The 72,089-nt window shown below is 44.3% G+C and overlaps 1 protein-coding gene across 1 annotated transcript; it reads left to right on the forward strand.

Moving 5' to 3' along the window:
- Positions 1-754: 754 nt before the first annotated feature.
- LOC123426603 (probable BOI-related E3 ubiquitin-protein ligase 3) lies at positions 755-2,189 on the forward strand. The gene is made up of 2 exons (XM_045110466.1): positions 755-1,274; positions 1,379-2,189. Exons 1-2 carry the CDS (start codon positions 828-830, stop codon positions 1,904-1,906), a joined length of 975 nt encoding a protein of 324 aa, XP_044966401.1. The 5' UTR covers positions 755-827; the 3' UTR covers positions 1,907-2,189.
- The last annotated feature ends 69,900 nt before the right edge of the window (positions 2,190-72,089 follow it).

Consider the following 72,089-nt stretch of genomic DNA (forward strand, 5'->3'; position numbering starts at 1 on the left):
CACTCTGGCAGTGGTACTGTGGATCGTGGCTGCCGACGCCGCTCGATTAGCTGGTTTGGCGATGTGTCATGTGTGTGCCAAGCCAAATAAGCTCCTTGTTTGCATGTGCCTGCCTGCTTGATTGGTGCTCAACATTAACTAGTCCAGTAGAGTACGTGCCCCGTCGCCTGGACCCAGATCAATCAGGGCAGGGCAGGGCAGGGCAGGGGCAGCGCTCCGTCAGAGATGCACGAGGGCGACCACCACTACCCTGCGCTCTTTCCGTGATCAGCAGGACCAGGACCAGGCTGCTATCTAGATCCGGTTCTGCAGGGCGCGTCTTGAATTCTTGATCACTCGCTTGGCGTTTCCACAGGATGTGTAGCTAGCCTGATGCCACCGCCAACCTGCCCCCATTTATTGAATTCAGCTGTTATCCGGCCCCGCGAGCTTTGATTTGCGCGTCTCCCCTGGGATCTTTTCTTTTTTAGCAGCAGCCGTACGTTGGGATCGCATCACGCAATCTGTTTGGACTTTTGACCGCAAACAAATTACTCCACCGTCTCTCTAGGTGGTCTTCATCTTTGGGACGGACGGCCCCGTCCTCCATCTGCGTCTGCATGGATGGATCGTCCATCCATTATTTCGCGGGTCAGTTGCCCAACGTGCAGGTGCAGTGGCGTCACGTGTCCTCCCACCAGAGTGCCCTGCCGCTTCAACTCATGCCTCTTTCCCCAACCGCAAACGCGGACGCGTATATAAAACCTCCCTCCCTCCCTCCAAGCCCACGACCGTCTCCCCATCCGTTTCCCTGTCCTCTCTCTCTTCGCACGCCGTAGTAGTTGGCCATGGCCGTGCAGGCGCAACATCTCTCCCACGCCTTCCCCCACGACCTCCACGCCTACAACAGCATTAGTGCTCTGGAGGATGACCTGACGGCCGGCTCCCTCCTCTTTCCCGAGAACCTCAAGCGCGGGCCGGAGTTGGAGGGTGTTGGGAACACGGTGTTCGCCAACGTTCCGCGCGTCGATCTCACCTGGCACGACAGCGCCCGCGCCCACGGTTTTGCGCAGAGGAAGCGGCCGCGCGTCGTCCCGGAGGCGCCTTCATACTTGGAAGATCAGCGCGGGCAGGGGCTTGTGCCCGTCGCCGTCGGTGATGTGCTGACCAGGGCGGTGGGCTCCGACGCGGCGTCCACCAGCGGGAGGATGATCAATGCCGCCGGCCCGCCGCAGGACCTGCTCTCTCAGATGTACCGCCAGGGCATGGAGATCGATGCAGTCCTACGACTCGAGGTACGTACTACGTACGATTTTGTTCATGGGAACTCTAGCTAGTTCTTGGTTTGATCGCGCGGCGTTTTGATTCTTGGTGCCTGATTCTGATGGACGTTGTGCAGACCGACCGCATGCGCGCGGGGCTGGAGGAGGCGCGACGGCAGCACGTCAGGGCGCTGGTATCGGCGGCGGAGCGTGCTGCAGGGAGGCGGCTGCGGGCCGCGGAGGCCGCACTGGAGCTGGCGCGCTGCCGCAACGCCAAACTGTCAGAGAGGCTCAGCCAGATTTGCGCCGAGGGTCAGGCGTGGATACGCGTCGCCAAGAGCCACGAAGCAGTCGCCGCCGGCCTCCAAGCTACACTCGACCAGGTCCTGCAATCGCCTTGCGCTGCCGTCAACTCCGCCGGAGCGGATGGAGAGGGCGACGCCGAGGACGCGCGGTCCTGCTGTTTCGAGACCCCCGCCGGCGACCACGCCGCAGGATCCAAGGCGTCGGCGGTGGCGTGCAGGGCTTGCGGCGAGGGCGAGTCGTGCGTGTTGCTGCTGCCGTGCAGGCACCTGTGCCTCTGCAGCGCGTGCGACGCCGCCGTCGACACTTGCCCTTTGTGCGCGACCGCCAAGAACGCGTCGCTGCATGTCCTGCTCTCGTGATTCAAGCTTGCGCGCGTCGAAGCAACGGGGCCTTCTCCGAAACGGCTTGCGATAGGGAAGTCAGCTGGCCTCAGCTGGCTCGATCAACTTGCCCATGTTACTTACTTTCGGACATGGATGGCACGAACCGAATGCAATTTCAGATAGAGCGCCATAGTTTGATTTTAGCGTTGTGGTTTTCCAAGTAGGGTTAGGGTGTATTTTGTTTAGGATTTTGATAACCAGCATCGTCGCTTGGAAGAACATGACAAATTGAACATTTTGATTACTTCGCCACTTTTAAGATAAGTGTCTTAACGTTAATACAATTTTATACTAAAGCTAGTATAAAGTTGAGAGGTTTATTTTAAGACAGGAGTATGTTGTCATGTTGATGACAATGCTTAATCCGGGATGCGCAAAGACTAACCCCTGTCAAACTATCAATATGACGTCGTGAATCCGTCACATGTATTTAGGTCGTGATTTTGATCAATTTAATAAGAGTCATATAATATAAAAAAATATATCATTAGAAACTTTAGATGTTCTATATTTTCTAATGATATAATTTGTATGTTAAATAATATATTTTATATAAGTTCAAATGACGATCTAGGTGCACGTGAATGTCTTCTAAACTCTAACAAAGCGAGCACTCCGTATTACTCGCCTCAGAAAGTTCATAAGGGCTCTGTCATTTCACACCTCTTAGGCCCTGTTTGTTTCATAAGTCCTAGGACTTTTTTAAGTCCTAACTTATAAGTTATAAGTCTCTGCCTCTTTGTTTACAGGGACTTATAAGTCCCGAGTCCCTACCTGTTTGTTTACCGGGACTTACTTATAAGTCCATGTTGCACCTAATAAAATACACTTGTTCACATAACCCTTGTTCATACAAATGAATTGCAGAATAGTGACAACCGAAATAACAATTGTTCATAACACTTGTTCATATAAACGAATTAACACAGAAATTACATAAGCGAAGAACACTTCTTCATATCATTGTTGTTTCAAGGACCACAACCCATCAGCGACCCAAGCTCTGAATTGATTCATAGCACCACTGTCCATCCCATTTGTTGAATCATTTGTTGTAGTCGTTGGCATAGACAATGGTACATAATTTTCATCTTGATCACACAAGTCGAAATCTATATCGGCGAGTTGACTTTGTCTAATAAAATTGTGCAGTGCAATGCAAGCCACAATTATTTTGCTTTGTTTCTGTTGTGGATAACTAGGCAAGTGAAACAAAATCCTCCACTTGTTCTTCAGGACTCCAAAACACCTCTCGATGACATTTCTAAGTGAAGAATGGGTGAAATTGAAGTGTTCGTTTTTTCCTCTAGGCATTGTGCCATCACGGTACTCCTGGAAATGATAGGTTAAACCCTTGTATGGTGAAAGATAACCCGGTCTATTTGGGTACCCTGAGTCCACAAGATAGAACTTATTAGGTGGAGGTTTTGGAAACTTGTCACCAAATCTGGATCGGGCATCATTGAAGACCCTCATGTCATGCACTAATCCTGGCCAACCAGCTAGGACAAATGTGAATCTCATATCAAAGTCCCACACACACATCACATTCTGACTCTTCTCCTTATGTCTATTCCTATGCTGGGCAGCAGTGGCAACTGGTACCACAACTTGTATGTGTGTACCATCTATTGCAGCAATGCAATTATCCATAAACGGTGCATACTTCCTAGATCTTAATTTTAAATGCACAGTCCCGAATTGACGATCTATTGGCCTGATGATGTCTTTTGCAAGCTTGATCAGACATGCCAAAACCTTATCAAACTTCCTTACAATTGTCTCCAATGACCTAACAAATCTGTTTTCTGCTTGTCTTACAGATTGAGGGGAACCTACTATCCACAGAAACAGGCCTAGAGACTCAACTGATGACATTCTTTTAGTGGACTTCAGACCATAGGAATCAACAAGCACACTATGCAATTTCTCAAACACTGGTCTGTGCATTCTAAACATGTTGGAACAGGTCGTTTCGTTGCGTAGTGTTGTCATAACCCAATCATGCCCAGACTCTATTAGTACTCTTCTAGGTCCTTTGTTACAGTAAGAGTCCAAGTGGTACATACCAATCATGCAGGCCATCTGCATCATTATTCTCTTTCTTTTTTGGTGCATGAACAACATCAGTGCTTCATCATCACTGTTGCTCCCATCATCACTGCTTATTCCATCAACACTGCTGTCATCATCCTGAAACATGCAAGCATTACTACAACTTCTTCATCATGCACCACCTGTAGAACTTGAAAACATTAGTACGTGCAAATTAAACACTTTAACATGCAATGGTCATTTAACAAGGTCACACAGCACAGGTCCATTACATAGTTCTATTAAAAAGGACAATCAAGATAACTAGTACACTAGTACAACTTCTTCATCATGCACCACCTCTTCAACCAAGTCAGCCTAGCCTCATTAGTTGAAATGTTCTCAAATATGACTCTGTTTGCCTCATCTCCAAAAAGTTGAGTCGCCATGAAGTACTCAACACTTGTTTCTTCTGCACCACATTGACTTGCCAACAGTTGACAATGCGTAATGGATTCCTTAGTGTTGTTTGATTTCTTCTCTCTTGCCTTGTCCTTTGCTTCCTGCCTTTTGTTTGCATATTCAGTGATCATGTCAGAAGTGTTATCAGTGTTAATAGTATTGATGAGCCCTGTCATTAGTTTCACCATTGGGCTCTTGTGTTTCTTTCCTGGGCTTGAAGCTGACTGTTCACCGTCGCTGCTCCCCCTCTTCTTGCTGGTGGTGCTCATTGGACTCTGCTCATTTCCATCATCGGCAACATCATATTCTTTTTCTTCATCTTCATCTAAGGGCACATAAGCTGATGATCCATCAACTGCCACACCTTGAAATAGCTCTATTAGCATATCCAAATACTCAGGATTGCCCCCCTTGAATTTTCTGACATCTGGTCTCTCGTGCATCATTAGTTAGATAATTAGTACAAGGCTGAATAATGTAAACAAGTGTGAGAAATTTAGATGTAATTTGAAAAATAATGTATGTACCTTAATTATTTTTTCCCACCACTCATTTGATGCGGTTATAGCTCCATCTCCAGTTCGGCCACAACCAGTTTGCTGCCCCAACCGAGATTTCCACCAGCGGATGAGAACTGGGAGAAAAAAGCATCTGCTCCTCCTCCTCATCATCCATGGTACGGTCACCTGGGACGCGGGGATCGTCATCAGCCATGGCGCGGTAACCTACAGTCAATATGGATCATCATCAGCCAAAATGTCAACATGAAACTGGACATTTTTCAGTTGAACAGCCAAAATGTCATCAGCTCCATCTTTTTCAGTTATTATACAGGAAACGCAAAAAACTTGGCACGCAGCACACACCCAACAATACTACTGCTGAATTCTGTTTGCCTCATCTACCGAGGGAACCAGCAACATGCACGAACCATGCGTACTACTGGAGTAGCAGTACATGAACCATGCGTACCAGAAAACTCCAGCGATGCAGAAATGGGGCGACGGGGGGAAGAACGAACACAGAAACGGGGCGGCGGGGGGGGGGGGGGGGGGGACGAACCGAGGCAGAAAACGGGACGACGGGGCGGCGACGGGGCGGGCGACGACGGGGCGGTGGGCCGGCGGCGATTGGGGCGGCGACCGACGAGGGGTAGGCGGTGCGAGCGACGAGGGGTAGGGCGGCGACCACTGGATCGATGCGGGATACTTTTTCCACGGGCCTAACCAGCAATAAGTCCCAATAAGCTCCTACTAGAGAGTCTTATTTGATAAGTCCCAAATCACCATAATAAGTCCCAATAAGTCCCTTGTGTTTGGTTTAGGTGGGACTTATAGGGACTTTTTTAAGTCCCAAAACCAATAAGTCCGTGGAAACAAACACCCTCTTATTCGCTCATGACAACATTTTCTTTACCAGGGGAGATGAAAAAAAACCTTAATGCCCTAATGTCGACGCTGCAAGGGTTCCAAACAGAAAATCAATTTATGTAAGTCGTCATTATTATTTGGACCATACTGAAAGTGAGAATAAGACAAAATATCAAGGTACAAGATGATATAATGCAGGCTACTTATCTTGGTATGCCGACCTTGGTGAGACGCTCCCCATCGAATACTTTTTAATTTCTCACTCACCGGCTTTGATAACATCTAAATGGATGGAGTGATCGACCTATATCAAGGGCAGGGAAAGAGGTTTTTCTGAAATCTGTAGCTCAGGCGATTCCCATCTATGCTATGAGTTGCTTTCACACCCCTATGACAGTATGTGACAAATTGAGAAAGCCTATATCCAACTTCTGATGGGGAGTTAAAAATGGAAAGTAGAAGTTTCACTAGAGATCATGGAGTGGTTGTCTACAGTAAAACATTTGGAGGGTATGGGCTTTCGTGATATAGCCATCTTTAATAAAGCTATGTTCGGAAAACAATGTTGGAGATTACTGATTGAACCTAATTTATTGTGTGTTCGAGTTCTGAAGAGACGCTAACTCATGGGGATTTCTGGAGTGCGCAATGCCCAAGATCATCTTCGTATACATGGCACAGTACCATGCATGGCAAGAAACTGCTACAGCAAGGTCTCATTTAGAGAGTAGGAGATGGGAAATTCATAAATGTGGTGCGGGATAAGTGGATACGAGACTTGCCCTCTGGTATAACTTCCACAATCTCTTCTCTTACTGAGAATCAAACGGTTAATTCCTTGATGAAGGAGAACAAACTATGTTGAGATGAAGATATGGTTAGACTACTCTTTCCTAAGAGATTGCGGGAAGGATTCTTAGCATCCCAATAATTTTTGGTGGCTGCAATGACTTTCCATCTTGGCCTCACACTAAGAGTGGAGTGTATGTTGGGGAATGTTGCATGGGAAATAAAAAAATCCTACGCACACGAACACCTATCGTGGTGATGATCATCTAAGAGAGGGACACCGGATCCACATACCCTTGTAGATAGCTAAGCGGGAAGCGTTAAGAAACGCGGTTGATGTAGTGGAACGTCTTCGCGATCCAAATCGCCGCCGTCCCATGAGCTGTCCTGATCTAGCGCTGAACGGACGACACCTCCGCGTTCAGCACACGTACAACTCGATGACGATCTCCGCCTTCTTGATCCAGCAAGAGAGATGAAGAGGTAGCTGAATTCTCTGGTAGCACGAGGGCGTGGCGGTGATGATGGTGGAGCTACTCCGGCATGGCTCCGTCGTGTTGTACCGAACTAGCTACGGGGTGTCACGAAGTAGTGGAGGGAGAGAGGGCTGCACAAAGGCTTTGGGGTGCAGAAAACTCTGTCAAATCTCCACTGTATATAGGAGGAACAAGAAGGAGGGTTGGCTTGCCTCCTACACCAAGTAGGAGGTTTGGCCGAGCCCAAGAAGGAGGATTCGTCCTCCAAGTCGGTTTGGTGGAGTCCTTCCCATCTTGTCCACCTCCTTCCCCTTTTTTCTTCCTTTTTTCCTTTTTTTTGCTTCAGCCGAAATAGGCTTATTGGGCTGGCCTTACAAGCCCACAAAGGGCTGGTGCGCCACCCATGGGCCTATTAGGTCCTCTCCCGGGTGGGTGGCCCCTCCTGGTAAAACCCCAGAACCCATTCGTCACTCCTCATACTTTACCGGTAATGCCCGAAATTTTTCCGAAAGCCAAATGCAACATTCCTATATATCAATCTTTGTTTCCGGACCATTCCGGATACACTCGTGACGTCCAGGATCTCATCCGGGACTTCAAACAACATTCGGTTACCAACATAAGTAATTCAACTATATCGAAAACGTCACCGAACCTTAAGTGTGCAGACGCTGCGGGTTTGAGAACTATGTAAACATGACCTGAGACACTCTCCGGTCAATATCCAATAACGGGACCTGGACGTCCATATTGAATCCTACATATTCTACGAAGATCTTATCGGTTGAACCTTTATGTCAAGGATTCACACAATCTCGTATATCATTCCCTTTGTCCTTCGGTATGTTACTTGCCCGAGATTCGATCGTCAGTATCGACATACCTATTTCAATCTCGTTATAGTCAGGTCTTTTTACTCGTTCCATAATACAAGATCCCTTGGCTAACTCTTTAGTCACATTGCTTGCAAGGCTTGTTTGTGATATTGTATTACCGAGTGGGCCCCGAGATACCTCTTTGTCACAAGAGTGACAAATGCTAGTCTTGGTCCATGCTAACTCAACAGACACCTTCGGAGATACGTGTAGAGCACCTTTATAGACACCCAGAAAGAAATATCAAAAAATGATGTGATCCAGATGTTTGATACACACAAGGCATTTCTCTGGTGTCAGTGAATTACATGATCTCATGGTCATAGGAATGTATACTTGACATGCAGAAAGCAATAGCAAAAAAATGACATGATCATATGCTACGTTTATAGTTTGGGTCTTGTCCATCACATCATTCTCCTAATGATGTGATCCCATCATCAAGTGACAACACTTGTCTATGGCTAGGAAACCTTAACCATCCTTGATAAACAAGCTAGTCAACTAGAGGCTTACGAGGGACATTGTTTTGTCTTTATATCCACACATGCATTTATGTTTCCATTCAATACAATTATAGCATGGATAACAAATGATTAATTTGAAACAGGAAATATAAGAATAACTATTTTATTATTGCCTCTAGGGCATATTTCCAACACTCTCCCACTTGCACTAGAGTCAATAATCTAGCTTCACATCTCTATGTGATTTACAATGTAATGAATCTAACACCCATACAGTTCTGGTGTTGATCATGCTTTGTTCGTGGAAGAGGCTTAGTCAGCGGATCTGCAACATTCAGATCTGTGTGCACTCTGCAAGTATTCATGTCCTCCTCCTTGATGTAATCGAGGATGGCATTGAAGCATCACTTTATGTGTCTCGTCCTCTTGTGAAACCTTGGTTCCTTGGCTAGAGCAATGGCACTAGTGTTGTCACATAATAGATTGATTGGGTCTAGTGCGCTTGGCACTACTCCAAGATCTGACATCAACCACTTCATCCAGAGACCCTCCTTAGCCGCCTCTCACGCAGCTATGTACTCTCCTTCGCATGTAGAATCAGCTACTACGCTTTGCTTGGAACTGCACCACCTTACCGCACCCCTGTTAAGAATAAATACGTATCTGGTTTGAGACTTAGAGTCATCCGGATGAGTGTCAAAGCTTGCATCAATGTAACCCTTTAAGACGAGCTCTTCGTAACCTCCTTAAACGAGAAACATTTCCTTAGTCCTTTTCAGGTACTTCAGAATATTCTTGACCGTCGCCCAGTGCTCCACTCCTGGATCACTCTGAAACCTGCCTCCCGTACTTATGGCCAGGCTAACATACAATCTTGTGCACAACATTGCATACATGATAGACCCTATGCATGAAGCATAGGGGACGACACTCATCTTTTCTTTATCTTCTGCAGTTACTGGACATTGAGTCTTACTCAACTTTATACCTTGTAACACATGCAAGAACCCCTTCTTGGATTGTTCCATTTTGAACTTCTTCAAAACTTTATCAAGGTATGTGCTTTGTGAAAGAGCTATTAGGCACCTTGACTTATATCTATAGATCTTTATGCCCAATATGTAAGCAGCTTCTCCCATGTCCTTCATTGAAAAACTTTTATTCAAGTAATCCTGTACGCTTTCCAAAAACTCTACATTGTTTCCAATCAGCAATATGTCATCCACATATAATCTTAGAAATGATATAGAGCTCCCACTCACTTTCTTGTAAATACAAGCTTCTCCAAAAAAATGTACAAACCCGAACGCCTTGATCACCTCATCAAAGCGTTGATTCCAACTCCGAGATGCCTGCACCAGTCCATAGATGGATCACTGGAGTACTTTGTCAGCATTCTCTGGATCGACAAAACCTTCGTGTTGCATTAGAAACTCGTTAAGGAACGCCGTTTTGACATCCATCTGCCAGATTTCATAATCGAAAAATGCAGCTATTGCTAACATGATTCGGACGGACTTAAGCATCGCTACGGGTGAGAATGTCTCATCGTAGTCAACTCCTTGAACTTGTAAAAAATCCTTTGCCACAGGTCGAGCTTTATAAACGGTTACATTACCGTCTGCGTCCGTCTTCTTCTTAAAGATCCATTTGTTCTGAACAGCCTTTCGACCTTCAGGTAATACTTCCAAAGTCCATACTTTGTTTTCATTCGTAGACACTATCTCGGATTTCATGGCTTCTAACCATCTGTTGGAATCTGGGCCCATGATTGCTTCACCATAATTTCCAGGTTCATTGTTATCCAACAACATGATTGACAAGACATGATTCCCATACCACTCATGAGCAGTACGTGCTCTTGTTGACCTGTGAAGTCCGACAATAAGTTAATCTCAAGCTTCATGATCACCATCATTAGCTTCCTCTTCAACTAATGTTGCCTCGAAAAAGATATCTTTCTGCCCTGCGCCACCATCTTGTTGAAGTACAGGTTCCACAACCTCATCAAGTTCTATCTTCCTCCCATTCAATTCTTTCGAGAGAAACTCTTTCTCAAGAAAAGCTCCGTTCTTAGAGACAAAAACTTTGCCCTCGGATTTAACATAGAAGGTATACCCAACTGTCTCTTTTGGGTAACCTATGAAGACGCACTTTTCCGCTTTGGGTTCCAGCTTTTCAGGCTGAAGCTTTTTGGCATAAGCATCACATCCCCAAACTTTAAGAAACGACAACTTTGGCTTCTTGCGATATCACAGCTCATACGGTGTCGTCTCAACAGATTTTGATGGTGCCCTATTTAAAGTGAATGCAGTTGTCTCCAATGCATAGCCCCAAAATGATAACGACAATCGGTAAGAGACATCGTAGAACACACATATCTAATAAAGTACGATTACGACGTTCTAACACACCATTGAGCTGTGGTGTTCGAGGCGGTGTTAACTGTCAAACAATTCCACATTGTCTTAAGTGAGCACTAAACTCGTAACTCAGATATTCACCTCCTCGATCAGATCGTATGAACTTGATCTTCTTGCTACGATAACTTTCAACTTCACTCTGAAATTGCTTGAACTTTTCAAACGTTTCAGGCTTGTGCTTCATCAAGTAGATATAACCATACCTACTCAAATCGTCAGTGAAGGTGAGAAAATAACGATATCCGCCGCGTGCCTCTATGCTCATTGGTCCGCACACATCAGTATGTATGATCTCCAACAAGTCACTTGCATGCTCCATTGTTCCGAAGAATGGAGTCTTAGTCATCTTGCCCATGAGACATGGTTCGCATGTGTCAAGTCATTCAAAATCAAGTGACTCCAAAAGTCCATCAGCATGGAGTTTCTTCATGCACTTTACACCAATATGACCTAAGCGGAAGTGCCACAAGAATGTGGCGCTATCATTTTTAACTCTACATCTTTTAGTTTCTATGGTATGGACATGAGTGTCACCACAGTAAAGATTCAATATGAACAAACCCCTCACATTGGGTGCATGACCATAAAAGATATTACTCATATAAATAGATCAACCATTATTCTCTGACTTAAATGAGTAACCGTCTCGCAATAAACAAGATCCAGATATAATGTTCATGCTTAACGCAGGCACTAAATAACAATTATTTAAGTTCATCACTAATACCGATGGTAACTGAAGTGAGAGCATGCCGACGGCGATCACATCAACCTTCGAACCATTTCCCACGCGCATTGTCACTTAATCCATCACGAGTCTTCGTTTATTCCGTAGTTCCTGTTTTGAGTTGCAAATGTGAGCAACAAAATCGGTATCAAATACCCAGGTACTACTACAAGAGCTGGTGAGGTACACATCAATAACATGTATATCAAATATACCTTGTTTGGCGTTGGCCGCCTTCTTATCAGTCAAATACTTGGGCCACTTGCGCTTCGAGTGACCAGTCCCCTTGCAATAATATCACTCAGTTTCCTGCTTAGGTCCAGCCTTGGGTTTCTTCGTTGAAGGGGCAACAACTTTGCCACTCTTCTTGGAGTTACTCTTCTTGCATTTGCCGTTTTTCTTGAAACTAGTGGTCTTATTGACCATCAACACTTGATGTTCTTTCTGGATTTCTGACTCAGCGACTTTCAGCATCACAAACGACTCGCCGGGTGACTTATTCTTCTGTTGCATGTTATAGTTCAACACGAAGCTCTTATAGCTAGGTGGCAGTGAGTGAAGAATTCTGTCAGTGATAGCTTCTTGCGGGAGTTCAATCCCGAGCTCAGCTAGACGGTTAGAGTACCCAGACATTCTGAGCACGTGTTTACTGACACATGAATTCTCCTCCATTTTGCAAGCATAAAACTTATCGGAGGTCTCATACCTCTCGATTCGGGCATTCTTCTCAAAGATACCTATCGATTCAGGCATTCTTCTCAAAGATAAACTTCAACTCCTGGAACATCTCATATGCTCCATGATGTTCAAAATGTCTATGAAGTCCCAGTTCTAAGCCATACAAAACTGCACATTGAAATAATGAGTAGTCATCCTTACGGGACTGCCAAGCATTCAAAACATCTTCGGTCACCGTAGCGGGTGGTGCATCACCCAGCGCAGCATCAAGGACATATTGCTTTTGGCCAGCTATGAGGATAAGCCTCAGATTACGAGCCCAGTCAACAAAGTTGCTTCCATCATCTTTCAACTTAGCTTTCTATAGTAACGTATTAAAATTCAGGGTTGCTACTGCGCGAGATTGATCTACAACATAAAATTTTGCAAAGATTACTTAGACTATGTTCAAGACAATTGAGTTTACCTAATCATATTACTAATAATCTCCCACTCAAATAGACACCCCTCTAGTCATTCGAGTGTCACATGATCCAAATTCACTAACTCAAGTCCGATCATCATGTGAGTTGAGATTAATTTCAATGGTGAACATCTCCATGTTTATCATATCAACTATATGCTTCATGCTCGACCTTTTGGTCTCTTGTGTTCTGAGGCCATGTTTGTACATGGTAGGCTCGTGAAGTTTAACCCGAGTGTTCCGCGCGTGCAACTATTTTGCACCCGTTGTATGTGAACGTTGAGTCTATCACACCCGATCATCACGTGGTGTCTTGAAACGACGAACTATAGCAATGGTGCACAGTCGGGGAGAACACAGTTTTATATTGAAATTTTAGTGAGGGATCACCTTATAATGATACCGTAGTCCAAAGCAGAATAAGGTGTATAAAGGATTAACATCACATGCAAATCAAAAAGTGACATGATATGTCCATGATCTTGTGCTTCTTGATCTCCATCACCAAACCACCGGCATGATCTCCATCGTCACCGGCGCCACACCATGATCTCCATCATTGTGCTACCATCGAGGCTGTCGCGCTATCTATGTTTTTACTACTAAAGCTACTGCCTAGCGATATAGCAAGAGCATCTGCAAGCGCAAAATAATTTTAAAGACAACCCTATGGCTCCTGTCGGTTGCCATAGCATTTACGTGCAAGTCAATATTTAAATATGACAACATGATCATCTCATACATCCAATATATCATATCATGTCTTTGGCCATATCACATCACAAGCATACCTTGCAAAAACAAGTAGACGTCCTCTAATTTGTTGTTGCATGTTTTACGTGGCTGCTATGGGTATCTAGTATGATCACATCTTACTTACACAAAGCCACAACGATGATATGCAAATTTCTATTTAACCTTCTCCAAGGACCGCCTCGGTCAAATCTGATTCAACTAAAGTTGAAGAAACAAACACCCTCCAGTCATCTTTATGGAACAAGTTGCATGTCAGTCGATGAAACCGGTCTTTCGTAAGCGTACGAGTAAAGTTGTTCCGGACAACTTCAATCCAACAATGCCGTTAAATCAAGAAAAGACTAAGGAGGGCATCAAATCGAACATCAACGCCCACAAAATCTTTTATGTTCTACTCGAGATATCATCTACGCAGGAACCTAGCTCATGATGCCATTGTTGGGGAACGTTGCATGGGAAACAAAAAAATTCTTACGCACACGAAGACCTATCATGGTGATGATCAACTATGAGAGGGAGATCGGGTCCACATACCCTTGTAGATTGCTAAGCTGGAAGCGTTAAGAAATGCGGTTGATGTAGTGGAAAGTCATCGCGATCCAAATCACCGCCGTCGCACGATCCGTCCCGATCTAGCGCCGAACGGACGTCACCTCCGCGTTCAGCACACGTAGAGCTCGATGACGATCTCCGCCTTATTGATGCAGCAAGAGAGACGAAGAGGTAGCTGAATTCTCCGGCAGCACGATGGCGTGGCGGTGATGATGGTGCAGCTACTCCGGCTGGGCTCCGCCGTGCCGTACAGAACTAGCTACACGGTGTCACGAAGTAATGGACGGAGAGAGGGCTGCACAAAGGCTTTGGGGTGCAAAAACCCTCTCAAATTTCCACTATATATAGGAGGAACAAGAACGAGGGTTAGCTTGCCTCCTACTCCAAGTAGGAGGGTTCGGCTGAGCCCAAGAAGGAGGATTCGTCCTCCAAATCGGTTTGGTGGAGGAGTCCTTCCCATCTTGTCCACCTCCTTCCCCCTTTTCCCTTTTCCTTTTATTTTTGCTTTAGCCGAAATAGGCTTATTGGGCTGGCGTGCCACCCATGGGCCTATTAGGTCCTCTCCCGGGTGGGTGGCCCCTCCTGGTAAAACCCCGGAACCCATTCATCACTCCTGGTACTTTACAGGTAATGCGTGAAATCTTTCCGGAATCCAAATGCAACATTCCTATATATCAATCTTCATTTCTGGACCATTCCGGATACACTCGTGACGTCTGAGATTTCATCCGGGACTCCGAACAACATTAGGTTACCAACATCAATAATTCAACTATACCGAAAACATCACCGAACCTTAAGTGTGCACACCCTGCGGGTTCGAGAACTATGTAAACAAGAACTAAGACACTCTTCGGTCAATATCCAATAGCAGGACCTTGATAACCCACAAGTGTAGTGGATCGCAACAGTTTTCGAGGGTAGAGTATTCGACCCAAATTTGTTGATTCGCTCACAAGGGGAAGGAAAAGAATATTCTCAAGTATTAGCAGCTGAGTTTGTCAGATTCAACCACACCTGAAAGATTAGTGTCTGCAAGCAAAGTATCAGTAGCAAAGTAGTATGGTAGCAACGGTGCCAGAAACAGATCTGTTGACGGCAGACTTTTCCTAACTATTGTATCAATGACGCTAGTAAGTTGCACGTGGACGGGGAACTATTCTTCCCCGCCAACGGAGACGAAAAAGAATCTTGCGACAAGTAACAACGAAGTAGCAAGGAACAACAGTAGCAACAGCAGAAGAGTAACAGTAGTAGCAACAGTAGTAGCAAAGTGGCAGTAGTAGCAACAGTAGTAGCAAAGTGGCCCAATCCCTTTTGTAGCAAGGGACAAGCCTAGACAAAGTAACATAGCAAGGACCAATAGTGAAAGACTCGTAGGCAGTGGATCGGTGATGGATGAGTATGACGGATGTGATTCATCATGTAACAGCTATAACACGGAGAGATATGTAACTAGCTACCGTTCGTCAATCTAATGTAAGCATGTATTCCGTATGTAGTCATACGTGCTTAGGGAAAAGAACTTGCATGACATCTATTGTCCAACACTCCCGTGGCAGTGGGGTCCTAATCGAAACTACGGGATATTAAGGTTCTCCTTTTAATAAATAACCGGACCAATGCATTAACACTTGGTGAATACATGAACTCCTCATACTATGGTCATCTCCGGGAGTGGTTCCGGCTATTGTCACTCCGGGGTTGCCGGGTCATAACACATAGTAGGTGACTACAACTTGCAAGATAGGATCTAAAACACACATATATTGGCGACAACATAATAGGTTAAGATCTGAAATCATGGCACTCGGGCCCTAGTGACAAGCATTAAGCATGGAAAAGTAGCAGCAACATCAATCTAGAACATAGTGGATACGAGGGATCAATCCCCGTCAAAACTAACTCGATTACATGATAGATCTCATCCAACTCATCACCGTCCAGCAAGCCTACAATGAGATTACTCACGAACGATGAAGAGCGTCATGGAATTGTCGACGGAGGAAGGTTGATGATGACGATGGCGACGATTTCCCCTCTGCGGAGCCCAGAACGGACTCCAGATGTGCTCTCCAGATGTAGAACAGGAGGTGGCCGCGCCTCCGTATCATAAAACGCGATGAAACATTCTCTGTGATTTTTTTCCGGGCGAGACGGAATAAATAGAGCTAAGTTTGGGGGCGGTGGTGCCACGTGGGCCTCACAAGCACTCACGATGCGACCTTGGGGGTAGCCGCGGTCGAGGGGCTTGTGGCCCACTGGCCCGCCCCCTCCGGTGGATCTTTGCGCAGGTATTTTTCTTTTATTCCATAAAAATTCTCCGTAAATTTTCAGGACATTCCGAGAACTTTTATTTCTGCACAAAAACAACACCATGGCAATTCTCCTGAAAACAGCGTTAGTCCGGGTTAGTTTCATTCAAATCATGCAAATTAGAGTCCAAAACAAGGGCAAAAGAGTTCGGAAAAGTAGATACGATGGAGACGTACCAACTCCCCCAAGCTTAAAGCCTTGCTTGTCCTCAAGCAATTCAGTTGACAAACTGAAAGAGACAAAAGAAAAACTTTGACGAACTCTGTTTGATCTTGTTGTTGCAACTATGTTAAACTCATAACCAGAATGTCAGCAAGATCACAAGCAAACCACATAAGCAAATGACATCTAGGTCTCATGGTAAACTCATATCAATGGCATAATCAACTAGCGAGCAAATAATAATAAGTCTCAAACGTCAACACTTCAATCAAAACAACATGAAGCAGTACGAATAGATGGTATCTCGCTAGCTCTTTTTGAGGCCGCAAAACATAAATGCACAACACCTTCAAAGACCAAGGGCTGACTAAACATTGTAATTCAAGGCAATGAAGATCCAGTCACAGTCATACTCAACACAGTTAAAAGCAAAGCATAAAAATGACATAGGTGCTCTCTAATTGGTGCTTTTGTAAGAGAAGGATGACTCAACATGAACATAAATAGACAGGCCCTTCGCAGAGGGAAGCATTGATTTGCAGAGGTGCTAGAGCTCAAGCTTTGAAACAGAGATAATAATTTTGGTTGGCATGCTTTCATTGTCAATGAATGACTAAGAGTTCTCAACATGTTCGACGCTACACATGCTATAGGCGGTTCCCAAACAGAAAAGTAAAGTTTTGACTCCCCCACCACCAATCAATCACACTCCACGGCTAGCCGAATCCTCGGGTACCGTCCATACGAACATCAATCATGGGGGCGTTTTGTTTGCAATTATCTTTTCGATTTGAACATGGAACTGGCAATTCCAATTACCGGCCCCTTGACTCCGTAGCAGCAGACCTTCCCTAGTAACGGCACCAGAAGAATGCTGCTAGCACTCTCCGGCAATCGAAACTAGAAGAATGTTGTTGACGGCCCACCAACGCGTGGGATCGTAGCAGTTTTCGAGGGTAGAGTATTCGACCCAAATTTGTTGATTCGCCGGACAGGAGGTGAGAGGATACTCTCGAGTATTAGTAGCTGAATTTATCAGATTCAACCACACCTGAAAGATTAGTATCTGCAAGCAAAGTAGTAACAACAAAGTAATGAGTAACGGCAGTGGCAAGGAACAACAGTAGTGACAGCAGTAGCAAGTAGCAACAGTAGCAAGCGACAGTAGTAGCAACAGTAGCAGCAGAGCAAGACAAGTAACAACAGCAGTAGGACAAACTCGTAGGCAATGGGTCAGTGATTTGTTTGGATGATATTCATCATGCAACAGTTATAACACGGAGAGATATGTGACTAGCTCATGTTCGTCAATGTGATGTAGGCATGCATTCCGTGTGTCGTCATACGTGCTTAGGGAAAAGAACTTGCATGACATATATAGTCCATCCCTCCCGTGGCAGCGGGGTCCAAAAGGAAACTACGGGATATTAAGGTTCTCCTTATAATAAAGAACCGGACCAACGCATTAGCACTTGGTGAACACATGAACTCCTCAAACTATGGTCATTACCGGGAGTGGTTCCGGTTATTGTCACTCCGGGGTTGCCGGATCATAACACAAAGTAGCTAACTACAACTAGCAAGATCGGATCTAAAACACACATATATTGGTGACAACATAATAATTTCAGATCTGAAATCATGGCACTCGGGCCCTAGTGACAAGCATTAAGCATGGCAAAGTAGTAGCAACATCAATCTCAGAACATAGTGGATACTAGGGATCAATCCCCATCAAAACTAACTTCATTACATGATAGATCTCATCCTACTCATCACCGCCCAGCGAGCCTACGAATAGATTACTCACGAACGACGAAGAGCTTCATGGAATTGGAGAGGGAAGAAGGTTGATGATGACGATGGCGATGATTTCCCCTTTCCGGTGCCCAAAACAGACTCCAGATCTGCCCTCGAGATGAAGAACAGGTGGTGGCGCCTCCGTATCGTAAACGCGACGAAATCTTCTCTTTTTTATTTTTTCTGGGACGAAAGTGAACTTATAGGGCTGAGGTTGGGGGCGGCAGAGCTGTGTGGACCCCACAAGCTTGCCCACCGCCACCAGGGGGGTGGCGGAGGCAGGGCTTGTGGCCCACTGGCCCACCCCCTCAGGTGGATCTTGGCGCAAATATTTTTCATATTTTCCAAAAATGCTCCCCGTAAATTTTCAGGACGTTTGGAGAACTTTGATTTCTGCATAAAAACAACACCAAGGCAATTCTGTTGAAAACAGCGCCAGTCCAGGTTAGTTCCATTCAAGTCATGCTAATTAGAGTCCAAAACAAGGGCAAAAGAGTTTGGAAAAGTAGATACGATGGAGACGTATCACCCCTTTCTCGTGAATGATAGTGAATAAACACATATCGAGGATAACACGCCTAGCATGGAGGATACCAATAGCCCCCAGTCACCACATGAGCGGTTCGGGCATGCAAAACATATTATTTCTTGAAGGTTTAGAGAGTGGCACATGCAAATTTACTTGGAACGGCAGGTAGATACCGCACATAGGTAGGTATGGTGGACTCATATGGCACACCTTTGGTTTATGGAGGTGGATGCACAAGCAGTATTCCCGCTTAGTACAAGTGAAGGCTAGCAAAAGATTGGGAAGCGACCAACTAGAGAACGACAACAGTCATCAAAATGCATTGAGATTAACTAACATTGAGTACAAGCATGAGTAGGACATAAATCACCATGAACATGAACATCATAGAGGCTATGTTGATTTTGTTTCAACTACATGCGTAAACATGCGCCAAGTCAAGCCACTTGAATCATTCAAAGGAGGATACCATCCTATCATACTACATCATAGTCATCTCAACATTATAAGCTCCTAGCTAAGTAAGCATGGCATAAGCAACTATGATCTCTAAGTTGTCAATGCAAACATGTTTCTCTCACAACAAAGTTGAATCAGGCATGATGAGCTAGTCATATTTACAAAAACAAAATAGATCGAGTTCATACCAGCTTTTCACTTCATCCTATATCATCATTATTGCCTTTCACTTGCACGACCGAACGATGTGAATAATAATAAGAGTGCTCGTGCATTGGACTAAAGCTGGAATCTGCAGGCAAACACAAAGGAGAAGACAAAGTAATATGTCTCTATGAAAGCTAAATAGGTAGCATGCAAGAGCCACTAAACATTGTAACCATGGTCTTCTACCTTGACCCAAAGGAAAATAAAACTAATTACACGGGAAATATCCCAACAAGAAAAAGAAGAAAAAGAAAACCTTTTTGGTTTTTCTCAAACTAGACAAACACACGAAAAGAAAATGAGAAAAATAAAATAAACTAGCATGGATGCTACAGTGGAAAAGTGTGAACACTGGCTAACAAAGTGAAAGCATAAGCAAGAATGTAAAGACGGTGAGAACACGTACTCCCCCATGCTTAGGCTTTTGGCCTAAGTTGGTCTACTCCCGAGGATGGTCGTGGCGAAACCCAAAATCATAATGGGGGTTAGACGGGAGCGTTGCAGCCACTGCCTGAATAGCTGCCTCACGGAGACGAGCAGCCTTTGCCTCCCTCTCATACTCCTCTGCCTCTCCTCTGGTTATGTAATATCTCTGTTTTACCTGAAAGTCAAAGAAGGCAGGAGCAGGAAGGGTAATATGGAAAACACGCTGACGGTTAAATATCAAACGGTATAGGAGGGATTCTTCATCCCTCTCAAGGAACTAGTAGCGTGTCAGAGTGACGCGGTCAAGGAAAGCTGTATGGAGCGGGGGATCTCCTTCGCGGATGGGTACTCCAAGAAAATTTGCTATGCGAGTGGCATAGATCCCACCAAAGAAATCCCCTTCATTAGCATTCTTATTCAGCCTCCTTGCTATTATAGCTCCCATGTTGAAGCTTTTGTCACCCGTCACCGCGCTCTTAAGGATACTGAGGTTGGGTGCGTAGAGGTGACAATGCTCAATCTTGCCATTAATGCATCTGCCTATGAAGAGGGCAAAGTAATGCAAGGCATGAAAATGAATACTCCCCATGGTAGCTTGCGTAATGTCTCTAGTTTCTCCAACCGTAATACCAGAGCAAAAATCTCTAACCGAAGATTTAGGAGGATCATTGAGGCTACCCCAAGTAGGTATTTTGCAAATTCTATTGAAATCCTCTAAATTCATGGTATACGATTTATCATAGAGATCAAACAGTACCAATGTTTCACGGCCAGCTGAAAATTTGAATCTACGAACAAAAGAGGCAGTGAGAGCAACATACTGTTCACATTTGTCGGAGATGAATTCTTCGAGTCCGACGTTGTGAACAAGTGCATCAAACTCATCTTTGAAACCTGCCTCAATCATAAATTCATCAGAAGGCCATTCACATGGATGTACCTGCGCGTCCCTTGGTGGGTAAGGATCAGGCTCCCGAATCGCAAGACGGGGACCTCTCTTGCTTGAGAAACCACCATGAAAGCTTCTCCTGAACATCTTCCTTTTCTGAAATTTTCAGTGACCCAAAGGAAAAATGAACAAGGCTCAACTAAACTAGTAGCAACTACTCCCAGAAGTGCCTAGAGGCCATATTACGCATCAAAACTACTTGGGACCAGCTAAAATTAGCATGCAAAGCTCAAGAACATGGTCACCAAGGCAGCAAAAATACGCGGAGTATAAGGCACTAGAGCAAAAACTAATTGGACCAATGGAGGAGTCACTTACCAAGGAGTAATTTCCCCAAAACAGTTCGGAGAATGGTGATTTGAGCAAAGAGATCGAAAATCCCACCAAGAGGAGCAAGAACACGGGTTTGAGCTGCGAAACGATTTTTTTCTGGAGGTAGGAGAACCAGATGAGAGCAAGAATGAGAGGAGGGGGTGCATGTGGGCCCCACAAGCCTGGGTGGCGTGGCCAGGGGGTGCCCGCGCCCCTAGGGTTGTGGCCCACTTGTGTGGGCCCCAGACAAGCTCTTTGTCTCAGAATTTTTCAAAAATTCCAGAAAAAATCATACTATATTTTCAGGACGTTCGGAGAACTTCTATTTTCGGGGTACTTTTCTATCGGACGCTAAAACAGAAAACAGGGAAAAACTAAAATAAATCTATCATTTTTCTTCTAAGCAACCTAAACTGAAAGCTTGGAACAAAGGTTTGTGACGCCTCGATTCGTCCATCTCATGGTCATCGAAAGAAATCTATCAATGGGGTTGATCAAATCCCCTCGACAAAACTTCTCGAATCGCAAAAGAGAACGGAGAATTTTTGAATAATCACTAGGTTACCTCAATGGGGATGTGTATCTCCCCAACAAGCAAATCATACTTCATATTAACACGAGGTATAGGGCATTCAAAGCTCCCAATAAGAATCGATGAAGTTTTTTTGATAGTATTGATGCAATGTACTCGATATTATTTCTTCGAAAGTGCACCGTATGCTCGTTACCGTTGACATGGAAAGTGACATTGCCTTTGTTGCAATCTATAACAGCCCCTGCAGTGTTTAGAAAGGGTCTTCCGAGGATGACCGCCATGGCATCCTCCTCAGGAATATCCAAGATAACAAAGTCTGTTAAGATAGTGACGTTAGCAACCACAAAAGGCACATCCTCACAAATGCCGATAGGGAAAGCAGTTGATTTGTCGGCCATTTGCAGAGAGATTTCACTGGGTGTCAACTTATCCAGTTCAAGTCTACGATCAAGAGAGAGAGGCATAACACTAACACCGGCTCCAAGGTCGCATAACGCAGTTCTAACGTAGTTTCCTTTAATGGAGCAAGGTATAGTAGGCACACCGGGATCACCTAGTTTCTTAGGAGTTCCACCCTTGAAGGTATAATTAGCAAGCATGGTGGCAATCTCAACCTCACGTATCCTCCTCTTATTAGTCACAATATCCTTCATGTACTTAGCATACGGAGTCATTTTGAGCATATCTGTCAAACGCATTTGCAGAAAGACAGGTCTGATCATTTGAACGAAGCGCTCAAAATCCTCATCATCCTTTTTCTTGGATGGTTTGGGAGGAAAGGGCATGGGTTTCTGAACCCATGGTTCCCTTTCTTTACCGTGCTTCCTAGCAGCGAAGTCATTCTTATCGTATCTTCTATTCTTAGGCTGTAAGTTATCAAGATCAGGTTCAATCTCCAGACCCTTTTCATTGCTAGGTTGAGCATCTTCATGAACATCACTATTGATATTATCATTAGGCTCATGTTCATCACCAGATTGTGTTTCAGGATTAGAGACAGAGGCATTGTTTGGACTCTCAGGTGTAGCAGTAACAGGGTTGCTAGCGTGCATGTTCCTATCATCTTCCTTCTTCTTTCTAGGATGACTAGGTGCATCAGTGCTAACTCTTTGAGAATCTTGTTCAACTCTCTTCGGATAACCCTCAGGATACAAATGTTCTTGGGTCATTCTACCACCTCTAGTGACGACTCTGATGGAATTATCATTCAGCTCATTAAGCAAGTCATTCTGAGCTTTAAGTACTTGTTCTACCTGAGTAGTAACCATAGAGGCATGTTTACTCAAAAGTTTAAGATCATTATAATTTCTATCCACACAAGCACTTAAATGACTAAGCATACGAGCATTCTGTTCCAATTGTCTGCTAACATAATCGTTGAAACTCTATTGTTTGGCAACAAAGTTATCAAATTCATCCATGCATAAGCTAGCAGGTTTATCAAAAGGAATATCACTCTCATCAAGCCTACGCAGAGAATTTACTTCTACTACCTGTATCGGGTTATCGAGACCATGGATCTCTTTGATAGGTGGTAGATTTTTGACAACTTCAGATTTAATGCCTTTCTCTCGCATAGATTTCTTAGATTCTTGCATATCTTCAGGACTGAGGAATAGAATACCTCTTTTCTTCGGAGTTGGCTTAGGAGGTGGTTCGGGAATAGTCCAAGCATTCTCATTGCACAAGATGTTATTCAACACAATCTCAGCTTGTTCTACGGTTCGTTCCCTAAAAACACTACCGACACAACTATCTAGGTGGTCTTTGGAAGCATCGGTAAGTCCATTATAGAAGATATCAAGTATTTCATTCCTCTCAAGAGGGTGATCAGGCAAAGCATCCAGTAGCTGGATGAGCCTCCCCCAAGCTTGTGGGAGACTCTCTTCTTCAGCTTGAGTAAAGTTATATATTTCCCGTAAGGCAGCTTGCTTCTTATGGGCAGGGAAATATTTTTCACAAAAGTAGTAGACCATATCCTCGGGCTACGCACACAACCAGGAGCAAGAGAAGTGAACCAAGTCTTAGCATCATCCTTTAGCGAGAAAGGAAACATCTTGAGCATGTAGCAGTGGCGGATCTTTTCCTCACTGGTGAATAGGGTGGCTATATCGTGCAGTTTGGTAAGATGGGCTACAGCCGTTTCGGACTCATAACCGTGAAAAAGATCAGATTCGACCAGAGTGATTAATTCAGGGTCGACAGAGAATTCATAATCCTTATCGGTCACAAAGATAGGCGAAGTAACAAACTTGGGGTCGTATTTCATCCTAGCGTTCAGAGATTTTTCTTTCCACTTGCGCAGTAATTTCTCAACATCATAGCTATCCTTACACGCAAGAAAGTCCTCAGCTATCTCTCCCTCCACGCGTATCAGGCAATTCAGGTATAGTAGCAGGTTCTACTTCAATAGTATCAGCAGTTTCAGAAGTATCATCACATCTAGCAGCAACTCTAGCAATTTGTGCATCAAGGAATGCACCTAGTGGCAAAGCAGTATCAGGCATAGTATCAAGCATAACATCATGAGGCATAGTATCAAGCATAGCATCATCAGGCATAGGCGACATATCAACATTTCTAGTAGGAGGCGATGTCACAAACTTACTAAAAACTGAAGGTGAATCAAGTGCAGAGCTAGATGGCAGTTCCTTTCCTGTCCTCATAGTGGAAGGTAAGATTTCAGTTCTTGGATCTTTCGGATTCCTCATAGTGATCAGCAGACATAAATCCCAAGTGACTCAGAGAATATAGTTGTGCCTCCCCGACAACGGCGCCAGAAAAAGGTCTTGATAACCCACAAGTACAGGGGATCGCAACAGTTTTTGAGGGTAGAGTATTCGACCCAAATTTGTTGATTCACTCACAAGGGGAAGCGAAAGAATATTCTCAAGTATTAGCAGCTGAGTTTGTCAGATTCAACCACACCTGAAAGATTAGTGTCTGCAAGCAAAGTAGCAGTAGCAAAGTAGTATGATAGCAACGGTGCCAGAAACAGATCTGTTGACGGCAGACTATTCCTAACTGTTGTATCAATGGCGCCAGTAAGTTGCACGTGGACGGGGAACTATTCTTCCCCGCCAATGGAGACGAAAAAGGATCTTGCAACAAGTAAGAGCGAAGCAGCAAGGAATAGCAGTAGCAACAGCTACAGAGTAACAACAGTAGCAACAGTAGTAGCAAAGTGACAGCAGTAGCAACAGTAGTAGCAAAGTGGCCCAATCCCTGTTGTAGCAAGGCACAAGCCTAGACAAAGTAACGTAGCAAGGACTGGTAGTAAAATACTCGTAGGGAGTGGATCAGTGATGGACGAGTATGACGGATGTGATTCATCATGTAACAGCTATAACACGGAGAGATATGTAACTAGCTCCCGTTCGTCAATCTAATGTAGGCATGTATTCCGTATGTAGTCATACGTGCTTAGGGAAAAGAATTTGCATGACATCTATTGTCCATCCCTCCCGTGGCAGCGACGTCCTAATGGAAACTACGGGATATAAAGGTTCTCCTTTTAATAAAGAACCGGACCAACGCATTAACACTTGGTGAATACATGAACTCCTCATACTATGGTCATCTCCGGGAGTGGTTCCGGCTATTGTCACTCCGGGGTTACCGGGTCATAACACATGGTAGGTGACTACAACTTGCAAGATAGGATCTAAAACACACATATATTGGCGACAACATAATAGGTTCAGATCTGAAATCATGGCACTCGGGCCCTAGTGAAAAGCATTAAGCATGGAAAAGTAGTAGCAACATCAATCTAGAACATAGTGGATACCAGGGATCAATCCCCGTCAAAACTAACTCGATTACATGATAGATCTCGTCCAACTCCTCACCGTCCAGCAAGCCTACGATGAGATTCTCACGAACGATGAAGAGCATCATGGAATTGTCGACGGAGGAAGGTTGATGATGACGATGGCGACGAGTTCCCCTCTCCGGAGCCCAGAACGGACTCCAGATCTCCTCTCCAAATGAAGAACAGGAGGTGGCGGTGCCTCCGTATCGTAAAACGCGATGAAACCTTCTCTCTAATGTTTTTCCGGGCGAGACAGAATAAATAGAGCTGAGTTTGGGGACGGTGGTGCCACGTGGGCCCCACAAGCCCTCACGGCGCGGCCTAGGGGGTGGCCGCGTCCCAGGGGCTTGTGGCCCACTGGCACGCCCCCTCCGGTGGATCTTTGCGCATGTGTTTTTCTTTTATTCCAGAAAATTCTCCGTAAATTTTCAGGACATTCTGAGAACTTTTATTTCTGCACAAAAACAACACCATGGCAATTCTGGTGAAAACAATGTTAGTCCGGGTTAGTTCCATTCAAATCATGCAAATTAGAGTCCAAAACAAGGGCAAAAGAGTTTGAAAAAGTATATACGACGGGGACGTATCACACCTCGACGTTCATATTGGATCCTACATAATCTACGAATATCTTATCGGTTGAACCTCTATGTCAAGGATTCACACAATCCCATATGTCAATCCCTTTGTCCTTCTGTATTTTACTTGCCCGAGATTCGATCGTTGGTATCGACATGCCTATTTCCATCGTGTTACCGACAAGTCTCTTTACTTGTTCCATAATACAAGATCATGTGGCTAACTCTTTAGTCACATTGCTTGCAAGGCTTGTTTGTGATGTTGTATTACCGAGTGGGCCCCGAGATACCTCTCCGTCACACAGAGTGACAAATCCCAGTCTTGATCCATGCTAACTGAACGATGCCTTCGGAGATACCTGCACGGCAACTTTATAGTCACCCAGTAACGTTGCGGCGTTTGATACACACAACGCATTCCTCCGGTGTCAGTGAGTTACATGATCTCATGGTCATAGGAATGTATACTTGACATGCAGAAAACAATAGCAACAAAATGACACGATCATATGCTACGTTTATAGTTTGGGTCTTGTCCATCACATCATTATCCTAATGATGTGATCCCATCATCAAGTGACAACACTTGTCTATGGCTAAGAAACCTTAATGATCCTTGATCAACAAGCTAGTCAACTAGAGGCTCACTAGGGACATTGTTTTGTCTATATATCCACACATACATTTATGTTTCCATTCAATACATTTATAGCATGGATAATAAACGATTACCTTGAAACAGGAAATATAATAATAACTATTTTATTATTGACTCTAGGGCATATTTCCAACAATGTACACGCTGAGGTCTGCATATAACCTGGCGAGATCAAAAGTATTCTAGAAAGTCCAAAGCAAGGATGCCAAGGGAACAACATCCATTCAGAGGATGACGTAAAAGGCCTCGAGGAAATTATTCTCAATTCATTGTCCTAATAAGATGAATGTAGTTCTGTTGGGAAACGTCGCATGGGAAACAAAAAATTTCCTACGCGCACGAAGACCTATCATGGTGATGTCCATGTACGAGAGGAGATTTGGATCTACGTACCCTTGTAGATCGCACAGCAGGAAGTGTTAAGAAACGCGGTTGATGTAGTGGAACGTCCCTCGATCCGCCCCATGAACCGTCCCGCGATCCGTCCCACGATCCGCTCCGATCTACTGCCGGATGGACGGCACCTCCACGTTCAGCACACGTACAGCTCGACGATGATCTCGGCCTTCTTGATCCAGCAAGCAAGACAGAGAAGTAGATGAGTTCTCTGGCAGCGTGGCGGCGCTCCGGTGGTGGTGAAGGATCTACTCCTATAGGGCTCCGCCCGAGCTCCCCAGAAATACGATCTAGAGGTAAAACTATGGTGTCTAGATCTGAGTTGCACGTGGCAAAGTTGTCTCAAATCAGCCCTAAATCACCACTATATATATGAGGGAGGGGGAGGAGACTTGCCTTGAGGACCAAGTCCTCAAGGTGCGCCGACCAAGAGGGAGAGGAGGATTCCTACTCAAATCCTAGTCCAACTAGGATCTGAAAGTAGAGTCCTTCTCTTCCTTCCCACCTTTTTTTTCTTTCTTTGGTTTTTCTCTTATGGCGCATAGGCCTTATTGGGCTGTCCCACCAGCCCACTAAGGGCTGGTGCGCCACCCATAAGTCCTTCAGGCTTCCCCTGGGAGGGTTTCCCCCCTTCCCGGTGAACTTCCGGAACCCATTCATCACTCCCGGTACATTCCCGGTAATGCCCGAAAACTTTCCGGTAACCAAATGAAGTCATCCTATATATCAATCTTCGTCTCCGGACCATTCCGGAAACCCTCGTGACTTCCATGATCTCATCCGAGACTCCGAACAACATTCGTTAACCATGCATATAACTTAACTATACTAAAACATCGCCGAACCTTAAGTGTGCACACCCTGCGGGTTCGAGAACTATGTAGACATGCCCCGAGGTACTACTCGGTCAATATCCAATAGCGGTACCTGGATGCCCATATTGGATCTTACATATTCTTCGAAGATCTTATCGGTTTAACCTCAGTGTCAAGGTTTCATGTAATCCCGTATGTCATTCCCTTTGTCCTTTGGTATGTTACTTGCCCGAGATTCGATCGTCGGTATCCGCATACCTATTTCAATCTCGTTACCAACAAGTCTCTTTACTCTTTCCGTAATACAAGTTCCCGTGACTTACACTTAGTCACATTGCTTGAAAGGCTTGTGTGTGATGTTGTATTACCGAGAGAGCCCAGAGATACCTCTCCGTCACACGGCGTAAAAAATCCCAGTCTTGATCCATACTAACTCAAAGGACACCTTCGGAGATACTTGTAGAGCACCTTTATAGTCACCTAGTTAAGTTGTGACGTTTGATACACACAAGGCATTCCTCCAGTGCCAGTGAGTTATATGATCTCATGGTCATAGGAACAAATACTTGACACACAGAAAACTATAGCAATAAAACGACACGATCAATATGCTACGTTCATATTTTGGGTCTAGTCCATCACATGATTCTCCTAATGATGTGATCCGGTTATCAAGCAACAACACTTTGCACATAGACAGAAAACCTTGACTATACTTGATCAACTGGCTAACCAACTAGAGGCTTGCTAGGGACATTGTTGTGTCTATGTATCCACAAATGTATCTCTGCTTTCAATCAATACAATTATAGCATGGATAATAAACGATCATCTTTAAACAGGAAATGTAATAATAACTATTTATCATTGCCTCTAGGGCATATTTCCAACAGTATCCCACTTGCACTGGAGTCATTAATCTAGTCCTCACATCGCCATGCGATTTCCATTGTAATAAATCGAACACCCATACAGTTCTGGTGTTGATCATGTTTTGCCCGTGGAAGAGGTTTAGTCAGCGGGTCTGCTACATTCAGATCCGTGTGCACTTTGCAAATATTCACGTCCTCTCCTTCGACGTAGTCGCGGCTGAGGTTGAAGCATCGTTTGATGTGTCTGGTCTTCTTGTGAAACCTTGGTTCCTTTGCTAAGGACAATGGCACCAGTGTTGTCACATAACAGAGTCAATGGATCTAGTGCGCTTGGCACAACTCCAAGATCTGTCATGAACTGCTTCATCCAGACACCCTCCTTTGCGGCCTCCGAGGCAGCCATGTACTCCGCTTCACATGTAGAATCTGCTATGACTCTCTGCTTGGAACTGCACCAGCTTACCGCACCCCATTAAAAATAAATATGCATCCGGTTTGTGACTTAGAGTCATCCGGATCGATGTAAAAACTTGCGTCGACGTAACCTTTTACGGCGAGCTCTTTGTCACCTCCATACACGAGAAACATTTCCTTAGTCCTTTTCAGGTACTTCAGAATATTCTTGACCGTCGTCCAGTGATCCACTCCTGGATTACTCCGAAACCTGCCTGCCATACTTATGGCCAAGCTAACGTCTGGTCTAGTGCACAACATTGCATACATGATAGAACCTACGACTGAAGCGTAGGGGACGGAAATCATTTGTTCTCTATCTTCTGCAGTTGCTGGGCACTGAGTCTTACTCAATTTTATACCTTGTAATACTGGCAAGAACCCTTTCTTGGACTGATCCATTTTGAACTTCTTCAAAACTTTATCAAGGTATGTGCTTTGTGAAAGTCCTATCAGGCGTTTTGATCTATCCCTATAGATCTTAATGCCTAGAATGTAAGCAGCTTCTCCTAGGTCCTTCATAGAGAAACTTTTATTCAAGTAATCCTTTAAGCTCTCCAAAAGCCCCACGTTGTTTCCAATCAACAATATGTCGTCCACATATAATATTAGAAACGCCACAGAGCTCCCACTCACTTTCTTGTAAATTCTAGATTCACCAACCACTTGTATAAACCCAAATGCTTTGATCACCTCATCAAAGCGCTTATTCCAACTCCGAGATGCTTGCACCAGTCCATAAATGGATCGCTGGAGCTTGCATACTTTGTTAGCATTCATTGGATCGACAAAACCTTCGGGTTGCATCATATACAACTCTTCCTTAAGAAAACCGTTAAGGAACACCATTTTGTCATCCATCTCCAAGATTTCATAATCGTAAAAGGCAGCTATGCTAACATGATTCAAATAGACTTAACCATCACTACCGGTGAGAAAGTCTCATCGTAGTCAATTCATTGAACTTGTGAAAATCCCTTTGCCACAAGTCGAGCTTTATAAACGGTCACATTACCGTCTGCGTATGTCTTCTTCTTATAGATCCATTTGTTCTGAATAGCCTTGCAGCCTTCAGGTAGTACTTCTAAAGTCCAAACTTTGTTCTCGTACATGGATCCTATCTCGGACTTCATGGCCTCCAGCCATTTGTTCGAATCCGGGCCCACCATTGCTTCTTCATAATTTGCTGGTTCATTGTTGTCCAACAACATAATCGTTAAGACAGGATTACCGTACCACTCAAGAGTAGTACGTGATCTTGTTGACCTGCGAGGTCCGATAGTAACTTGATCCGAAGTTTATGATCATCATCATCAACTTGCTCCTCAACCGGCGCCGGAGCAACAGGGGTTTCCCCTTGCCCCGCGCCACCATCAAGAGGAATTAGAGGTTCGACAACCTCATCAAGTTCTATCTTCCTCCCACTCAATTCTTTCGAGAGAAACTCTTTCTCAAGAAAAGCTCCGTTTTTAGCAACAAACACTTTGCCCTCGGATTTGAGATAGAGGGTATACCCAACTGTCTCTTTTGGGTAACCTATGAAGACGTACTTTTCCACTTCGGGTTCCAGCTTTCACGCTGAAGCTTTTTGACATAAGCATCACATCCCCAAACTTTAAGAAATGACAAATTTGGTCATTTGCCATACCACAGTTCGTATGGTGTCGTCTCAACGGATTTTGATGGTGCCCTATTCAAAGTGAATGTAGTTGTCTCTAATGCATACCCCCAAAACGATAACGGCAAATCAGTAAGAGACATCTGATACGTCCATTTTGCATCATGTTTTCATGTTGATATTTATCGCTTCTTGGGCTGTTATTTCAATTCATGGTACAATACTTATACCTTTTCTCTCTTATTTTGCAAGGTTTACCTGAAGAGGGAGAATGCCGGCAGCTGGAATTCTGGCCTGAAAAAGGAGCAAAGTTGAGGTACCTATTCTGCGCAACTCCAAACGCCGTAAAAATGAACGAAGATTTTTTTCCGGATTTATAAAAAATACTGGGCCGAAGAAGCGCCAAAGGGGCGCCAGCAGGTGGCCAAAAGCCTGCATGGCGCGGCCACCCCCCTGGCCGTGCCAAGGGGGCTTGTGGGTAGCCTGCTGGCCCACTGCCCCCTCTTCTGCTATATCAAGGGTTTCGTCCAGAAAAAAATCACGGAGGAGCTTTTTCGTGAATTCGCTACCGCCACGAGGCGGAACTTGAGCAGAACCAATCTAGAGCTCCGACAGGACGATCGTGCCGGGGAAACTTCCCTCCCGGAGGGGGAAATTGTCGCCATCGTCATCACCAACACTCCTCTTATCGGAGGAGACTCATCACCATCAACATCTTCATCAGCACCATCTCATCTCCAAAGCCTAGTTCATCTCTTGTAACCAATCTCCATCTCGTGACTCCGATTAGTACTTGTAAGGTTGCTAGTAGTGTTAATTACTCTTTGGAGTTGATGCTAGTTGGATTACTTGGTGGAAGAGTTTATGTTCAGATCCTTGATGCTACTCATTACCTCTCTGGTCATGAATATGATTATGCTTTGTGAGTAGTTACTTTTGTTCCTGAGGACATGGGATAAGTCATGCTAATAGTAGTCACGTGAATTTGGTATTCGTTCGATATTTTGATGTGTTGTATGTTGTTTTTCCTCTAGTGGTGTTATTGTGAACGTCGACTACATAAAAGTTCACCATTATTTGGGACTAGAGGAAGGCATTGGGAACTAGTAAGTACATGATGGGTTGCTAGAGTGAGAGAAGCTTAAACCCTAGTTTATGCGTTGCTTCGTAGGGGGCTGATTTGGATCCTCTAGTTTAATGCTATGGTTAGACTTTGTCTTAATTCTTCTTTCGTAGTTGCGGATGCTTGCGGGAGGGGTTAATCATAAGTGGGTTCCTTGTCCAAGTAAGGGAAGTACCCAAGCACCGGTCCACCCACATATCAAACTATCAAAGTAACGAACGCGAATCATATGAACATGATGAAAACTAGCATGACAGAAATTCCTGTGTGTCCTCGGGAACGTTTTTCCTCCTATAAGACTTTGTCCAAGCTTGTCCCTTGATAGAAAAGGGATTGGGACACTTTGCTGCACCGTTGCTACTTTTGTTACTTGTTGCTTGCTACGAATCATCTCACCACACAATCACTTGTTACCGACAATTTCAGTGCCTGCAGATTTTACCTTGCTGAAAACCACTTGTCAGATCCTTCTGCTCCTCGTTGGGTTCGACACTCTTACTTATCGAAAGGACTATGATTGATCCCCTATACTTGTGGGTCATCAACATCATAGATCGCACCATCTCTAATAAAGTACGATTACGACGTTCGGACACACCATTACGTTGTGGTGTTCCAGGCGGTGTCAACTGTGAAACAATTCCACGTTGTCTTAAGTGAGCACCAAACTCGGAACTCAGATATTCACCCCCACGATGAGACCGTAGGAACTTGATCTTCTTGTTACGATGATTTTTGACTTCACTCTGAAATTGCTTGAACTTTTCAAACGTTTTAGACTTGTGCTTCATCAAGTAGACATAACCATATCTACTCAAATCGTCAGTGAAGGTGAGAAAATAACGATATCCGTCGCGCGCCTCTACACTCATCGGACCACACACATCAGTATGTATGATTTTCAACAAATCACTTGCACGCTCCATTGTTCCGGAGAACGGAGTCTTAGTCATCTTGCCCATGAGGCATGGTTCGCACGTGTCAAGTGACTCAAAGTCAAGTGACTACAAAAGTCCATCGGTATGGAGTTTCTTCATGCGCTTTACACCAATATGACCTAAGCGGAAGTGCCATAAAAACATGCCGCTATCATTGTTAACTCTAACTATTTTGGTCTCAGTGTTATGTATATGTGTATTATCGTTATCAAGATTCAATATGAACAATCCTCTAACATTAGGTGCATGACCATAAAGATATTACTCATAGAAATAGAACAACCATTATTCTCTGACTTAAACGAGTAACCGTCTCGCAATAAACAAGATCCAGATATAATGTTCATGCTTAACGCAGGCACTAAATAACATTTATTTAAGTTCATAACTAATCCTGATCGTAACTGAAGTAAAACTGTGCCCACGGCGATTGCATCAACCTTGGAACCATTTCCCACGCGCATCATCACTTCATCCTTTGCGAGCCTTTGCTTATTCCGCAGTTTTTGTTTCGAGTTGCAAATATGAGCAATAGAACCGGTATCGAATACCCAGGCACTATTACGAGAGCTGGTTAAGTACACATCAATAACATGTATATCGAATATACCTGATTTTTCCTTGGCAGCCTTCTTATCAGCCACATACTTGGGGCAGTTGCGCTTCTAGTGACCCATACCCTTGCAATAATAGCACTCCGTTTCAGGCTTAGGTCCAGCTTTGGGTTTATTCGTCGGATTGGCAACAGGCTTGCCGCTCTTCTTTGAATTAACCTTCTTTTCTTTGCCGTTTCTCTTGAAACTAGTGGGCTTATTCACCATCAACACTTGATGCTCTTTACGGAGTTCTAACTCTGCTACTTTCAGCATCGCGAATAACTCGCCGGGTGACTTGTTCATCCCTTGCATGTTATAGTTCAACACAAAGCTCTTATAGCTCGGTGGTAGGGATTGAAGAATTCTGTGAGTGACAACCTCTTGCGGGAGTTCAATCCCGAGCTGAGCTAGACGGTTTGAGTACCCATATATTTTGAGCACGTGTTCACTGACAGACGAATTCTCCTCCATCTTGCAAGCATTAAATTTATCGGAGGTCTCATACCTCTCGATCCGGGCGTTCTTCTGAAAGATAAACTTCAACTCATGGAACATCCCATATGCTCCATGACGCTCAAAGCGACGTTGAAGTCCCGGCTCTAAGCCATACAGGACTGCACATTGAACTACTGAGTAGTCCTCCTTGCGTGCTAACCAAGCGTTCTTAGCATCTTGGTCAGCCGCGACGGGTGGTTCATCTCCTAGCGCAGCATTAAGGACATAATCCTTCTTCCCAACTTGCTGGAGCAACTTAAGATTACGACCCTAGTCTACAAAGTTGCTTCCATCATCTTTCAACTTAGCTTTCTCTAGGAACGTATTAAAATTCAGGGTGACTGTCGCGTGAGCCATTTATCTACAACACAAACATTTTCGAAGTGGACTTAGACTATGTTCAAGATAATTAGAGTTTAACCAATCAAATTACTTGCTAAACTCCCACTCAAAAAGTACATCTCTCTAGTCATTTCAGTGGTACATGATCCAATTTCACTAGCTCAAGTCCGATCATCACGTGAGATGAGGATAGTTTCAGTGGTAAGCATCTCTATGCTAATCATGTCAACTATATGATTCATGCTCGACCTTTCGGTCTCATGTGTTCCGAGGCCATGTCTGCATATGCTAGGCTCGTTAAGCTTAACCCGAGTGTTCTGCATGTGCAACTGTTTTGCACCCGTTGTATGTGAACGTTGAGTCTATCACACCCGATCATCACGTGGTGTCTCGAAACAACGAACTGTAGCAACGATGCACAGTCGGGGAGAACACAATTTTGTCTTGAAATTTTAGTGAGAGATCACCTCATAATGCTACCGTCGTTCTAAGCAAAATAAGGTGCATAAAAGGATTAACATCACATGCAATTCATAAGTGACATGATATGGTCATCATCATGTGCTTCTTGATCTCCATCACGAAAGCACCGGCACGATCTTCTTGTCACCGGCACCACACCATGATCTCCATCATCATGATCTCCATCAACATGTCGCCATTGGGGTTGTCGTGCTACTTATGCTATCACTACTAAAGCTACGTCCTACCAATATAGTAAACGCATTTGCAAACACAAACGTTAGTTTACAGACAACCCTATGGCTCCTGCCGGTTTCCGTACCATCGACGTGCAAGTCGATATTAACTATTACAAGATGACCATCTCATACATCCAATATATCACATCACGTCATTGTCCATATCATATCACAAGCATACCCAGCAAAAACAAGTTAGACGACCTCTAATTGTTGTTGCATGTTTTACATGGCTGCTATGGGTATCTAGTAGATCGCATCTTACTTACGCAAAAACCACAACGGAGATGTGCAAATTGCTATTTAACCTCTCCAAGGACCGCCTCGGTCAAAACCAATTCAACTAAAGTTGAAGAAACCGACACCCCCCAGTCATCTTTATGCCACGAATTTGCATGTCAAGCGATGAAACTAGTCTTTCGTAAGCGTACAAGTAATGTCGGTCCGGGCCGCTTCAATCCAACAATACCACCGAATTGAGAAAAGACTAAGGAGGGCAGCACATCGAACATCACAATCCACAAAACCCTTTGTGTTCTACTCGAGATTACATCTACGCAAGAACCTGGCTCATGATGCCACTGTTGGGAAACGTCGCATGGGAAACAGAAAAAATCCTACGCGCACGAAGACCAATCATGGTGATGTCCATCTATGAGAGGAGATTTGGATCTACGTACCCTTGTAGATCGCATAGCAGGAAGCGTTAAGAAACGCGGTTGATGTAGTGGAACATCCTCACGTACCTCGATCCAACCCGCGAACCGTCCCACGAACCGTCCCGCGATCCATCCCACGATCCGCTCCGATCTAGTGCCGAACGGACGACACCTCCGTGTTCAGCACACGTACAGCTCGACGATGATCTTGGCCTTCTTGATCCAGCAAGCAAGACGGAGAAGTAGATGAGTTCTCCGGCAGCGTGACGACGCTCTGGTGGTGGTGAAGGATCTACTCCTACAGGGCTCCGCCCGAGCTCCGCAGAAATACGATCTAGAGGTAAAACTACGGTGTCTAGATCTGAGTTGCACGTGGCAAAGTTGTCTCAAATTAGCCCTAAATCACCACTATATATAGGAGGGAGGGGGAGGAGATTTGCCTTGAGGACCAAGTACTGAAGGTGCACTGGCCAAGAGGGAGAGGTGGAGTCCTACTCCAATCCTAGTCCAACTAGGATTGGAAAGTGGAGTCCTTCGCTTCCTTCCCACCTTTTTTTTTCTTTCTTTGTTTTTTCTCTTATGGCGCAGAGGCCTTATTGGGCTGTGCCACCAGCCCACTAAGGATTGGTGCGCCACTGATGACCCACAAGTATAGGGGATCAATCATAGTCCTTTCGATAAGTAAGAGTGTCGAATCCAACGAGGAGCAGAAGGATCTAACAAGTGGTTTTCAGCAAGGTAAAATCTGCAGGCACTGAAATTGTCGATAACAAGTGATTGTGTGGTGAGATGATTCGTAGCAAGCAACAAGTAACAAAAGTAGCAACGGTGCAGCAAAGTGGCCCAATCCCTTTTGTAGCAAGGGACAAGCCTGGAGAAAGTCTTATAGGAGAAAAACGCTGCCGAGGACACACGAGAATTTATGGCATGCTAGTTTTCATCATGTTCATATGATTCGCGTTCGTTATTTTGATAGTTTGATATGTGGATGGACCGGTGCTTGGGTACTGCCCTTACTTGGACAAGCATCCCAATTATGATTAACCCCTCTCGCAAGCATCCGCAATTACGAAAGAAGAATTGAGACAAAGTCTAACCATAGCATTAAACTAGTGGATCCAAATGAGCCCCTTACGAAGCAACGCATAAACTAGGGTTTAAGCTTCTGTTACTCTAGCAACCCATCATCTACTTACTACTTCCCAATGCCTTCCTATAGGCCCAAATAATGGTGAAGTGTTATGTAGTCGACGTTCACATAACACCACTAGAGGAAAAACAACATACAACATATCAAATTACCGAACGAATACCAAATCCACATGACTACTATTAGCATGAATTATCCCATGTCATCAGGAACAAAAGTAACTACTCACAAAGCATAATCATATTCATGACCAGAGAGGTAATGAGTAGCATCAAGGATCTGAACATAAACTCTTCCACCAAATAATCCAACTAGCATCAAATACAAAGAGTGTTCAACACTACTAGCAACCTTACAAGTACCAATCGGAGTCGTGAGACGGAGATTGGTTACAAGTGATGAACTAGGGTTTGGAGATGAGATGGTGCTGATGAAGATGTTGATGGTGACGAGTCCCCTCCGATGAGAGGAGTGTTGGTGATGACGATGGCGACGATTTCCCCCTCCGGGAGGGAAGTTTCCCCGGCAGGATCGTCCTGCGAGAGCTCTAGATTGGTTCTGCTCAAGTTCCGCCTCGTGACGGCGGCGAAACCACGAAAAAGCTCCTCCTTCATTTTTTCGTGGACGAAACCCTCCATATAACAAAAGAGGGGGGAAAGTGGGCCAGCAGGGTGCCCACAAGCCCCCATGGCGCGACCTGGGGTGGCGGCCGCGCCGCGCAGGCTTGTGGCCACCCCCTGGCGCCCCTCTGGCGCTTCTTCGGCCCAGTATTTCTGATAAATCGGAAAAAAATCCTCGTTGATTTTTACGGCGTTTGGAGTTGCGCGGAATAGGTATCTCAACTTTGCTCCACTTTCAGGCCAGAATTCCAGTTGCCGGTATTCTCCCTCTTCATGTAAACCTTGCAAAATAAGAGAGAAAAGGCATAAGAATAGTACCGTGAAGTGAAATAACAACCAAAGAAGCGATAAATATCAACATGAAAACATGATGCAAAATGGACGTATCAACTCCCCCAAGCTTAGACCTCGCTTGTCCTCAAGCAAAAGCCAAGATCAATAAATATGTCCACATGTTTATGGAGAGAGGTGTCGACAAAACAAGATACGAACATGCATGCGTCATGATCAAGATCAGAACAACAATACCAACATATAATCTCTCATGCTAAAGTGATAATTCCTTCACAAAGTAAAGCATGGATCAAGAACCTTAACAAGACGTAACAACCGATAGCCTTTAGTCATTGAAAGAATTGCAATTTATCACAACATCAGAAAGAGTCAAATAAGTGCTTGTAAAGCAAATCCACATACTCAATCATTCTTTCGTTCTCTACAATTTCTACAACTCACGTGGTACTCATGAGATAAAAGTTTCAGCTTGACACAGAGAAAGATAGTGGCTTACCGTTTTGCCTCCCAACTGCTTACCTCAAGAGTAATGTCAACAATAAAAATTCGTGAATGCGTACCTCCAAGTTGACATATGAATATAGATCTTTCCCAAGCATATGACGTTAGCCAAGATAAAGGCGAAATAAGGAATTGGTGAAGATCACCATGACTCTTTCAAGGGCAAAAAGTAAAGGCACAAGATAGGCCCTTCGCAGAGGGAAGCAGAGGTTGTCATGCCCTTTTGAGGTTTGGATGCGTGTCCTCTTAGTGCGGAGGAACGTCACTTTATATTGCCTCGTGTGATAAAGAACTTAATTATGCAGTCTGTCGCTTTTATGTCTTCCTCATCACAGGTTCGTACAAAGCTTATTTTCCACAAACTAATAGATCATACATATTAGAGAGCAATTTTTATTGCTTGCACCAACGACAACTTACTTGAGGGATCTTATTCAATCCATAGGTAGGTATGGTGGACACTCATGGCAAAACTGGGTTGAAGTTTTATGGATGTACATGTAGTATCTCTACTTGGTGCGGGAGATTTTTCCTAATATGAGGTGGAAGCAATCGTCACATGCTAAGGGATATCTAATCATATAACATTGTTCGGAGCCAAGCAAACACAATTCATTATGTTGTCTTCCTTGTCCAACATCTACTTCTAGGCATGTAATAGTTTAGTGAGTGTTCACAATCATAGATGGTGTCAGAGATGATATATTTATATGTGAACCTCTCCTTCTTTATCACTTCCTATTAATTGCAACAACGACCAAGGTCTATGTTTGCCTACCCTCAACAAGTTTCAATCCTTATTCTTTTTATATGTGAAGCCATCACTTCCCATAAGATCATTACATGACCTTTCATGCTTTTGTTCTATTCTCACTCTTTTGATCATGGCAAGGGGCAAAGCCATTCAACTAAAACACTCTTTATTATATGGCTCACGAGCTCAAATACATCGGGGGTGACACAAAGCAAAACTCAAGACTAAAACACTAAGACTTTTAATCTACTAGAGAAAGAGAAAACTGAAATGGAAAACTAAAACAAAGGTAAAGGCAAAATATGTTATGGTGAGACGATACCAGGGCAACTCCCCCAAGCTTGGCACAAGCCAAGGGGATTGCCCATACCAATGCTCAGTTGTCTTCCTTTGGTGGTGATGGAGGTGTTATTGCAATCTTTGACTCCAAGAGGGCCATTAATATTTGATTTATACCTTGGAGATATGTGATATGTTTCTCCAGCAAAACAATTTCATGAGTGAGACAAGTATTGCGAGCACGAGTTGTTTCACAAAACCTCAAGAGTTCAATCAAAGATGGAGACAGTAGGTGGAGGTAGGGTTGGAGGAAATCCACTTCTTCAACTTCTTCCTTGTTGAGCACAGATTGCACTTCGTCCCATGCCTGATCCTTCTCCTTAGCTTTGCCCTTGGTTTCTTTAGGTAGCCTCTCCTTAGCCTCCATGACCTCCATCCTTTTCAGATTAGCATGAACTTCTCCATAGATTTGATGGAGATTGTTCTCCCCCACAGATTCCTCGGACGACATCTTGCTCTAAATCTGCGGCAGAAAACAGGCTCGAAACGAAAAACAGAGGAAATCTGCGTGATGCAGGCGTCAGACCAAACGGGAGTATATATAATGATTTTTTTCAGACCAGAAGGAGTACCCGGCACGAAAATGGAGTACAAGAGGCACACGAGGTGGCCACAAGTCCTCACGGCGCGACCAGGGGGTGGGCCCGTGCCGTGCACGCTTGTCGCCTCCCCGCGCACTTTCCGGACTACTTCCAATTTTTGTATTTTTTTCAAATATTCCAAAACGGAGAAAATTTCCTACTGGAAAAGTTTTGGACTGTGTTTTCTTACCGAATCACATACCTCTTCGTTTTCGGAGTCTCAAACAGGCTGATAAATAAACCTTAGGTACTCTTCCGGAGTTATGGTATTGATGATATTGCTTTCAACATTTATGGGAGTACCTGAGATATAATGCTTTATTCTCTGCCCATTTACAACTCTCAGACAATTACCTTCCGTGTTGTTGATCTTGATAGCACCGGAACGATATACTTCCTCAACAACATAGGGACCTTCCCATTTAGAGAGAAGCTTGCGTGCAAAGAATCGTAAACGAGAGTTATATAGCAAGACGTAATCACCTACATTGAACTCACGCTTTTGTATCCTCTTATCATGCCACCTCTTAACCTTCTCTTTGAACAGCTTGGCATTCTCATATGCCTGAGTTCTCCATTCATCAAGCGAGCTAATATCAAATAACCTCTTCTCACCGGTGATACGTCTCAAACGTATCTATAATTTCTGATGGTTTCACGCTGTTATCTTGTCTTCTTAGGATGTTTTATGTACCTTTTATATCTTTTTTGGGACTAACTTATTAATTCAGTGCCAAGTGTCAGTTTCTGTTTTTTCTGTGTTTTTGACTCTTTTCAGATCTGATTTTGGAACGGAGTCCAAACGGAATAAAAACCCCGAAATGATTTTTTCCCGAACGGAAGAAGATCAGGGGGCCTCTGGGCCGAGCCAGGTGGGCTCCAGGGGGCCCACAAGCCCCCACTCCGCCACCACGGGGAGGCGGCGGTGGCAGGGCTTGTGGAGCTTTGGAGTTGATTCTTCTCACGAATTTTTTTTATTTTTTTTCTGTAAGAGCTTTGGAGTTGATTCTTTTTGCTGCTGATTGCTACGCAAATTCTTCATACTGTCGTAATTTTTCAGAAGTTTTGAAGTACCAGAGGTATACTAAATATAAAGATTGCTACAGACTGGTCTGCTGTTAACAGATTCTTTTTTGTTGTGTTGGTTGCTTATTTTGATGAAACTATGGATAGTATCGGGGGGTATTAGAAATTGAAGATTGAAAGTACAGTAACCCAACATCAGCACAAGTAGAATTTAAGTTTGCTACAGTACTTAAGGAAGTGGTGGTTTGCTTTCTTGTACTAATGATATCACGAGTTTCTGTTTAAGTTTCGTGTTGTGAAGTTTTCAAGTTTTGGGTGAAGTTCTTATGGACAAAGAGATAAAGAGTGCCAAGAGCTCAAGCTTGGGGATGCCCAAGGCACCCCAAGAGATTCAAGGATGTCGTAAAAGCCTAAGCTTGGGGATGGCCCGGGAAGGCATCCCCTCTCTCGTCTTCAATCCATCGGTAACGTTACTTGGGGCTATATTTTTATTCACCACATGTTATGTGTTTTTGCTTGGAGCGTCTTGTATCGTAGGAGTCTTTTTTTTGCGTGTCACAATCATCCTTGCTGCACACCTAGAGAGAGACATGCACTCACCGTGATTTTGTCGAGCTTCACTTATATCTTTTGGTAGACAATTCAAGCTCATATTTGCTTCACTTATATCTTTTAGAGCGCAGCGGTGCATGGCTTGGTAGTTGATCTATGCTTTGAAAGTAGTCTCAAAAGGGGTAGTTATCCAAAGGGATAAGAAAACTTCCACCTTCATGTGCATTGAATAGTTAGAGAAGTTTGATTCATCTCAATTAGTTTTGAGTTGTGGTTATGGTAATTTTGAAGTCATGCTAGTAAGGTGTTGTGGATCTAGATATACTTGTGTTGAAGTTACTGATTCCCGTAGCATGCACGTATGGTGAACCGCTATGTGTTGAAATCTGAGCATGATTAGTATATTGATTGTCATCCTTTGCTGGCGGTCGGGATCGCGCGATGGTTTATACCTACCAACCCTTCCCCTAGGAGTATGCGTTGAATGCTTTGTTTCAATTACTAATAAAACATTTGCAACAAGTATATGAGTTCTTCATGACTAATGTTGAGTCCATGGTTTAGATGCACTTTCACCTTCCACCATCACTATCTTCTTAGTGCCGTGCAACTTTCGCCGGTGCACAAAACCCACATTAGCCTCCCTCAAAACAACCACCATACCTACCTACTATGGCTTTTTCAAAGTCATTCCGAGATATATTGCCATGCAACTACCACCATGACATGTGCCACCATGTATACATTGCCATTGCATGATCGTAAGATAGCTAGCATAATGTTTCCATTAAATGTCTATGCCATGCTAGATCATTGCCACGGTACACTACCGAAGGCATTCCATATATAGTCATAATTGCTCTAAGTTTTGAGTTGAAAGTTTGATGATCATCATTAATGGAGCATTGTCCCATGTGAGGAAATAAAATAGGCCAAAGAATCCCACAAAAAAAGATGCCAAAGAGCCCACCAAATAAAAAAAATGAGAGAAAAAGAGAGAAGGGACAATGCTACCACTTTTTCCACACTTGTGCATATTAAGCACCATGATCTTCATGATTGAGAGTCTCTCGTTTTGTCACCACCGTATAGCTAGTGGAAAATTTTTATTATATAACTTGGCTTGTATATTCCAATGATAGGCTTCCGTAAAATTGCCTTAGGTCTTCGTCAGCAAGCAAGTTGGATGCAGACCCACTAGTTTTCTTTAAGAGCTTTCACATACTCGTAGCTCTAGTGCATCATTTGTATGGCAATCCCTACTCATTCACATTGATATATATTGATGAGCATCTCCACAGCACATTGATATGCCTAGTTAATGTGACTATCTTCTCCTTTTTTGTATTGCAACCTCCACCACATTCCACACCATCTATAGTGCTATAACCATGGCTCACGCTCATGTATTGCGTGAGAGTTGAAAAGGTTTGAGAAAGTAAAGGTGTGAAACAATTACTTGGCCAATACCGGGGTTGTGCATGATTTAAATTCGTTGTGCAATGATGATAGAGCATAGCCAGACTATATGCTTTTGTAGGGATAACTTTCTTTTGGCCTTGTTATTTTGAAAGTTCATGATTACCTTGCTAGTTTGCTTGAATTATTATTGTTTCCACGTCAATAGCAAACTATTGTTTTGAATCTAATGGATCTGAACATTCACGTCACATCAGAGGAATTACAAAGGACATCTATGCTAAGTAGCATGAAAGCATCAAAAAGTCATTCTTTATCACTTCCCTACTCGAGGACGAGCAGGAGTTAAGCTTGGGGATGCTTGATACGTTTCAAACGTATCTATAATTTTTGATGGTTTCACGTTGTTATCTTGTCTTCTTTGGATGTTTTATGTACCTTTTATATCTTTCTTGGGACTAACTTATTAATTCACTGCCAAGTGCCAGTTCCTGTTTTTTCTGTGTTTTTGACTCTTTTCGTATCTGATTTTGGAACGGAGTCCAAACAGAATAAAAACCCCGAAATGATTTTTTACCGAACGAAAGAAGACCAGGGGGCCTCTGGGCCAAGCCAGGTGGGCTCCAGGGAGCCCACAAGCCCCCACTCCGCCACCAGGGGGAGGCGGCGGTGGCAGGGCTTGTGGCCTCCGTGGACGCCCCCTGACCTAGATCCTTGGCCTATATATTCCCAAATATTCCACAAAAAATCGGGGGAGCCTCGAAAATACTTTTCCGCCGCCGCAAGCTTCCGTTTCCGCGAGATCTCATCTGGAGACCCTTCCCGGCGTCCTACCAGAGGGGACTTTGGAGTTGGAGGGCTTCTTCATCATCATCATTGCCCCTCTAATGACTCGTGAGTAGTTCACTTCAGACCTACAGGTGCGTAGTTAGTAGCTAGATGGCTTCTTCTCTCTCTTGGATCTTCAATACAAAGTTCTCCATGATCTTAATGGAGATCTATCCGAGGTAATCTTCTTTGGCGGTGTGTTTGTTGAGATCCGATGAATTGTGGATTTGTGATCAGATTATCTATGATATATATTTGAGTCTTTGGTGATTTCTTATTTGCATGATATGATATCCTTGTAAGTCTCTCCGAGTCTTGGGTTTTGTTTGGCCAACTAGATCTATGATTCTTGCAATGGGAGAAGTGCTTGGTTTTGGGTTCTACCATGTGGTGACCTTTCCCAGTGACAGCAGGGGCAGCAAGGCACACATCAAGTAGTTGCCATCAAGGGTAAACAAATTTGGGTTTTATCATTGGTTTGAGATTATCCCTCTACATCATGTCATCTTGCTTAAGGCGTTACTCTGTTCTTATGGACTTAATACACTAGATGCATGCTGGATAGCGGTCGACGTGTGGAGTAATAGTAGTAGATGCAAAAAGTATCGGTCTACTTGTTTTGGACGTGATGCCTATAGATATAATCATTGCATAGATATCGTCACGACTTTGCGCGGTTCTATCAATTGCTCGACAGTAATTTGTAGACGAAATAAAAGATACATCCTCGTGGTGCCACAAAGAAAAGAGAGAAAGAGAGAAAAATAGTAAAGAAATAGAATGAGCAACACCGTTATCTTTTTTAATATACACAAAGTGCTTCAAAGTATCACCAATTCATGCATCGTAAGAGCATCTACAGCCAGACCCCTCATACCCATCTCAAACGCCCGGGCAGGCCGTCCGGACACTCACCGGTCACAAAAACGCGACATAATCGGACCCCTCAACGGGCCTCAAATGCTCGGGCTGACTAGCACCCCTCATATCGAGTATGGGCCGGATATGGGGGAGCCCGGGCACGCCCGCCACATCGGACCCGATATCTTGATCCAACCGCAAATTGCACCAAATCCACCATGTAGAAAGCCGGATCCATTTGTTGCTTTTCTCTCTTCTTCCTCCTCGCGTTGTCCGTCTTGCAGCTCCGCTGCCACGCGTGCTCTGCCGCCGTTCCTAGCCTCTGCTCTGCCACCTTTGTTAGAGGAGCCTTCTGTCCCGTCCTCTCTAAAGAGGATGCATCGCGTGCGTGGAAGACACTGTAGTATGTTTGACAACTCTCTAGCTCTATCTTGCACTCGATGTGTTCGACACAATACGTGACCGGATTTTTTGGTCAATTTTTTCATGGGAAACGATGAATTTCAATGCTTCATCTCCCAAGGAATATGGACCGACGGAGCTTGATGAACTGATTGAACATGAGTTCTTCGATTCATCGGATTCGGACGAAGAAGTGGACATGATCATGATCATGACCATGCAAGAGGAAAAGGACTCGTAAATGGAGCATATTATCAATTTCAAGGGCACAATCAAACAAAGAAGAGTGATCAATCAGGATAGGGTATCCGGAGCAAAGCTACCGCAGAAGGATCACTTTGCTCCGAACCTAACTTTCTCGGATGATCCATGGTTTCATCGTCATTTTCACATGCGAAAGCTATTCTTTCTGCGCATTATGGAGGTAGTGGAGGCACACGACGACTACTTTAAGATGGCAAGGGATTGCTGCGATAAATTGTCTTTCTCTACTAAACAGAAGTGCACGACTGCTTTGAGAATGCTTGCACTTGGTACTTCGAGAGATGTTGTTGGTGAGACGGTTAGGATGGGGGAGCGCACATGCCTAAGGACTACTGTCAAATTTTCCCGTACTATGGTCGAGGTGTTTGGAGCAGAGTATGTGAGAGAACCAAATGTATAGGACACGAATAAGTTGTTAGCTATCGGAGAGGCGAGATCGTTTCCAAGAATGCTTGGATCAATTGATCGCATGCATTGGGAGTGGAGGAACATCCCCAAAGGTTTGCAAGGGATGTATCAAGGTCACACCAAAGAGTCCGCCATCATACTAGAAGCGGTGGTATCACATGACTTATGGATTTGGCATGCTTTCTTTGGAAGGCTGGGTTCTCACAACGACATCAACGTGCTTAAATGATCTCCGGTATCCAGGAGGCTTTGCAATGAGGAATCGCCTCCATGCAACTACACCGTCAACAATACAGACTACAACAGGTGATACTATATTGCCATTGGCATATATCCTGAGTGGGATGCATTTGTGAAGACCATATCCAAAGCACATGGAAGAAAACAAAAGCACTTCGCAACAATGCTGGAACGAGCTAGGAAGGATGTGGAGACGGCATGCGGGGTGCTGCAAGCGCGTTGGGGAATTGTCCATGGGGCTGCACTGATGTGGGAATCAAAAACTTTGTGTCAGTTGATGACATGTTGCGTTATTTTGCACAATATGATCATTGAGGATGAAGGTGATGGTGTAGCTCAAACCAATGATTTTGAAGCACGCAGAGAACAAGTTGAAATCCCGGAATATCAAGATGCAATTCAGCTTATGAACTTTCTGCATATGCAATAAAATCTTCGAGATCATCACATGCACGCACAACTACTCAATGATCTAGTGGAGCATATGTGGACCCACAATGGAAATCTAAGAGGAGATGATTGATTGGGCACTTCAAATAAATTAATGTAAACGCTAGTTATGTTCGGTACCAACATGTGTTATTTACATGTGACATTAGTTTGTGTGATCATTGTGCATGGTTTTGCATGGATTTGAGATTGTGGATATGATATATGTGGATGCATAGAGGGACATATGAGGAGTTGTCCCAATGCGCCCGCGGGCGTGCCCGAGCGCGTCCGCGGACGTATAGGGATCAGATTTGCCGAGTCAGACTATAGATGCTCTAAAGTAGAAAGGTTCATTAAATTCATTTTTCTTATAGAAGTGGGAAAAATAAATTATATATCTTAGTTTGTATATTTTGATGACGAGCTTCCTAAAAAAATCAAGGTCTTCATGAATAAGGAGGTTGAATGCACCCTCGCTTAGCCCATAAGAGAGGTTTCATATATCCATAGTTATGTGCACATCCTATTTGCATAGAGATCCCTACTCCTTCCGCTAACATCGATCCTAAGGCTATATTGCCTAGTGGTACCATGACTTGATGCAAGACTTTCCTTGGGTTTCAGTTCTCAAACCCTCAATCATTATTATAGTTTCCTCATAAGTGCGGGCATATGCTTGTGCTCAACTCTACATAGGTAGTTGAGTGGTTGACTAACGTAGAGAGACACTCTTGTCATTGTACCTATTATGCATTGTTTTGATGTTTGTGAAGCAGTCACTAATGCATAATTTCTTATGTCTATGATGGTCATTGCTTTATTCCCAACATAATATTGACATTATCTCCAAACCTTTTACAATTAGAAATTCAACTCCGCACAAATAAAATATTTTCTCTTTTTTGACCTTCATAGCAATGAAATTAAGGGGTTGCATGTATTACTCCCATGCTAGCTGAGTTTTGCTAGCTCGCACGAAAGATATGGATGCACTTTTGTACTTTGACTTTGAAAACGCATTTGACATGATTGAGCATAATACCTTACTAAACATTTTGAAGGCTATATGATTTGGAGAAAAATGGATCTCATGGGTTAAAACAATTTCTAAAACAGGGTATTCTTCTATTTTACTGAATGGCGTACCAGGGAAAAAAATTCAGTGCAAAAGAGGGGTCTCACAAGGAGACCCTTTCTCTCCACTGTTATTTGTACTAGGTGGTGACTTTCTACAATCCATTCTAAACAAAGCAATGCAAGCACATTTAGTTGAGGGTTCTATTGGTCACACCACAAGTCAACATTTCCGTGTGATACAATATGGTGATAACATAATTTTGGTTATGCCAGCTAATCTTAGACAGCTACAATAGCTTAGCAATTTGCTCTCACATTAACTATCACAAATCAGTCCCGGTTCCTCTTAATGTACAACCAAAAAATATGAATGGAATTATTCCTCTCATGGGTTGCAAACTAAAGAAATTCCCCTTCACATATGATGAACCACAAGTGTAGGGGATCGCAAGAGTCTTCGCGGGTAAGTTAACCCAATTTATTGATTTGACACAAGGGGAACCAAAGAATATTTATAAGCTTTAACAGTTGAGTTGTTAATTTAACTGCACCTGGAAGGTACTTGCTTGGCAACGAAATATTAGTAGCAACGGTGATATGGAAGTGATTGTGGCGACGGAAATTATGGTAGCAAAGAAACGAAAGTAAAATAGCGAAAGTAGAGCAACTGGAAACTTGCAGGATTAAAACACCGTAGGCTAGGGAGATGGATGGTTGGTCATGGATGAGAGATATCATGTATTTAACTTGGGGCAAGGCTCACAGAAAAGTAATGATCATCTAGGAAAATATCAAACATTAGGCATGTATCCCAAGGTAGTCGTGCGTGCTTGCAATAAGAACTTGCACAACATCTTTTGTCCTACCATCCTGCTATCAACGGGGACACAAGGAACTTATGGAGATTAAGGTGCTCCTATCAAAGAGCACCGAAACAAAGCATTAACAATCAATGGATACATGGAATCCTAAAACAATAGTCTATCCCCTTTGGTGTCCCAAGCTATCACCATTGGGATTGCCGGTTCAGGACTATAATAGGTGCATACTACTCATAGATAGGATCTTAGAACACAAATATATTCATGAAAACATAAGGTATTCAGATCTGAAATCATGGCACTCGGGCCCAAAGTGATAAGCATTAAGAGTAACAAGTAGTAGCAAAGATGATAAACACCATAGTAGATGATAGGCAACATGCCCCCAACAATCCGACGAACTATTACATGATCTAACTCATCCAATCACTACCACCCCCTTAATCTACAGCAGGGAATTACTCACACGTGATGGGAGAAGCCATGGAAGGGTGATTGAGTGGTGATGGTGATGATGATAGCGACGATTTCCCCTCTCCGGAGGCCAAGACAACCTCCAGATTAGCTCTCCCAGAGAAGAACCGAGGGTGGCGGCGGCTCCGCGTTCAGAACTTGCAAAACGACTCCTATTCTGGGATTTTCCCGTCACAGGTAAAAATAGGAGCCAAAGTAGGGCACCAGAGGGGGTGGACCCCGCCCAAGCGGCCTCCCGGCGTGGCGAGCGGGCAGGCCGCGCCCACAGGTCTCTTGGAGCCCTGGTGGGCCCCTCTGGCCCATCTTCTAGCCCAAGGTTACTCCCGGTGCATGGATTTTCTCTATTTTTATGGGAATTTTCTGGGACGTCTAAATATCCATTTTCCTGCACGCAAGAAAACCATACAGGGAGCTCTGCTGAAAACAGCGTCAGTCCAGGTTAGTTTCTTTGAAACCATGCAAGAATGAGGCCAAAACAATAGCAAAAGTGTTTGGAAAAGTCGATACGTTTGAGACGTATCAACTCCCCAAAGATTGGCATATTGCTTGTCATGAAGCAATTCAGTTCAACGAACTGGACGCGCCAAAGAAAACTTGACAAACTCTTTTGCTTCATCAGATGTATATAAGCATGCACTACGAACAAGTCCAACAGGTATTGAAGAAATGCTACGAAGACAATGCACGAAGCAATCCTTCGATCATGTGAAGAGTTTCAAACAACTAAGAATGAATAATATGCAACTGAAAATCATGACGAGATCACAATGTACATGACTCGGACATACTAGAGTGGTATCTTGCTAGCCCCCAAGAGTGAAGCAAAACATAAATGCAGACGCTCCTTCGGAGTCTTAAAGGAGACTAGAAATAAATACTTCGGAATAAGCAATATCACAATTATGAGAAGACAATGTGGTGCTTTGGGACAATGCACATTACACTCAGAATGACAATTATGCTCTCTATAGTTGGTGCTTTTTTATAAGAAGAGGACGACTCAACAGTAAAGTAAAATAGATAGGCCCTTGATGGCACTCTCTGGCAATGGCTAGACGAATGCTATTCTCGATTGCTCAACAATTAGAAATTGTCTTGCAATAACCCACCAGTGCGTGGGATCGAGGCAGTTTTCGAGGGTAGAGTATTCAACCCAAGTTTGTTGATTCGCCAGTAGGAAGTGAGAAGATACTCTCAAGTATTAGCAGCTGAATGTGTCAGATTCAACCACACCTGAAAGATTAATATCTGCAAGCAAAGTATCAACAACAAAGTAGCGGCAGAGCAAGTAACAGCAGCAGCAACAGTAGCAAGTAACAGCAGTAGCAAGTAGCAACAGTAGCAAGTAACAGCAGAGCAACAGTAGCAAGTAACAGCAGCAGAGCAAAACAAGTAACAACAGCAGTGGGACAAACTCGTATGCAATGGGTCGGTGATTTGTTTGGATGATATTCATCATGCAACAGTTATAACACGGAGAGATATGTCGCTAGCTCCCGTTCGTCAATGTGATGTAGGCATGCATTCCGTGTGTCGTCGTACATGCTTAGGGAAAAGAACTTGCATGACATCTATTGTCCATCCCTCCCGTGGAAGCGGGGTCCAAAAGGAAACTACGGGATATTAAGGTTCTCCTTTTAATAAAGAACCGTACCAACGCATTAGCACTTGGTGAACACATGAACTCCTCAAACTATGGTCATCACCGGGAGTGGTTCCGGTTATTGTCACTCCGGGGTTGCCGGGTCATAACACATAGTAGGTAACTACAACTTGCAAGATCGGATCTAAAACACACATATATTGGTGACAACATAATAATTTTAGATGTGAATTCATGGCACTCGGGCCCTAGTGACAAGCATTAAGCATGGCAAAGTAGTAGCAACATCAATCTCAGAACATAGTGGATACTAGGGATCAATCCCCGTCAAAACTAACTCGATTACATGATAGATCTCATCCTACTCATCACTGCCCAACGAGCCTACGAATAGATTACTCACGAGCGATGAAGAGCTTCATGGAATTGGAGTGGGAAGAAGGTTGATGATGACGATGGCGACGATTTCCCCTCTCCGGAGCCCAAAACGGACTCCAGATCTGGCCTCCAAATGAAGAACAGGATGTGGCGGGGCCTCGATATCGCAAACGCGACGAAAACTTCTCTCTTGATTTTTTCTGGGACGAAAGTGAATTTATAGAACTGAGTTTGGGGGCGGCAGAGCCATGTGGGCCCCACAAGCTTGCTAGCCGCCACCAGGGGGTTGGCGGCTACAGGGCTTGTGGCCCACTGGCCCATCCCCTCCGGTGGATCTTTGCGCAGGTATTTTTCATATTTTCCAGAAATATTCTCCGTAAATTTTCAAGACGTTCTGAGAACTTTCATTTCTACACAAAAACAACACCAAGGCAATTCTGCTGAAAACAACGTCAGTCCAGGTTAGTTCCATTCAAATCATGCAAATTAGAGTCCAAAACAAGGGCAAAAGAGTTTGGAAAAGTAGATACGATGGAGACGTATCAACTCCCCCAAGCTTAAAACCTTGCTTGTCCTCAAGCAACTCAGTTGACAAACTGAGAGAGAAAGAAAAACTTTGACAAACTCTGTTTGATCTTGTTGTTGCAACTATGTCTAACTCATAACCAGAATTTCAGCAAGATCACAAGTTAACCACATAAGCAAGTGACACAAAGGTCTCACGGTAAACTAATATCAATGGCATAATCAGCTAACGAGCAAATAATAATGTGTTTCAAATACCAACACTTCAATCAAAACAAGCATGAACCAATATGAATAGGTGGTATCTCGCTAGCTCTTTCTAAGACTGCAAAACATAAATGCAGAGCACTTTCAAAGATCAAGGGCTGACTAAACATTGTAATTCATAGCAACGAAGATCCAGTCATAGTAGTACTCAATATCAATCAAAAGCAAAGCATAAAAATGACAGAGGTGCTCTCTAATTGGTGCTTATAAAAGAAGAGGATGACTCGACAGGAAAACAAATAGACAGGCCCTTCGCAGAGGGAAGCATTGATTTGCAGATGTGCGAGAGCTCAAGCTTTGAAAACATAGATAATAATTTTGGGTGGCATGCTTTCATTGTCAACGCAGTGACCAAGAGTTCTCAATATCTTCCATGCTACTCAAGCTATAGGCGGTTCCCAAACACAAAAGTAAAGTTTTAACTCCCCCACCACCAATCAATCACACTCCACGGCTAGCCGGATCCTCGGGTACCGTCCATACTAACATCAATCAGGGGGGAGTCTTGTTTTATAGTTATGTTTTCGATTTAAGCGTGGAACTGGGCATTCCAATTACCGGCCCCTTTCTCGTGAATGACAGCGAATAAACACATGTCGAGGATAAAACTCCTAGCATGGAAGATACCAATTGCCCCCTGTTACCACATGAGCGGTTCGGGCATGCAAAACATATTATTTCTTGAAGGTTTAGAGAGTGGCACATGCAAATTTACTTGGAACGGCAGGTAGATACCGCAAATAGGTAGGTATGGTGGACTCTCATGGAAAAACTTTTGGGTTTATGGAAGTGGATGCACAAGCAGTATTCCGCTTAGTACAAGTGAAGGCTAGCAAAAGAGTGGGAAGCGACCAACTAGAGAGCGACAACAGTCATCAAGATGCAATGAGTTTGACTAACATTGAATGCAAGCATGAACAAGATATAAATCACCTTGAACACGAACATCATAGAGGCTATGTTGACTATGTTTCAACTACATGCATGAACATGCGCCAAGTCAAACCACTTGAATCATTCAAAGGAGAATACCATCCTATCATACTACATCAAAGTCATTTCAAAATCTATGTTGGCATTCAAGACAAACCATTATAAGCTCTCAGCTAGTTAAGTATGGCATCAGAAACTGTGATCTCTAAGTTGTCATTGCAAACATGGTTCTCTCACAACAAAGCTGAATCAGTCATGACAAGCTAGTCATATTTACAAAAACAAAATAGATAGAGTTCATACCAGCTTTTCCAGTCTCTGTCACTTCATCATATATCATCATTATTGCCTTTCACTTGCACGTTCGAACGATGTAAACGATAATAAGAGCGCTCGTGCATTGGACTAAGCTGAATCTGCACGCAAACACAAAGGAGAAGACAGAGTAATATGGCTCTTTGAAAGCTAAACAGGTATGCATGCAAGAGCCTCTAAACATTGTAACCAATATCTTCAACCTTGGCCCAAAGAAAAAGAAAACTATTTACACGGGAAAGCTCCCAACAAGCAAAAGAAGAAAGGAAAATCTTTTGGGGTTTTCTCAAAAGGACACAAAACAAGAAAATGAAAATAAACTAGCATGGATAATAAAGTGGCAAAGTGTAAACACCGGCTAACAAAGTGAAAGCATAAGCATGAATGTAAGGTCGGTGAGAACACGTACTCCCCCAAGCTTAGGCTTTTGGCCTAGCTTGGTCTACTCCCATGGATGGTCCTGGCGAAACCCAAAATCATAATGGGTGTTATACGGGAGTGTTGCAGCCACTGCCTGGATAGCTGCCTCACGAAGTCGAGCAGCCATCGCCTCCCTCTCATACCCCTCTGCCTCTCCTATGGTTATGTAGTATCTTCGTTTTACCTGAAAGTCAAAGAAAGCTGGAGCAAGAAGGGTAATATGGAAAACATGCTGTCGTTTAAATATCAAGCAGTATAGGAGGGATCCATGATCCCTCTCAAGGAACTGGTAGCATGTTAGAGCGACACAATCAAGGTAGGTTGTACGGAGAGGAGGGTCTTCTGAACGGATGGATACTCCAAGAAAATTTGCTAAGCGTGTAGCATAAATTCCACCAAAGTAATTCCCCTCAATGGCATTATTATTCAGCCTCCTTGCTATTATAGCTCCCATATTGAAGCTCCTGTCACCTGTTACTGCGCTCTTAAGGATACTAAGGTCGGAAGCGCATAGGTGACAATGTGCAGCCTTGCCGTTAATGCACCTTCCTATGAAGAGGGCAAAATAGTGCAAGGCAGGGAAATGGATGCTTCCTATGGTGGCTTGCGTGATATCTCTGGTTTCTCCAACAGTTATACTGGAGACAAAGTCTGTGATCGAAGACTTAGAAGGATCATTAATACTACCCCCATCGGGTATCTTGCAAATCCTATTGAAATCCTCCAAATCCATGGCGTAGGATTTATCATACAGATCAAACAGTATGGATGAGTCACGGCCAACTGAAAATTTAAATCTACGCACGAAAGAGGCAGTGAGCATAGCATATTGTTCACATTTACTGAGAGGAATTCTTCTAACCTGGCATTGCGGACAAGTGTATCAAACTCATCATTGAAACCTGCTTCGATCATGAACTCATCGGAAGGCCATTCACATGGTTGTACCGGTGCGTCCCTTAGTTGATAAGGTTCGGGCTCCCGAAAAGAAAGACGGGGACCCTTCTTACTTGAGGAACCACCATGAAACTTCCTCCTGAACATAATTTTCTTTTGCTGAAATTTTTGAAGTTCAAGAGAAAAGTGAATGAAGACCAACCACACCTTGTAGCAACTACTCCTACTAGTGCCTAGAGACCGTATCACGCGCTAAAACTACTTGGGACCAGCTAAATCAACATTTCTAGCTCAAGAATAGGGTCACCAAGGTAGCAAGAATACGCGAAGGATAAAGCACTAGAGCAAAAAATAATTGGACCAATGGAGGAGTCACTTACCAAGGAGTAATTTCCCCAAAACGGTTCGGAGAATGGTGCTTGGAGCAAGGAGATCAAAAATCACAGCCAAATGAGCAAGAACACGCGTTTGAGCTGCGAAACAATTTTTTCTGGAGGTGGAAGAAGAGGATGGGAGCTGGAATGAGTGGAGGGGGTCCCTGTGGGCCCCACAAGCTTGCTAGCCGCCACCAGGGGTCGGCGGCTGCAGGGCTTGTGGCCCACTGGTCTGGCCCCCAGGCCAGCTCTCAGGCCCAGTATTTTTCAAATATTCGAGAAAAATCATACTAAATTTTCAGGACCATCGGAGAACTTTTATTTTCGGGGGTATTTTTCTCCGGGACGCTAAAACAGAAAACAGGAAAAACTAAACTAAATCTATCATTTTTCTTCTAAGCAACAGAAAACGGAAGCTCAAAACAGAGGTATGTGACTCTTTGATTCATCCATTTCATGGTCATCGAAAGAAATCCGTCAATGGTGTTGATCAAGTCCTCATGACAAAACCTTCTCAAATCACAAGAGAAAACGGAGAATTTTCAAATAGCCACTAAGTCACCTCAATGGGGATATGTATCTCCCCAACAAGCAAATCATACTTCATCTTGACACGAGGGATAGGGCATTCAAAGCTCCCAATAAGAACCGATGTAGTCTTTTCAATAGCATTGATGCAATGTACTTGATATCATTTCTTCGGAAAGTGCACTGTGTGCTCATTACCGTTGACATGGAAAGTGACATTGCCTTTGTTGCAATCTATAACAGCCCGTGCAGTGTTTAAAAAGGGTCTTCCGAGGATGACATCCATGGCATCGTCCTCGGGAATATCCAAGATAACAAAGTCTGTTAAGATAGTGGTGTTAGCAACCACAACAAGCACATCCTCGCAAATGCCGATAGGGAAAGCAGTTGATTTGTCGGCCATTTGTAGAGAAATTTCAGTGGGTGTCAACTTATCTAGTTCAGTTCTACGATAAAGAGAGAGCGGCATAACACTAACACCGGCTCCAAGGTCACATAAGGCAATTCTTATGTAGTTTCCTTTAATGTAACAAGGTATAGTGGGCACTCCAGGATCACCAAGTTTCTTAGGAGTTCCACCTTTGAAAGTGTAATTGGCAAGCATGGTGGAGATCTCAAGATCTGGTATCTTCCATTTATTAGTCACGATATCTTTCATGTACTTGGCATACAGAGATGTTTTGAGCATATCAGTTAACTGCATCTGCAGAAAGATGGGTCTTATCATCTCAACGAAGCGCTCAAAATCCTCATCATCCTTTTTCTTGGATGGCTTAGGAAGAAAGGGCATAGATCTCTAAACCCATGGCTCCCTTTCTTTACAATGCTTCCTAGCAGTGAAGTCATTCTTATCGTATCTCTTAGGTTGTGTGTTATCAGGATTAACCGTAGGTTCAATCTCCACATCCTCATCATTGCTAGGTTGATCATTATTATGAACATCGCTGTCCATATTGTCACCAGGTTCATGTTCATCACCAGATTGTATTTCTGCATCAGACGCAGAAATATCATTAGGTTCTTCAGGTGTGACAGTATTTGGTGAACTGGCATGTAGGTTTCCATCATCCTTCTTCTTCTCCTTAGGATGACTGGGTGTATCAGCATTAATTCCTTGAGAATCTTGATCAATTCTCTTAGGATGACCTTCAGGATACAAAGGTTCCTGAGTCATTTTGCCTCCTCTAGTAATGACTCTGACAGAGTTGTCATTTAATTCATTGAGCAAGTCATTCTGAGCTTTAAGTACTTGTTCTACCTGAATAGTAATCATAGAGGCATGTTTACTCAGAAGCTTCAGATCATTGACATTTCTGTCTACACAAGCACTTAAATGGCTAAGCATACGAGTACAACATAATCATTGAAGCTCTGTTGTTTGGCAACAAAGTTGTCAAATTCATCAAAGCATAGGTAGCAGGTTTGTCAAAAGGAGTATCACTCTCGTCGAACCTACGTAGAGAATTCACTTCTACTACTTGTATCGGGTTATCGAGACCATGGCTCACTTAGATAGGTGGTAGATTTTTGACATCTTGAGATCTAATGCCTTTCTCTTGCATAGATTTCTTGGCTTCTTGCATATCTTCGGGACTGAGGAATAGAATACCTCTTTTCTTAGGAGTTGGCTTAGGAGGTGGTTCGGGAATAGTCCAAGCATTATCGTTGATCAAGATGTTATTCAGTAGGGTCTCAGCTTGTTCTAGACTTTGTTCCCTAAAAACACAACCGGCACAACTATCTAGGTGGTCTCTAGAAGCATCGGTAAGTCCCTTAATGAAGATATCAAGTATCTCATTCTTCTTAAGAGGGTGATCAGGCAAAGCATTTTGTAGCTGGACGAGCCTCCCCCAAGCTTGTGGGAGACTCTCTTCTTTGAGTTGAGCAAAGTTGTATATTTCCTGCAAGGCAGCTTGTTTCTTATGGGCAGGGAAATATTTCTCACAGAAGTAATAGACCATATCCTGGGGACTACTCACACATCCAGGAGCAAGAGAGGTGAACCAGGCTTTAGCATCATCCTTTAAATAGAAAGGAAACACCTTAAGGATGTAGTAGTGGCGGATCTTCTCCTCACTAGTGAAAAAGGTGGCTATATCGTGTAGTTTGGTAAGATGGGCTACGACCGTCTCAGACTCATAACCGTGGAAAGGATCAGATTCGACTAGAGAGATTATCTCAGGATTGACAGAGAATTCATAATCCTTTTCGGTGATAAAGATAGGTGAAGTGGCAAACTTCGGGTCGTATTTCATCCTAGCTTTCAGAGATTTTTCCTTCCACTTGAGAAGTAATTTCTCAGTGTCATAGGCATCCTTACACGCAAGAAAATCCTCAGCTATCTCTCCCTCCATAACATAACCCTCAGGTATATTAGGCAATTCATATCAATGAGAGCTAGATCTAGCAGGAGCAAAAGCAGGTTCTATCTCAATAGTATCGGTAGTTTCAGAAGCATCATGAGCAATGGCAGTAACTCTAGCAATACGAGCATCAAGGAATACCCCTAGTGGAACATCGGGCAAAGTAGTATCTCTAGTAGTATCAAGCATAGCATCATCATGCAAAATACCATCTCTACCATCATCAGGCATAGCAATATCAGGCATAGCATCTCTAGCAGTATCACGCAAAGCAGTATCAGGCATAACAACATCATAAGCATCATCAAGCACAGGTGACATATCAAGATTTCTAGCAGGAGGTGGTGTCGCAAACTTACTCATAACTGAAGGTGAATCAAGTGCAGAGCTAGATGGCAATTCCTTACCTCCCCTCGTAGTTGAGGGCAAGACTTTGGTTTTCGGATCCTTCAGATTCTTCATAGTGATCGGCAGATATAAATCCCAAGTAACTCAGAGAATATAGCAATACCTCCCCGGCAACGGCCCCAGAAAAATGCTGATGGCACTCTCTGGCAATGGCTAGACGAATGCTATTCTCGATTGCTCAACAATTAGAAATTGCCTTGCAATAACCCACCAGCGCGTGGGATCGAGGCAGTTTTCAAGGGTAGAGTATTCAACCCAAGTTTGTTGATTCGCCAATAGGAAGTGAGAGGATACTCTCAAGTATTAGCAGCTGAATGTGTCAGATTCAACCACACCTGAAAGATTAATATCTGCAAGCGAAGTATCAACAGCAAAGTAGCAGCAGAGCAAGTAACAGCAGCAGCAACAGTAGCAAGTAACAGCAGTAGCAAGTAGCAACAGTAGCAAGTAACAACAGAGCAACAGTAGCAAGTAACAGCAGCAGAGCAAAACAAGTAACAGCAGCAGTGGGACAAACTCGTAGGCAATGGGTCGGTGATTTGTTTGGATGATATTCATCATGCAACAGTTATAACACAGAGAGATATGTGCCTAGCTCCCGTTCGTCAATGTGATGTAGGCATGCATTCCGTGTGTCGTCATACGTGCTTAGGGAAAAGAACTTGCATGACATCTATTGTCCATCCCTCCCGTGGCAGTGGGGTCCAAAAGGAAACTACGGGATATTAAGGTTCTCCTTTTAATAAAGAACCGGACCAACGCATTAGCACTTGGTGAACACATTAACTCCTCAAACTATGGTCATCACCGGGAGTGGTTTCGGTTATTGTCACTCCGGGGTTGCCGGGTCATAACACATAGTAGGTAACTACAACTTGCAAGATCGGATCTAAAACACACATATTGGTGACAACGTAATAATTTCAGATCTGAAATCATGGCACTCGGGCCCTAGTGACAAGCATTACGCATGGCAAAGTAGTAGCAACATCAATCTCAGAACATAGTGGATACTAGGGATCAATCCCTGTCAAAACTAACTCGATTTCATGATAGATCTCATCCTACTCATCACCGCCCAGCGAGCCTACGAATAGATTACTCACGAACGATGAAGAGCTTCATGAAATTGGAGAGGGGAGAAGGTTGATGATGACGATGGCGACAATTTCCCCTCTCCGAAGCCCAAAACGGACTCCAGATCTACCCTCCAGATGAAGAACAGGATGTGGCGGCGCCTCCATATCGCAAACACGACGAAATCTTCTCTCTTGATTTTTTCTGGGACGAAAGTGAATTTATAGAGCTGAGTTTGGGGGTGGCAGAGCCACGTGGGCCCCACAAGATTGCTAGCCGCCACCAGGGGGTGGCGGCTACAAGGCCTGTGGCCCGCTGGCCCATCCCCTCCGGTGGATCTTTGCATAGGTATTTTTCATATTTTCTAGAAATATTCTCCGCAAATTTTCACGACGTTCTGAGAAATTTCATTTCTGCACAAAAACAACACAAAGGCAATTCTGCTGAAAACAATGTCAGTCCAGGTTAGTTTGATTTAAATCATGCAAATTAGAGTCCAAAATAAGGGCAAAAGAGTTTGGAAAAGTAGATACGATGGAGACGTATCATCCCTTCGCAGAGGGAAGCATTGATTTGCAAAGGTGCCTGAACTTTAGCTTTTAAAACAAAGATAAATCAAAGACAGTGTGTGCACGGATGCAGAACGGTGCTGAGAAAGTGGCCAAGGAGGTATTTCTCCTCATTTCCCTATTGTATGTTGTGCTAAGATTAATAATATAGTGTTAGTTAGTTAGATTATGATTCATGTGTTAGTATAGTTGGTTATATTTCTTGGTTTGAGGGTTTTCGTATTAGATTCATGCTTGCTACGCCAAATGATATCCCATTAGCACTTAGAAATATTTGGAATTGGATTGTTATAATTGATTCCATTAATTCACATGGCTAGATTTGTCACTGTCATCTTGGGTTGATCTTAAATTTTAGCATTGATCTTGTGTAGATTTGACTATTGTTGAAATGAAATGCATTAATTTATATGTCCCTATCTTCAGCTCACAGGAGGCATTGATCGTGTGTAGAGGAGGCATTGGAGCTATGCTTCATTATAAAAAAATATGTTTAGGTAAATTTTAATTTTAATTTTCTATAAGTTTTCTCTAATTATAAATTTCTCCACCATATATAGTTCAGCTGCTATATAGTTTTATTAGCTACGTTGTGAATTTTTTGCACATGCCTATGCAAAATGGAAATAGGTTGATATTATAGATAATATGATCAATGTGACTTTCATGTATATTTGAATTATTAGTTAGTTTTCTGTAATTAATAGTTACTTCCATATTGCAGGAGATGATCATGTGGGCAACAAGAGGAAGCTGGCCATGACTGGGTTCAAAGACAGTGTGATCCTGACTTTATTGACGATGACGTCTACAAGGTAAATCCTACTTGTATTTTTTTGTATTACTGTATATCTATCTGAATGCAACTCTTTTGTCTTCAGTATACCTCTGGAGATTATGTAGACGAGGGGAAAGGTAATTCCTTCGTATCGAAGGAAGTCGAGAAAATGAAGGCCAAGGAAAAGGTTGCGTACTACAAGAGGAAGAGGTGATGCTGCCCCTACTGTAACAATAAGCCAAAGCCCAAGGGTGGGCTCTTTGAACACCTTCTGTCTCATGCATGGGGTGCATCAAGGAATGGGGAGGATGTCAAGATCAGGACGGAGCATGCAGCCCTACCGAAGGCTTTGATTCTGGTTTAGTAGCCCTCTGTGACCATCTAATGTTTTACTTTGCGGTTGTGAAGTGTTGGTGAATTGTATATTTTGGTAATGTAGTATGTGAATTGTAGTATACTTTTGTTAAAGTCGATGTGGTTTATATTATCTTGTGAAAAAGGCACAAAAAGGAGTGTTAGAAATAATTCTAAAGGAGTCTAGCAAATGTATGAAACAAATAAGAAATATATATGAAAGAGTAATAAAATAGTAGTTAAAAAGGTTTGTGCAAAAACAAACATTTGAATTCCGAATTGAATTGGACCAACTATGCACCATTGTTCGTGATAGCTAACTGTGGAGCCTCCCTTGTCATCTAGTGTGCAAACGTAGGGTACATGCCTATATGGGATCATTTGGACAAACTATGCCACGTTAACCCTACACCCTACCTCATTCCCCTTGAAAACCATGCACCCTTGTTTGTGATAGCTAAGTTATGTGAAGGAAATTTCATGAAAATATCCGTAGTCGTGGTTTCTTAGTTTTCCTAGTAACGTAGTTACATAAAATGATGATGTGCACAAGTTTCATATGTTTGAATCATTTTTAAATTATTTATGCTCAACCCTAGCACCCAACCCCCTCTCAAACCCGTCAAAAAACCCCTCTCAAAACCCCGCACTACTAGGACCAATTGATCGCTGTTTGGGAATGGTTTATATAAGGCGCCAAGTTTTTCCATGATCGATCCGCGAGATGAGGCATGATTGGCTTGATCGGGTGGGTGCCCCGTGGCTGCGGTCATGAGTGGCCCACCTCGCAGCGGGGAAACAACATCCTGCGACAATGGGTGTGGGTCGCGTGCTCGGCTGATGGGCCATCGTAGAGGCCTAGTCTTAGCCTTCCATCCATGCACCTGAAGCAGCCCGCCGTGCATGTGTGCTACCATGCATCTGCGTCACATTCAGGCAATTATTGCACCCTCGGGACATAGTTGTATGGATCGACATGCCAAATTTCAACGTGAAAAGAAGGAGGCAACTGCTCCATTGAACTCCCCACAAAGAACGTCGACTCCCCCGCTCGTTGAACTCCTTTGATTAAATACCGACGTGCAGCATCGTTCCACCAACGCTTCACTCCATTGCTTCCACGTGTCGCGCAATCCAAAGCTAGTTCAGCCACCATGGTGAGGTAGGTACAAACCGCAAGGATCTCCACGGGAGGTTTCCGTCCCAAGGCCAGTGGAGCAGCGATGGGCTCCAACTCATGCTCGGGCTCCAATTACAGAGCAGTTGTGGGATCCAACTCTGGAACATCCTCGTTGGGCTCGAACATCCACTCCAAATACTCTCACCTCAAGCCCATGCTGTCTGAGCTGTCTCGTAGCCGTAGGGAGCTCGAGGAGGAGGTGGCCTTTGAGACGATGCAGGAGCACCTCGACATCTACGACGTGGAAGACACGGTCGAGGAAGACGCACCGCCTCGTGCGCCCGATGCTATTGTGCTAGCTGCACAGGGCAACGAGGCCCTGCATGTGGGGCAAAAACAACTCGACGAGGCGGTACTAGCCACGTCTGTGTCCATGACGCGGGCATAGGGTGCCAGGGAGTAACACGCGCCGAGCGGCTGAAGAAGAAGCCGCAACTCGAGAGCAGAGGAGGGCGGTTATTCTGCGTGCAGCAACCACTATCAAGGTGGAAGGCAAGGGAACGAACGTCATCATCCTATCCTTCGACGAAGACGAAGACCACAACAACAACGACGGCACCATCATCCTTTCGGATGGTGAAGACAAGTATTCGTCCATCTGTTGTCGTTGTCGGGGTGTGACAACTTCTTTTTCTCTCTTAATCTGTGAACAAGTTTGTTAAGCTAATATGACGTATTAGTTCACCTCTCCCTTTTATATGCAGTGTTTTACTATTAATCTATGAGCACTCTCTTAATTTATGGATGTGCTCTAATTTTCAGTGCCACTGATTCGTGGTCCCTTTTGTAACGTATAAATGTAAAATCGACTAACCCCGACTCTGCTCATAAGAAAACAAATGCCCGCGGCTGAAGTGGCTTGCTCGATACATAATCAAGCAATGGTTCCGGGTTCTACCCCCACGGGAGGCATAATAATGTTAGATCATTTTGCAAATAAAGCATACACTAACATGTGGGTCGTGGGGTGTCCCAATTATTAGTATATTTTACTATTTTTATAACTAATATTCTATACACTAAGAGGTGGGTCTTGTGTGTACCACATGTGAGCATATGCCCACGTAACGGTCAACTACATTGGCCCGACGGAAACACTCCATTCTCGACAGACTTGAGTGCAGATCGATTGTTGGAGGATAAAAGTGAGGGGCATTAGTTGAGTGGAGGAAATATAAATCCCTTATTTTAATTCCATATGTTCTCTAATTTTAAAACTTTTTCATTTAGTTTAGGTATTCAATTTTGAATTTGGTTAACGATTTTGACCCGGCCAATGATTTTACAAATCAATTTGCAGGCTTATAAAAACATATTAATCCCATACGTCCATCCATGCTTTAGAAACAAAAAGGCACGATGTGATATTGTAGCACCAATATAATACATGCAGCGGCCGACGCAGAAATTTCCTTTCATAAAGATACATTGGTTAGAGAAAATACAAACCATGCTACGAAAGTCCCATCAAATCACCGCATTATAAATAAAAAACAAATTTCACCATCTCCCCCACCCGCAAAACTAAATATACCATAAGTTTTAAGATATAATGAGTATTAGTTTTTTTAGAAAATTCAAATTCTTCAACTTTAACCAAGTTCAAAGCAAAAAAATATCGAAATTCATAATATTAATTAGATAATATATATAAATTCATTTCATGAGGAATCTATGATAAAGATTTGACATTATGGATTTTAATATATTTCTCTACAAATTCGGTCAAACTTAAAAGGTTTAATTTGTAAAAAAATGTGCACCTCATATTTTAAAACAGAGTGGGGCTTTTTAAGATACCTAATAATATCAACGACGCGATAAAGTGAGTCCAATACTTTTAGTCCTCATGAAAATCAGGGCAATCCCGCATGCTACAAGATACGGTGCTATGATGTGTGAGAGGGCCATGTGCATGCGTGTGCCTAGACAGAAGGACATCCCTGACGGACGCCATCTACGGCTTGTGTGAAACAAAGACGTGAGTCCAACTCCAACGCACGACCTCAAATAAACGTTTATTTTGTCAGATTTTCGTTCGTTTTGGTAAAGTAATTGGACGGTGATTGACCTGTTTTGTGGATGGGCTAGTCGTCCTCCCAATACATGGACGCATGTTTGCCCCATTTGGCGTGCCACAACATGGGAAAGGTCCTAGAACCATATAATAAATCAAACATTACAAATAATTTTAAAATAGTTTTACATCAAATCGAAATAACTCTAGTTCCATGTTCAAATAAGAGAGCACAAACAAATAGCTTATTACAACCCAATCGAAATTGTCTTGAATTAATGGAAATCAAATGAACCACCAATACATCTATTGGTTGTCAATGTGAGTCCACATGTGCTCAATCAAGTTATCTTGGAGCTGCATATGAGTAGGCAGGTCACACATTTCAGGATAAATTGGGTAAACTATTCAAAGGTTGTCGGTTCTAGGTGCGGAGACTAAACATTTTCATCGTGAAAATCAAATCCTTGGTCGTAGATGTTGTGATCACGCTCATCCTTCACAATCATCTTGTGCATGATCACACAAGCATCATCTCCCAAAGTTTATCGGTGCTCCATGCTAGTGTAGGGTTTCGAACAATACCCCATCGTGACTGGAGCACACCAAAAGCACGCTCCACTTTATTCCTAGCATTCTCTTGCATTTGGGCCAACCTTTTGTCTCTTCTCTCCTCATGGTCTGGATATTTTCTTGACCACCAAGGGTAGATACGATCGTCTAGGTAATACCCTTTGTAATGGTGGTCATTGACCTAAAAGTTGACATCTAGAGAGTGGCCTTCTACAAGCCTTATGAACACTAATGAACGCTCAAGCACGATGATACCGTTGTTAGAATCAGCCATGCCAAAGAAAGAATGTCATATCCAAAGATCTTGACAAGCCATCGCATCTAGTATGAGAGTGGCACCTTTCACATGCCCTTTGTACTATCGTGTTAAGCAAATAGCCAATTTTCCCACCTCTAATGCATGCACACTATACTACCAAGTATGCCCGGCCAGTCTCTCTCGGCATTGATCACTAAAAACCTCTATGTATGAGCGGCATTTGGCTGTCTCAAGTACTCAAGGCCAAACACTACAACCACAGCCTTGGAAGAATTATACTTGATTGAAGGCATGTGGACTCATCCATATGGACATACTCATCCACAAGTTCACCTAGAATTCCATAAGCAAGCGTGTCGATAGCCGCGATGAATTTCTGGCAGGAGGAGAACACAAGCTTGCAAAGGCATCCCGTTTGCACTCAAAGTATGAGTCATATGCCATCACTCCCTCCCTAATAAGGTTGAACACATGACTCGTCGCACGGAATCAACGACAGAATTGATGTGGTCTGTTGAATGAGCCATTCTCAAAGTAATCGACATAGAGCAAGGTCTGACCGCCCTCCCTATTGCGGTTCAAGGCCGGAGCATGACCCATGACCGAAGCCCTAAACTGAGGTCGCTTTGTGGCGGTGTGGTAATTTTGAACCAATGAAGCCACTATAATATCTTCGTCATCCAAGGACGAATCATCCCATGACCAAACGAATTTGTGAAAACAAATTCATCTCCCGTGCCCATGATGCCTTGCGAGCAAAGTGTCGAACACCTTACACTCGTGGTGGTGGACACAACTTGTGTTCATGGTCGGTTGCATTTCACATTCCCCTCGCAAGCAGCCGGCGAGGCTCGCTCGCCATTGGTTGTGTCCCCACACGAAGAGCCACGAACAACACTTGCGTGGGGGCACGCTATGTCATGGGGTGGTCGTAGTGTGGACAACCTCGCAAGTTAGCAAGAAAGACGGACGAAAAAAACAGGTAAGGACGACGACGGCGGTGATCCGGTGATGACGAAATGGAGGGAGGGGCAGGGGAAGAGAAAAGAGGGATTGTGTCCCCCGACTAAGTGCAAGGGCCGGACAAGGGTACGCTTCAACATTCGTCCGTACGCGTGTTATTTGGCGCAAACACAGTTCAAATGGATCGAAGATGGAGCAAAAGCAAACGAAAAACGAATAAATGCCTGCTTTGGTCACACGCGTTGGGTCAGTTTTTGTGTCCGCTTACTCAAATCGGATGTGATCGTACCAAATCATTTGGTACGAGTTGGTCTTAGGCTTGTGCGAATGGAGGTTTCTTAGAGCGGGTTCATAAGCGTTTTTCTCATGTATCACACTAGTTAATGGTGAGAGAGAGTAGGGTTGTATCTTAGTTAAGATACAATATTTATACGCCATCATAGGCAAAAACTGTTAATAGCCCAATCACATTTATGCATGCACACTAAATCATTAAATTAAAAGATAACCTCTAAAAACAATGCATTGGACCAATAGTCTATTAAGTTATTAATACTTCTAGATAACGTATTAAGGTTGTCCGTAATGAGAGTATCATAGGTAGTATCATGCATGTCAACTAGCAATTTCGATGAGGTGATATAAAATTAAATAAAGAAAAAAAGGATTGAGTATCATATCATGATACCTATCATATTAAATGATGTGCTATTATGTACTTTGCATGGCAATAAATGAATCACCATATGATACCAACACATGATACTATGTATTACGATTGTGGTATCATACACTAGTATCATATGCATGATACTAATATGTCATACTATTCATTACAATCAGCCTAAGAAACGATGCATTGGGAGAGACTTAAAACGCTGTCCCAAAAGCTGGTCAAAGTAGGAGTGGATGGCACCGGATGAGGAGGAGCTTCTGATGGGCAGCGCGGGCGCACCGATATGCACGTCGCCTACGACTCACCAAACCCGATGCATATACGCGATTTGGATGCACGATGAGATGGAGGCCATGCGAAGCCAAGCTAGCTTAGCTTGGCATGGTCGTCGACGCACCGAAGGGAGCCAACTATTTTGTATTTTTCTTAAGAAGGAGGATGACCCCCGGCCTCTGCATCTGGAAGATGCATGCGGTCATTTTATTGATTATTCTCGAGGACCTTACGAAGTAGTACAACAATATGTCTGAATCCGTCATCTTGGCAACATCTCTCGCTACATCTATCCATATGATGAAGGGGTGCAAGCTGGGCCAAATACCCAGACCTCTCACTTAAGCCTAACATCTAAAGCCGGAGGCCCAAACCGAGCCACATACCGGGTCTGGGGCACAAACCGGTCCTACACACGCACATGTGTCGCCGCCGCCATCTTCCACTAGTCCATCTTCACAGCAGATTGAGGTGCTAGCCTTGGCAGGTGCCTCCGCTATTAACGCCACCATGACACCAAACGACGACGTCCACCTACGCGAGTCCATCTCCAAGAAACACACGCATATCCATGCTAGGATAGGGCCGCACCACCGTCGTCGCCCACCACCCACAAGCATCATCCAGCCCTAAGGCGCCCAAAGCGATGCTGACGCCTCCAAGGACGGTAACGGCACCCTCACACGTCACCGTCGACGCGGCCGGCCATGGTCGGCCAGGGATTTCGCCTGAACTAGATCCCCGCCACCAGCAGCGCCTCCTGAATAGAACCGATGACCCAAAGAAGTGTGGTCCGCCCAGGCTGGCCCGCACGCCAAAGAGGGAAGGAGGGGAGGCGCCAGATCGCGCGCATCGGCCACCGCAGAAGCCGTCGCCGGACACCAACGACCATCGGATCCCGCCGCCCGCGCGGCGAGGACAGGAGATCCACCGCTCGTACGGTTGGTAGCTTGCCGTGCCTCGCCAATAAAGTCGCTGCTCCATATCCGGGGCTCCCCACGCAGAGGAAGGGCAGCCTAGGCCCCGACGCCACCATCCTTGACGCCCCTAGCTTGTCCGACGGCTGCCTCAGGCGACGGCGAGGAAGGGAGGGGGAGGGGGGCTAGGGTGGGGAGGGAGGAATTGAGCCAGCTATGCATGCGAGTGTAGTCTATATAGAATATATATATATGTAGAAGTTAATGATGTTGTTTCTTTAGGATTAGGAAAGAAAGCCAAACCGAGTCCTAGTAGTATTAGGATTCCTAGTCCTAGTCTATTTCCATAGTCCCTTGTGGACGTGTATAAAAGACACCCTAGGGGTGTTGATTGTAACACCAGAAAAACGAAAAGCAATACAAAGCAAAGGCTCGACACGGGCCTTTAGCCATCAAATCCATCGATCAGTTTTATTCGTGTCGCTAGTTACGCAAGTTCCGTCAAGCAGCCGGCCGAAGCAAGAATCGCGTAGGCACGCCTGTACAACTGCATACGCACGTTCAAAAGCCAACAATTGGTATCTAGAGCCTCGACGATCTACGATCTACAATGATGGACAGCGACGTTGAGTCGGTCAAGTCCGGCAAGGGCGGTGCCAAGGCGAACAAGAATGGCGATAAGGTGAAGAAGGGCATCAAGTCAGCAACCAATGGTGGAGGAACGAGCGGCGCCAATGTCCAGGCGCATCGCAACATCCCCATCCAGTACCCGATGCTCACCGACGCCAACTACGGCATGTGGGCGGTGAAGATGAAAATTATTCTCCGAACCCTTCGAGTGTGGCAGGCAATCACGGACGACGATGTCGATGACGAGTCCGACGAAGGTGCCATGGCCGCCATAGCCCAGTCCGTGTCGTATTCCGTGCTAATGACATTGGCGGAGTTCGAGACGGCAAGAGAGGCGTGGAACGCACTCAAGGAGATGAGGATCGGAGAAGATCGCGTCACCAAGGCTCGGGCACAAGTGTTGAAGCACCAATTTCACAGGTTGCAGATGGAGGAAACTGAATTGGTGAACGACTATGCCATGCGTCTTACTACTTTGGTGGGAGAGATCTGCACGCTTGGTGCAAAGCTCGATGAGACCGAGATTGTGGAGAAAATTTTCAGTTCGGTGACTGATAAATTCACGTACATCATCGGCACGCTCGAGCAGCTTAACGACATCGACGACATGACCATAACAGAGGCAATCGGACGCTTGCGGACATGGGAAGAGAATGCTCGTGGCTGTCGGAAAGGCAAAGGAGGAGGTAGCGACCAACTCATGTACTCGCGCGCAGATTGGGAGGCCCCAAGTAGCAAAGGAAGGCGTGATGGTGGCGAAGGCTCAAGCAACGTGAAGCGCGACGGACAAACCGGAAAAGGTAAAGGAAAAGGCAAGCCACAAGGTCGTGGTAAGGCGGACCAATCTAAAGGGCGGAAGCAACGGAACTTGGATTTATCCGAGGTTAAGTGATATAACTACAACGATATGGGTCACTTTGCAAAGGATTGTCCGAAGCCTAACAAGCGGGAGATCAAGGCAAATTTGGCAAAGCAGGAAGACGAAGGTCCAGGTCTTCTGATGGCCGAAGTTTGTGATCTCGCGGAAACGGTGGTTGTGAAACCAACCTGGAAGGTGCTACTTCATGAGAAGAATGTGACACCTAAGTTATCCAGAGATCACAATGTGTTGTGGTATCTCGACACGGGTGCCAGTAACCACATGACGGGATGCAAGGAGAAATTTCTCGAGCTGGAATATGATGTTCAAGGCTCGGTCAAGTTCGGTGATGGTTCAGCTATGGAGATTTGCGGGCAAGGATCTGTCCTCTTCGAGGGTCTCACAGGCGAACATCGCATACTCACCGGAGTGTACTACATCCCACGGCTTCGCAACAACATTATCTCTATTGGGAAGCTTGACGAGAATGGATGCAAGGTGAATATCGAGAACGGAGTGATGACGATCTTCGACAACCTCCGAAACATGCTAGCTCGTGTTAATCGCACACGAAATAGGCTCTATATCCTCAACCTTGATCAATCTCAACCAGAGTGTTGGCTCACCAAGATTGATGATGGTTCATGGTTATGGCATGCTAGATTTGGACACATTAACTTCTACGCCTTGAAGAAGATGTCAAAGATGGAGATGGTATCCGGGATGCCATTTATCGACCATGTTGATCGAGTATGTGACGGGTGCTTGGTTGGAAAACAACACCGCAGGCCGTTCCCTGCTCAGTCTACCTATCGTGCAAGTGATGCACTCGAGCTGCTCCATGGTGATCTATGTGGCCCTATCACCCCAGCAACTCACGCGGGAAAGAAGTATTTCTTCCTCGTGGTAGACGACTAATCGAGATATATGTGGGTCATTCTCCTACGATCTAAAGATGAGGCGTTTGAAGTGTTCAAGAAGCTGAAGGCTGCAACGGAGATGGAACACAAGTTGAAGCTTCACGCTCTACGGACAGATCGCGACGGAGAATTTACGTCGAACGAATTCAACGATTACTGCGAGAAGATTGGCATAAAATGGTTCCTCACGGCACCTTACACGCCGCAGCAGAACGGGGTCGTTGAAAGGCGCAATCGAACCGTCGTTACATGGCAAGGAGTTTACTCAAGAGCAAGAACCTGCCGGGGATTTTTTGAGGAGAAGCTGTCTCGACGGCGGTCTATCTTCTCAACCGGGCTCCAACGAAGGCGGTGATCGGCAAGACTCCGTATGAAGCAATTTACGGACGTAAGCCGAATGTGTCTCATCTATGGACGTTCGGGTGTGTGGCACATGTCAAGACGGCGGATCCGCACCTCTCAAAGCTTGCCAATCGTAGCACTAAGATGGTGTTCATCGGATACGAGAGGAGTTCCGGCACCAAGGCATACCGCTTCTACGATCTACAAACCAAGCGTCTACGGGTTTCACGCGACGTCATGTTTGAAGAAAACCAAGCGTGGAATTGGAGCGCCGCAGCCGACAATGCTCCAAATAGTAACATATTCACGGTTGAATTTCCAACTGATGATGATGCAGGGGAGGATGTCCAAGTGGTTGATAAGACGCCCAACCAAGGTGACCACAATGGTAGTGATCATCATGGTGCCGACACCGACGACGACGTGCATAGGTCGCAAGGAGATAGCGACAACGAAGCGCATGGCACGGGTGGAGATCTCGATGACAACATCAACAACGAGGCGCATAGTGACGATGACAATCAAGATGATGATCATGATCACGACGACTACGCCGACGACGCAGATGTCGATGACACGCCCGAGACTCAGCCATCTTCCTCAAGTGCATCAACGTTGACACAATTTGTGTCACCTCCTTCGCAAGCCACAACGGATTCCTCAGGGCCTCGTTGCTACAAGACCCTCAAGAAAGTCTACAAGTACACAAAGCCAGTTACGCTCGAATACTCTGGACAATGTCTTTTCGGAGTTGAGGAGCCGGCGAACTTCGTAGAGGCAAGCAAAAGTCCTAGCTGGACGCACGCCATGGATGAGGAGATGAAGGCAATTGAGAGCAATGGCATGTGGACCTTGGTAACCCGTCCTCCAAACCAAAAGGCGATAGGTTTGAAGTGGGTTTACAAGTTAAAGAAGGACACACAAGGTGCCATTGTGAAGTACAAGGCAAGACTCGTTGCAAAGGGCTACGTTCAACGTCAAGGAGTTGACTATGATGAGGTGTTTGCACCGGTTGCTCGAAGCGAGACGGTTAGAGTGCTCCTAGCTTTGGCAGCACAAGAGGATTGGAAGGCTCATCATATGGATGTTAAATCCGCTTTCCTCAACAGCGATCTCATAGAAGAAGTGTACGTGGAACAACCCCTCGGCTACGAGAAGAAAGGTGAAGAAGGGAAAGTTTACAAGCTCAAGAAGGCACTTTACGGGTTGAAGCAAGCGCCAAGAGCTTGGAACTCAAAGTTAGACCGGAGTTTGGTCTCGCTCGGGTTCAAGAGATATCCCCTCGAGCACGCAGTCTATACAAAGAACTCCAAAGGCTCAAACCTGCTAGTTGGAGTTTATGTCGATGATGTGATTATCACCGGAGATAGCGTACAAGAAATTGAACGTTTCAAGGCGCAAATGAAGAACAAGTTTAGCATGAACGATCTGGGATTACTCAGCTATTACTTGGGCATCGAAGTGAAGCAAAGCTCCAGAGAGATTTCCCTATGTCAATTGTTGGGGAACGTCGCATGGGAAACAAAAATTTTCCTACGCGCACGAAGACCTATCATGGTGATGTCCATCTACGAGAGGGGATTTCCGATCTACGTACCCTTGTAGATCGCACAGCAGAAGTGTTAAGAAACGCGGTTGATGTAGTGGAACGTCCTCACGTCCCTCGATCCGCCCCGCGAACCGTCCCACGAACCGTCCCGTGATCCGTCCCACGATCCGCTCCGATCGAGTGCCGAACGGACGGCACATCCGCGTTCAACACACGTAAAGCTCGACGATGATCTCGGCCTTCTTGATCCAGCAAGAGAGACGGAGAGGTAGATGAGTTCTCCGGCAGCATGACAGCGCTCCGGAGGTTGGTGGTGATCTAATCTCAGCAGGGCTCCGCCCGAG

Source organism: Hordeum vulgare, chromosome 2H (genome assembly GCF_904849725.1).
Source record: "Hordeum vulgare subsp. vulgare chromosome 2H, MorexV3_pseudomolecules_assembly, whole genome shotgun sequence".
NCBI lineage: Eukaryota > Viridiplantae > Streptophyta > Magnoliopsida > Poales > Poaceae > Hordeum > Hordeum vulgare.

Coding starts and splice junctions, on each gene's coding strand:
- LOC123426603 (XM_045110466.1), top strand. CDS start 828: ATGGCCGTGCAGGCGCAACATCTCTCCCACGCCTTCCCCCACGACCTC. Junction 1,275..1,378: donor ATGCAGTCCTACGACTCGAG/GTACGTACTACG, acceptor GACGTTGTGCAG/ACCGACCGCATGCGCGCGGG.